Source organism: Helianthus annuus, chromosome 7, assembly GCF_002127325.2.
Source record: "Helianthus annuus cultivar XRQ/B chromosome 7, HanXRQr2.0-SUNRISE, whole genome shotgun sequence".
Lineage (NCBI taxonomy): Eukaryota > Viridiplantae > Streptophyta > Magnoliopsida > Asterales > Asteraceae > Helianthus > Helianthus annuus.
This window is the reverse complement of record NC_035439.2, coordinates 31,071,065-31,143,153: the sequence shown is the minus strand read 5'-3', so window position 1 is coordinate 31,143,153 and position 72,089 is coordinate 31,071,065. Positions and strand designations below refer to the sequence as shown.

The 72,089-nt window shown below is 38.7% G+C and overlaps 1 protein-coding gene across 1 annotated transcript; it reads left to right on the top strand.

Annotated features, from left to right (window-relative positions):
• Positions 1-35,419: 35,419 nt before the first annotated feature.
• Positions 35,420-35,803, top strand: LOC110867264 (uncharacterized mitochondrial protein AtMg00820-like). The gene has a single exon (XM_022116388.1). The coding sequence runs from the start codon at positions 35,420-35,422 to the stop codon at positions 35,801-35,803; it is 384 nt and encodes a 127-aa protein (XP_021972080.1).
• The last annotated feature ends 36,286 nt before the right edge of the window (positions 35,804-72,089 follow it).

Genomic DNA, 72,089 nt, shown 5'->3' with positions numbered 1-72,089 from the left:
CGCCAATGTACAGTGCCACAAATGGCAAACTTGTGGACTTATAGGCCACACAGCAAGAGTCTGCCCAGCTACAGCTGCGCCAAACCAAGCTGGCAACAATCCTGCTCAAGGTCATTTTCTACCAGGCTCTTGTTTCAACTGTGGCGAGATGGGTCATTTCCGAAGAAATTGCCCAAAGCTTGCTAATGCAAATCCAGCACAGGGATGAGCATCTGACTGACTAGAAGACAACATCGTTTAGAAATAATCACGTCTTATGTATTACTTTCTTTTGTTGTCAAGGACCAAGAAACAGTTGTTAACGTTGTTTATAATAAATCTTTTATTTACATTGCGATGTATTTCTGTGGTTGCATGTATAACGACATATCCCCTACAATACCGACAATCAAGGAACCGTATTCCTTGAAGAACAAACTACCCCTAAATTTCTCCCATTCTATGATCTCTTGCGTCTTCCACGAAATTCCTAAGTACCCGTTTCTTCTAAGAAAAAAAAAAACGAAGTACAAGGCGCAAGTTACAACACGTGACGAATACCCAAAATACCACTATAAATCCTTAATAGGGTACCTAAGGATTTCCCGTAAGTCCTTAATTGTTGTATACCTTAATTCGAATGTGGTAATTCCTTGTAATCAAAAATCGAATTTTGGGAGATCTTCCTATCTTCTCAGATTGATCCCAGTGGACATTGAAGCCCGTCGACTGGTTTCCATATCCGTATTCAATCGATAACAAGTTAGTAACAAATTATAATCAAGTTAAACAATTATGTGACGTTGTGCTTATGTGTTCCCTTATGTGTTGTTGTGTAATCCAAATTATGTTATCCAAATCATTGTAGAATCTTCCATATCATTCGTATAAAGGATTCATAGTAGGATACCCAAAGGTACTACATAAAAAAATCCTCAATGGACTTCTACGTTATAGTTAAGTCCCTTGGATTATAAAGTACTACTTCATAATTAGACCCCTTGAGTGGTCTAGTTAAACAGATTCATCCAAAAATCTGGTTAGGGATGTCAGGTGATGATATAGCTGAAAGGACTCCTTGGTGGCCTAACTAGGAAGATCCCCTGTCGATCTAATTAAAAGGACCCGATGGAAGTCTAGTCACCCACATCACAAGTTTGATATCCTTCCCCAAAACATTACAAAACAAACTGTGCGGACTGTGCAAGGGATTACGTAATTATGGATGCATACATAATTATGGAATTTAGTGCACAGAAATCACAGCAAGTTCTGTCATGTGTCTAGAGTTAACTCTATTCATTTCCAACTCTAATGAAGCAACCGTTGAAAATGACTCCGTTAGTTCATTTTCGTTTTTGAAGATTTATCCGTTGAGGAAATGAATATCCGTTGTGTAATCCTTCATTTCCAACTCTGATGAAGCAACCGTTGAAAATGACTCTGTTAGTTCATTTTCGTTTCTGACGATTTATCCGTTGGGGAAATGAATATCCGTTGTGTAATCCTTCATTTCCAACTCTGATGAAGCAACCGTTGAAAATGACTCCGTTAGTTCATTTTCGTTTCTGAAGATTTATCTGTTGAGGAAATCAATATCCGTTGTGTAATCCTTCATTTCCATTTCTGATGAAGCAACCATTGAAAATGACTCCGTTAGTTCATTTTCGTTTTTGAAGATTTATCCGTTGAGGAAATGAATATCCGTTGTGTAATCCTTCATTTCCATTTCTGATGAAGCAACCATTGAAAATGACTCCGTCTGTTCATTTTTTCGTTTCTGAAGATTTGTCCGTTGAGGAAATGAACATCCGTTTGCTTATTCCATCATTTCCATTTCTGAAGAATACTCGTTGAGGAAAATGACTCCGTCTGTTCATTTTCATTTCTGAAGAATGACCGTCAAGGAAATGACAGGATATTGCCTTGCATATCGCTGGTGGGTATTTGGCAAAGTCACTAATAGACTCCTACGAATAAATTTCGGGACGAAATTTCCTAAAGTAGGGGAGACTGTGACACCTGTGTCACCGCGACCATCAAACAAATACCAAGCCGATGAAATATTGTCTTTCATACTTGGGATCTTGTATAAATATGTGTATCTTTTGCACATATAAATTCTTGTTCAATTTCAAACTTTATATCGCTTTCTGGAGAATTATACGCAAACTGGTGCGTAAACGTACTCAGTTTAAATGCGACAAATACTCCGGAACATAAACATATACTTAACAGACCTTAAATAACCTTTACATAACTTAGAAATAAGTTTTGAAGGCTTTGGTAATGCAAAAACAAGTTAATTTGCTTACAGGGACTAAACTTGACAAACTGTGAAAGTATACCAATTCAAACTGTAACGAACATTCCGGAACATGTCCATAAGTTAAACATACCATAAATATCCTTTACATAGCTTAAAAATAGGCTTTGAGGGGTTTGGTATGCTAAAACAAACTTTTGGATCATTTAGGGGCTAAAAGTGTCAAAAAGTGCACAAGTTTGCACTTTCGCGCATAACTCACATTTTGAATACATCCGGACATCCAAAAATTTATGTAAGCACTAAAATAATTTATTTTAGTGTTTGGCATAAGAAAAAACCCTTCGTCGCGCAATTTGGATCATTTTTCGCGCTTATGCGCATTCCGTCGTAATTAAGCGAACATTGCGTTCGTACGACCAAACGAACTGACATCCGGAATATTTTTGAGCATGTTTCATGTCCACACTATTTAGGCATCATTTTAGGGCCTTAAAGTTGGCTTTACGGACCTTAGAAGTGTTGGAAATGGCTTAAATATGCAACAGGGACTAAAACTGTCATTTCTGAAAGTTGTGCTGATCAGACAAGGCCAGGCGGCCCGCCTGAGTTTTGTGTATATCCTGACGTGGGCCGCGTGAGCCCTGTAGATGCAGAAACACGTTTTTTGATGATTTTGGCCTTTCAATCACTCTAAAGGGCAATGCCCTTTCACAATCTCTGGAGTTAGGGTCATTATATGATACCACAACATCTTGACAAGTGTACGGATTAGATCGTGGCACGATATTCAAGAAACGATCCTAACGGTCTAGCTTTTCCTATAAATACCCCCCCATTTGTGTTAAAACCCACAAAACTGATCAAAGATCTCTAAGTTGATGCCATTGCTTCATACTTGAGCTCCTGGATCAAGTTTAGCTTTCGGGGACCTTTCGTAAGTGTTCTTCCGTTCTTTTAATCGCTTTCTAGTGCTAAAGTCAAACTTTGTTTGACTTTCTGCGTTGACCAGCTTATGGTCAACACGAAGTACGTTGGAACTTCATAACGTGGGCGTGATCACGATGGTTATTGTCCGTAGTGACTATACCTACTGATTACCACGTTATCTAGGCTCAGTGACGAGTCGTAGTTTCGGCCAAAATGCGCATTCTTACGTATTTTGTAACCAAACTACTCGTAGGTATCAAAACCGTTTGTTTTGATACCAAACCTGTTTTCTAAACTTAGTTAAGCCTGTTCTAACATGCTTAGCTCGTCACTTTTAGTTTAGTGCTTATATAGGGTCGTAAGGTAAGCGATCTAAACAATCGCTTATACTTTCGAACCCGACCCATTTGGTCGATCATTAGGATCCGACCAAACACATTAGGTGACCATAGCTGTAACCTTTCGAGGTTATACCTTATGGTCACGATGTTAGGCGTTCTAAACGCGTTCTACGCGAACGACGCGTTAAGGTAGCATAAACTACCTAAACGGGTCATAATGGGTCGTAAGCACTTAGGTTAGGTTTCATTTTAGTATAAAGGATTTGTTAAACCATATTACACGAGTCTCCATACTCGTTTGGTTTACGAATCCGCATACTATCCGATCCTCCGATTTAGGTCCGGTATATTAACATAGTTACCTATATTAGGTGCCGTTTGATATCCGTGATCTCTAGCATTATTTGGTTGTTATACAAGAACTTCAAAGCAATCTCAGGTGAGTACATAGACCCCTCTTTTACTGTTTTCCAAACTGTTTTAGGGTGAAACACATGTGCCTACTTGTTACTTTCGTGCTTTCCTGTTTCCACATCATATACTTGTTATGTTCATTAGTACATTTATAGTACATGATTTCAATACATTTTATGCTATGTATGCCCATTGTGTGCATACTTAGTACATCACTTTACAATACATTTCATGCTATGTACGCCCATTGTGTGCATACTTAGTACATCACTTTACAATACATTTTATGCTAAGTATGCCCATTGTGTGCATAGTTAGTACATCACTTTACAATACATTTTATGCTATGTACGCCCATTGTGTGCATACTTAGTACATCACTTTACTATACATTTTATGCTAAGTATGCCCATTGTGTGCATACTTAGTACATCACTTTACAATACATTTCATGCTATGTACGCCCATTGTGTGCATACTTAGTACATCACTTTACAATACATTTCATGCTACGTACGCCCATTGTGTGCATACTTAGTACATTATTCTACATTGCATTTTTGTTGCATATGCTCATCCAGCATATGAACACATTATACTACATTTTGAACCGTTGTAACCATTTGACTATGTGAACCGTCTTAACGCTTTGATTATATGAACCGTTCGTAACCATTGAACCGTGTGAACCAGTTGTATCTGTTGACATGATTTACATTTGACAATAGACATTTGACTATACATAAACATTTCTACAATAGTTAAACATTACATCTTGATGGTTTGGTTTGAGTAAGTGATTTAATTAACGAGGCGTGTGTAATATGATACAAGCATGGTGGATACGCCGCTGGTACTTCCTATATATAAGTGTTTGTATGGTATTACATATCGTAGCGTTATTTGAATCATTTCAAATTTGAGACATATAACATTTTATACTAATAACACACTTTTCACAAGACATTGATTTACAAACAACTTATCTTATACAAACTCATTTTACATGGTTATTCATTTAACCATACATTATTCTCTTATTTATACATATCATCTGATCTTACCGTTTTTCAAATGATTTACAAGACAAAGCAAATTACAAGGTTCATGACTAAACATTTTCTTAAACATAAGTCATGAATTCTGTTTTCGCAAAACCTATGTATCTCACAGGCATTTTTATGCCGACGTACCTATTTTCACATGTGTTTTCAGGAGATGATGCGTAGGACTTATCAAGACATACCTGTGCCTTAGTGACTTAAAACGATACAAGAACTAGTTAAATTATGTTATGTACTCTTTGGTTCTTGTTTAAAACAATGTAAACTTTCATGTTTGATTAATAAAACGAAACTTCAATTGCCATGGACTTGAAACAATTGATTCTGTTACAACACTCCCCGACGTTTCCGCCACGTTTTGTATGTTCTACGTGGTCGGGGTGTGACACTAGAGGGTAAAACCTACTGGTTCTTGGACATAGTCTGCCGGGTTGAACTGGCCTTGGAAGAAAGGAGTGGGATCACCATAGGAACGGTGCGAAACAGAACGCTGGAGAGGTATGAACGAAGGTTGAGGGTTACTGGGCTCGTTTTCTGAGTTCGGCCCAAAAGAGTGACGGTATGAAGGTGTCGAACTGTGTGAGGTAGACCGTCTGGCGGGCTCAAAGAGGTTCCTTCTACGCCTCTGAGGTTCTTCACTTCTTGTGCTGGAAGGAGCTCACATGTGTGAAGGTCCGGCCTCATGATCATTGTGGGTAGTGATCGGCCCTTTGCCTCTTCCTCATCTTCTGATTGCTTGTGGCATATTTCCTGCTTAAACAATTTTAAATCAACAACAAACAATAAAGGACAACTAGAACAACAATTCGAATTTGTCCTATGTTCTTGTCTATACTCGAGTATGTGCAATTGTGTCATTGAGATTAAACACATAAGGATAGTGTTTAATTCACTCAACGTTGGCTCTGATACCAACCTGTCACATCCCGATTTCCGTACGTTTCACCGGTGGGCCCGGTGGGGGATTACCGTGACGTAGTTGGCAACAATATAGTCAAACTACACAATATTTAAATGCACAGTGGAAGCATAAAGATAGATATATTTCAACCAACCAAATGTAATATCCAGGTATCACAAGTAGTCGAAATAATCCACAGGGGATCAAAAGAAAATAGGAAATATAATGTTCAACAGATAGTGGCATCCAGGCTTGCGAGACTCTAACGATGCTAAGGAGTGGCCAGCCTATTTCGTGTAGAACCTGCATTTAATCTTTTTGGGGAAATACATCAGTTTACACCGGTAAATACATTCAACCGACACTTTTAAAAAGTTTAATAAAAATTTATTTGAATGCACGAGGCACAAACTTTTATAACTTGGGATAATTAATCAAATTTAACCTTGTAAAATAATTACATGTTCGTTATGCGTTCAGTCTCCCGGCTCGTGCCGGGTTTAAGATTAATTAACACACCACATAGTATAAAACCGCGGCGGGAAAACCAACGATTATACTTTTATAATTATGGACACATTGTCGGGTGTATGCCTACACCTGCGTGTCAAAGTCATGGCCATTTCGTAAAATGATGCCAAGGATATCCGGGACATGGTCATTAAACTCCCAAAGGCGTAAAACAAACAAAACCAATTTTCAAGCGGGTCACATTGATAATACCCAACTACTAATGAGTTAGGGTCAATTGCCCGACCAAGCAGTATTTTATATACCGTACCCCAAGCCCGTATAAGGGAAAATAAGTTAAAAGTATTTACCTGAGAAAGTAATAACCACAATAAGCAAATGCAAGTATCTTTTACTGGTCTCCTATTCTGGAACGAAGGTTTATAACAACCTATTAGAATCCTAACGGGTCCTTAATTTAGCCTAAGCTTAGACCGGTTAGTTTCAAAGGATAAATACGGTTTGATCGCATGAAAGGCGAAAACAGTGAATGGAATGTGGTTTGGACCCAACAAGTTCAAGGACCTGTATATTATGGGTAAACTAACCACATTCTGGATTTTGAGGTGAAAACGACAAGGTTGGACCCGTTTGAGCTAATTTATGTAAACTAGTTACATAAACCGAATCGGACGCGTAAATGGCGTAACGGGTAACCGTATGAGTCTTACAAAGGTTTGCTAAGTTAATATTCTTTTAAGAGGTTGTGGTATCAGTAGGATACCTTCCATTATGCCCGCAACGAGTTTAATCCCAATATACGCCCCGTAGGGGTATTTTGGTTATTTTAAAGATTATAAAAGAGATTTCCGGGTTCTACAGGAAATCTGAGTTTTTCGAACAGGTTATAAAGTTCAAAATGCTCTATTATTTATTTAAAATCAGTATCAACTGGATTCGGGTCAAAACACCATGTAGAACTCATTTTATGTTCGAAAAGGGTATATTCGGTATTTACCGAATCAATGCAATAACCGCAGGTTATGCGCAGGTTAAAATAAATTAAGAATCTTTAAAAATCCCAAAATATTATTTTACATTAGGGTGTAAAAGGTTTGGTGTCGAAACTTAGGTTTAGATAGGCTTTATGCTAATTGCGCCGATTAATTACAAAAGTTTTCTTAATTGCGCTATTTAGCATAACTCCTATTCTAGACCTCGGATTGACATGAAATTTTAGGGACATGTTTAGAAATCAGTAACTAAGGTTACTGTCCTTTCACATATCCAAAATTCTTGTTTTAAAGTCAAAAGGGCATTATGGTCAACATTTAAGCATATAACGGAAATGTGCAAACGACTCGGACAAACAACGGACCAGCCACAGAGGGTTATACCATCATGTAACCTGGTCCTAAGAGAGTCCTAAGGCATATCTAAAACATACCAAATCGGGTTAGAACTGAAGTCAAATCAAAAGTCAAAGTTTTGCGACTTTCGGTTCCGAACCGGGTCAAAACAGTAAATGGTCGGATCAAACAAGCTTAGACCAGTTATAATACTTATTATCAAGTTATATTTGTGTTAAAACAGGTTACATGACATCTACATTGTTAATTATGCGTTAAATCGAAATTTAGCATCCTGTTGACTTTTTCTACGCAACTTTGACCCGACATTTGGACTAGTTAGAGTGGGAATCAGAGGGTGCCCTTTTAAGGGTTTAATGCCCACATAATTACCAACATATAACTACCTTTGTTTCGATTAATCACTGGACCATTTGTGATTAACCATTAAGTCAATCGTTAATTACGACGGATTGACTTTTAAGCTATAACTAAGCAAAAACTAAACCACGAAGGGTTAAGCACACTTACAGAAGTTTAGTACACGACCAGAGATGCTAAGAGAGGGTTCTTGAGCTCCAGAAGTGATCAAGAAGGCAGGATGAAGGTGTGAAGAACTTGTTGCAACTCATGGCCCTTTTATAGTAATCATAAGCCCTTAGATTATTGACAACAAGTGCTACAAGTGTTCCTAGATCATCAACATGTGTCCCTGAGTGCTAGGGGTCGTTTAGGGGGCGCCCATGCTCATAATAATGGCTACAAAGTCGGTTAAAACACTCAACAGTGCTTCTGTCCGAATTATCTGCATCTGGGAGGCTGACGTAGCCCGCGTAAAGTCCTTCAAACCTTTACGCAGCCCGCCTGAATCTTAATGTCAGAGCCCATATCTCCTGCTGTCAGCACGGCCCGCGTAAGGCCCTTTGCAACCATTACGCGGCCCGCCTGAGGCCTGCTGTAAGATTTTCAAATCTTTTTCAATTATTACCGTCGGCTCTTGGCGTTTCGAAGGGGTAACTTTGCGTTTTGGGCCTTTCTTATTTACGAATAAGGGCCTCGGGACTTTTACCCAACATTTTAATCCTTGGTTAGTTTATAATTACCCGAAATGTCGTAACTTTCAATGTTTGACGCTTTTAACCCTTCTTAAACGAATTTGGCCATAACCTTCTCATATTGTAACGGAACGTGATGAAATTTACATCGCGAATTCTAGTGAGTACAATTTACCATTACAAAGCCTTGGGTATGCCAAAGGGTCACTCAGAGGTATAACTTAAACATGTTGACACATTTGGCCCCTGTAGTTTGTAATTCCTCACTTTCTTCCACATTTCGTTCCGTATGAACCATGATTCATTCGTTTGAAGGTACGAGCATCATTTAGGGTTACTGTGAAGTATATTTATTCCTTGTTGACGTTTTGAACTCTTGGATTCACATACTTTCTATGTTTGTCAACTTTAGTCCCTCTTTAGTGTTTATTACCACGTGCAAACCTATGACACGTGTCAACACATTATAGGATGCAAATTTTCGAGGTGTTACACTACCCGACTTAACTCTATACTTATTTGTAAAATGTTTGTATCTCCATATTTGATGTGCGATATAAGTGTGCTCTTATATATATATATATAATGTGCAATGTAAGTGTGTTAACTGATATATGTTTAGTATGATTATAATGTTAGTTCACTTAATAAAAAGATGGAACCTTTGGCCGAAATCACCCCAACCCAAATGCCCCACCCGAAAACACCCCATGTCCGAAAACACTTTAGTGTTTTCGTCCATGGCAAACTGCCGAAAACAGAATGGGCTTTGGCCCAGTAACGTTTAGCTTTTAAATGTTTTGCTCCCAACCTTTACGAGGAGTTTTCAACCGGCATACCCTTGAGCTCCTTATTTCTTTTCTCTGTGTGACGACATTATCGAGTTTCCAAGTCCCCAAGTTCTCTCTAGCTTTCAGTCCATCGTTCTGTCTGCTTCGGTTAGTGCGTACTGTTACTGATATGAACGTGACTATTGATAGATCATTACATGGTTGCATATGTGAATATATCCGATGATAATATTTGTGTGCTTGGTATCATAGTGATGATTAGGGTTTGAGAATCTTTATGCTTCGAATCTTGTGAGTTGCAGTTATTCCTGATCTTATGAATTGTATTTGTTCATGCTAATTGTATGTTGTAGGATTTGTTGATTTTAATGTAAATCAATCAGACTAGACCTGGTTGTTATGCTACTGCTCATGATTCGACTTGATGATATATATATATATATATATATATATATATATATATATATATATATATATATATATATATATATATATATATATATAATCTGAATGTTAAGTGAATTATGATTCTGTATTGCATGATGATTTACTGATGATCTCAATCGTATAGTGGTTAAGTAATTTACATGGTCTCATGAATAGATCTGATTGAGCATGATTGTTAAAGCTGTTTGCGTACCTGTTGGTGATGAAGACACCATTCAGACGAAAACACTTGGTGTTTTCGCCATGACCCAAGCCAACGAAAACCCCCACCCTGACTTGAATACATCTCGACGAAATCCCAAGGGATTTCGTCACCCAAGGGATTTCGCCCGAAAGGATTTCACCCGAAAGGGTTTTCACCTAATGATCTGTTACTTGGTTAACTTTGTTAGTTGTTAAATCCATTAGTGTGTTAACCTTGTTAGTTTATTAATTCTATTCAGTATGTAACTTTGTTAAGCTTGTTAGCTTTGTTAATTCTGATAAGAATATAACATTACTATTATTAACTATGTTAAGTTAAGTTGATTTATTCTGTTAATCAGTTAACTCTGTTAACTCTATTTACTCAGTTAAGTTATGTAACTCCGTTAAGTATGTAACCCTTATTAACTGTGTAACTCTGTTAGTCTATTAAACCTGTTAAGTATTAACTCTATTAGTTCAGTAAACTCAATTAGCTTATTAGTTCTGTTAGATGCTAACCCTGTTAAGTGTATTATTGGATAACTATATTAGAATAAACTGCAAAAGACATTGATATGAAACATGAACTGTATGAATGTGATTAACTGTTGTGTGATGCATGATGTTAGCTGCCAAACACACTCTGTGGTATTGATTGTACGTGAAACTTTACGAACTTGAACTGATTGAACATACGTGCACACTATAGGACTTGACTGATTTCTTGTGAGCACATAGTTTAGCATACCGAGCAAACCAAGGTGAGTTCACACTCTCTCCAAGGCATGGGATTCCCAAGGGTTGGGAATGGGTAAATGAATCAATGGTAATTACAACCATCCTCTGGGAGTAGGAGGCCAAGCATACACACAGGACCAAACCTCTATCCTTGAAGTCCCTCATCTTATCGACTTAATCGCCGAGGCCTAGGGCGAGCGGGTCATTAGTTAATAGCGCTATTAGGTTTAACAAACCTCACACCGTGCCAGTCAGACTGGCGTGTACTAATGGACTATGGGCAAAGGGTCAATGCTGATAGACATTGACTTAGGGCACCACTTACATTTTCGTAGCAGTCGATACATACGGTCTAGTAACACATGGGAAGCCCCCACTAATCTTCGCACACATGTCTGGGAGACCGCGATACGAATTAATACGATACATGGTTTATACAAGGAACATATGATTTACGAAACGAATGCTATAACCAAACAACCAACTGTGAACTCGCTCAAATTTGTTGTTGACTCGTTGTTACATGCCTTGCAGGTCGTTAGGTACTCATGGAGCTTGCACAGGGAGGCGCGGTCGTTGTGGGACATGGCAGTGTGTGCCATGCTAAAAATATTACTTTAATTCGTACTTAATACTACATTGGGTTTTACAATTATGCTTCCGCTAAACACTTAACTATGTTTTTGATTTGAAACACCTTTCATATTGTGTGGTTGAATTTTACTTATTACTTGTTATATTCAATATGATTGGTGGCTTGATCCTGGTCAGTCACGCCTCCATGCGGTGATACTCCGCGAGTGGATTTTGGGGGTGTGACAACCGTTGCCTTATCTTCAGCAATCTCCTTTTTCGAAGCATCTACAGCATCCCACTCTTTATGCATGCTGCGCCACTCGCGCACTATTTGATGAGTTGTTTAAGTGGAGCTAGCAGTCTCTTGAAGGTAAGTGTTGGTGCATATGTCTGTCGACTTAGTCTTGTATCGAGTCTTGTAATAGTTTAGAAAGATCAGGGCACGTAGAATGAGAAAATGAGAAATGTGTATGTTAGAGGCATTTCGCACGAAATGAGAAACTGTCATTTCGCACGAAATGAATTGTTCATTTCGCCCGAATTGGTCATTTCGTGTGAAACTGATTTCGTTTGGATAGTTTCGTGCGTAACAGCCAGGCCTATAAATACGTGTCTTGTCATTTCGTATGTAACAATTCTGATTCCGGTAGCAAAGTTCTGCCGAAGTGTCTACTGCATTGTAATCGATCTGATATCAATATAAAGACAGTTTAAAGTGATTTCTTGTGCAATCCAGCTGAAATAACACCAATACATCCGTTTCCGCCTTTTTTATTGGTCGAGATCTTTTCTGAACGACTCGTTTGGGTCAGAAAACGATCCTACAAGTGGTATCAGAGCTCAGGAAGAAGAGTTCTTACCATTTCAGCTGCAAATTCTGATTTCTACACCTTCTTTTTCAAAATTAACACGTTTTCATGGATAAAATGGTTTGAATTTCTCACGTTGTATGCGAAACTGTGTTTTAACAAAGCCTTGAAAGAATTGGATCTAAAATCGGACTAAAACTTGATCAATTTGACAAAAACATGGCCGAGATGATGACATCCGCAGCATTTCGCACGAATTAAGTTGTTCATTTCGCATAAAATGAGTTTTATGGTTAATTTCTCTTGAAGTTTTGGTTTATTTCGCACGAAATAACCATTTCGTTTGAATCAGAGTTTCATTTCGCATGAAATAGCCTCTGTCACAGTCATTTCGTACGAATTGGAAGATTTTGTTCCCATTTCGTATGAAATCACTTCATTTCGCACCAAGTTGGTATTTCGTTTGACTATTTCGCACGAAATCATTCATTTCGTGTGGACTCATTTCGTTTGAAGTTGTCTTGCAGGTCATTTCGTTTGAACAATCTGTTCTTGTGACATTTTGATACCGAATCATGGAAGAAGAGTTTTACAACGCCTTTGCTACTCCGATTACTATTGCACAGAACACAATTTTAGAAAATGAAACGGGTACCATGCAAAAACCACCAAAGCTCACGAATATTGAGGAATATAAAGGATGGGAGGAGCGATTTGAAAATTGGGTTCAAGCAAATTACTTGGATGCTTGGGAATGTGTTGAAACAAAATATGTTAGACCGGTGAATGATGATGAAGAGGTTATTGCTATTAAAGACCTAAGTGTTGAGGAGAAAAAGAAATACAAAGATGAAAAGATGATGACTAGTTTATTGCATCAAGCTGTTAAAGAAGATATCTTGGTTTTACTGCAACATAATGGAAGTGCATATTCAATTTGGAAAGCATTAAAATCAAAGTTTGTCGGAAGTAAAGAAATGATCAAGAACAAAAAATCACTTTTGAAGAAAGAATTTGATCTATTTCGTGGTTTAAGAACTGAAAACACCAAGCAGATCATAGAAAGATATAGCAATCTGATTGTTAACATGAAGAGGTTAAGCATCACAAAAGATAATGAAGAATTGATTGAGAAGTTGGCTGATGCATTGCCACATGAAACTTGGGGCACGTATCTTTTGATGTTAAGAAATAAGAAAGATTTTGGCAATCTAACCTTGGGAAAGTTTATTGAAAAACTTGAAGCTCAAGAGATGGAACAAAGAAAGATTTCAAGAATGAAAGATTTTGATGGTGAACAAGATATTGGTTTATATTACAAAGGAGGTATGAGTGATAAGACTAACATGTCACCAAAGATTGAAACTGCATTCAAAGCCAAAAGTTCTTCTGGAGGATCTTCTCAAGGATCCAGTAGCAAAATTGGATTTTCTTCATATCCATCAGTTGATCCAAACTTTTCTGCAACCAAGAATGGAAGGATGTTACAATGCAACATTGTATTAAACCTTTAAAATGGTCAGAATTTCTCGGAAGAGGTTGCAAAAGGTCACATGTGTAGGACCGGTTTTGACTCCGAAACGATTGCGTAATCGAACGTGTAACGTGCGGAATCCGTACACGAACGCGACCTAACACACGTGATGTAATATAAACGTGATTCTATATAAAATCTGAAATTGTACAATACCTTGAATCACTTTCTCTCTCTAGATTCTCTCTCTAGATCTAGAAAGCTCTTAATGACAAATGTAGCAAAAGTTTCTAATCTAACATAAAGTCTCCTATTTATAGGCCTTGGCTTTTAATGAGATTTCTCATTAATTACAATTATGCCACCTTGACTTTTGTCTAGTTATCACTAATATAACAACTCATTTTCTTCTGTTTCTCGCTACGGCTCGGATTGACGAAGGCTATAGACATGAATGTACTAACAGACTCCCCCTTGGATATTGCCGCATTCAATCTCGTAGCGTCTTGTTTTTCTCTTTGAGTCTTCTTGAAGCTTTAACACTTTTTCATCAACGTAGACTCTCTTTTGTTTGAACAGAATCCCAGTGGATCTGTCTTCAGCTTCAGCTCCCCTTTTCGGTAAACTCTCCAATTCATCAGGCTCCCCCTTTCGTCAAGTTTCCGTGCTTTTGGGATCGACACCTGGATTTCCAGATACAAGCTCTTCCAGGAACGATACCTGGCTCCTTACACGCTTCCGTTGTCTGGTATAACATCTGCAATTCTCAAACATTTATAAGTAACAACGTTTTGAACATTCAATTTTCCAGAAATCGTAATCTGGCACTATTCAACTCTCTAAATCACTCCCCCTATCAACAATCTTTACAGATATGGCAGTGTTAAAGAATCCAACTCCCTCACAGTTAATCGTCCAAGTCCAAACTAATGACCTTGGAGATATCACAAACTGTTTTTGAAATTTTTGATTTTAATTCAAGTATCAAATTAATGAATTTGTTTTATTTTTAGAAACACAATCAGCTTACTCAGATTTTGAAACTCAGCAGCTCAGACATCGGTTTAACAAAAATAAAGCAGAAATCAAAATCTTTTTGTATTTTCTGAAAATATAAAGCAGTAAAGAAATATATACAAACATATTTACAAGCAGTATTTTTGTTTGAGTATGCGTCAGAAGATCATATCAGCTTTTGACAAGTCACAAGTACCGTTGAGCTTAGTTACACATTAAGTATTAAACAATTCACTTAGATTGTCGATGTACTGATCCACTTAAATTTTCATACAAATTTCAACTGATTCAGGATACTAATTAGATGTTTTAAGAACTTAAACTCATTCATGTGTCCCACCTCTTGAATATACTCCCGTATCCAGAATCTCAATATTCAGTCTTATAGGTGATTATACTACAATGATATCTGTACATAAATTAGGGAATGCGAGAACTGAGGGATCTCAGGTCGATACTTCCGTATGCGCAGAGAGATATCAGTTTCGACTTTTCAGTATGTCCCCTTTAGAGGATCTTTTAGCATTACAACAGCAGCGACTATCAATTTTATTGTTTCATCAGCTTGCTGAGGGCGATGCTGTGTTTCAAGCATTTGCAGAAAGTATTATTCGGGGACTAGGTCAGTACTTTCATACAGCAGAAGTCCCGGAATAATACCCCAGATATCACTGAGTATAAAGACCTAGTATCTCAGAATATGGGACCTTTCAAACGAGATTTCAGGGGTTACCTATATATTCAAGTAGCGTTCCCCACAAAATAAGCAAGTGTTTGAATTTAGGTTTATATCCCGAAAAAGTTTACTAAGTGTATAAAAACCTATCGACATATAATCAGTGAGGCTGTTTAACGCTATTTAATCATTACAATTCTTTAGCATACTGTAACTGTCTACTGATGTACTATCATTTCCTCTTTTTACACAAAACTCAAATTTTTGAATTTTATCATGTTTTTGTTTTTTTTTCAAATTTTCTAATGTTTTTGTATTTTCTAACAATATTTCTCCCCCTAAAATGCAAAATCATTAAAAGAAATTTGACAACACGATGCTGATAGCTTTGTCGCGCCATCCATGTTCTGCTTAAAGTGCTCTTATTTGCAGAAAATCTAGCATATAGTACCCCCATGATTTACAACCCATTGATTTTGACAGTTAGAAAACCGTTTTTCAATCTGGTGAAAGTAATCATGTTTGTTCAGCCGTGAGGGTTTCGGCGTATTCAATCAACACATATTTTTGAAATTTTCTATTTTTGACAAAAATTAAAAACAAACATATTTTTGGTTTTCAAATTTTAACAAACTAAAAACATATTTTTGGTTTTTAATTTTTCAAATTCTTAGAGTTTTTGAAATATTGTTTATTTATGTACAGAAAACACATAAACTCCCTGTTTCAACCAACACAGGGTCCAGCAGCCTTCTCCTCCTCTTGGTGTGCCAGGCTGCTCCAATCTTCAAATTTACAATCTTTAGAATTCTTGAGCACCTGCACATTGAACTAATTGAATTATTTGAACAATTTAGCCCAGGTCTGTTGGACCTTAGGCATTTCAACACAATAATTTTCATTCAATGCTGGAAATTCTTTGTCATTTTTCTCAAAAACTTTCTCAATTTTTACTTCAAGTTTCTCATCTTTTACCAAATCAACATGTTTCTTAACACTCCATGCTTGACCTTTTGGTGTTCCTCGTTTGTAAAAATGTGAATCTTTTTGAGCACTTAGATTTTGAACAACAACTTTTGGTTTCCAAAACTCTTGGGGTTTTGTCATATCAACTGATGTTTTCCAACTTTGTGTTGTTCTGAATCTGGGTGTGTGAGAATTCCAGGTCTGTCTTGAATAAAACCTGTTCGAGTTTGATTTCCAATTTTGATTCGAAGCAAACTTGTTTGTGTTGTACCTCCAAGTTTGTTTTGAATCAAATCTGGTTGACCCTTGTCTCACATTCTCAGATTTTTGTTTCTCAGCATCAATCTTCTTGTTGTCAACATCCACAGGTTTTAGATTTGGACACTTGCGTGCAAGATGTCCTTTTTGATCACATTTGAAACATGTTCTCATGGACACATCTTTGACCTGTGGTTGTTGCTTTCTCTTTTGTGCCTCAAACTCAGCATTGGACTGTCTCATTTTGAGTTCTTTTTCTTCAGCTAAACTGTTTCCTTGAACAAAACTCAATTTAGCCTGATAATTTGGCACTTCGTTTTTCTTTCGATTCTGTTTCTTCTTATAACCCAACCCAGCCTTCATGTTCTTCTTTTTGACACCCGGTTTGTTATAAAAAGTTTTGTGACCTTTACCAGCAAACTTTGAAATTTTAGATTTTTCAATCTCAACCATTTTGAAAACTTGATCAACTTTATCTGAAATCACATTCTGAATCGGGAATACAACATCTAAGAATAATTTGTCTGATCCAATCATGGTATAAACCAATCCCTTTGAATCATCATTCAAATTTTTCTCAGATTTTGTGTTTTTCAGATATCCATCATGAAAATTTCCTTCATTTTCATCTTGTGATTCAGTTTTACCTGTATCAACCGACTCTTCTTTGAAAACACTTTCAACAACCTTACCTACCACCTCTGAATCACTGATATCATTAGATTTGGTATAAGTCACATCGATGTTATCGGGTAACTGATCAACCATATTGATTACTTTTTCCACTTTTTCGCCATCATAGAATGTATAATTATTCTCCAACGGTGGTGGAACTTGATGGTATTCAGACCCTATTCCCTTTTTGTTCTTTTCAGACTCTTTCTCATCGGGTGTGATGTTGAAAATACGTTCCAGAATATATGAAGATGAATGATAGCTTTGCAATTTATTGACCAACTTTTCTTTGTCTGCCAATTCTTGTTTAAGTTTAGCAATATCATCAATATATTGATTTAACACTCTTTGTTTATCTTCAAACCTAGCTTCAAGAAATTTAGTGTTTCTTTGACAAGCACACAATCTATCATCTAGACTTTTGACTTTACTTTTTAAAGTTTCATATGCTTCTTTTACAGTTTCATATGACAATTTCATTACATCATATTCTTTTTGCAACTCTTGAATTTTGATGTCTTTTGGAACACATTCGTTGCAAACAGCTGAACACTTTTCTTTTAAAACCTTGTTTTCTGTTTCAAGATCATCACATTTTTGTTTCAATTTTTCATTTTCTTGTTTCAAAAACTTCTCATTTTCAATCATCTCATGACATTTTTCTTTGAAAATTTTTTCTATTTTAGTAAATTCAATGTCTCTGTTGTTGAGTTTTTCATCTTTCTCAATACAAGAACTGCACGTTTCCATGCATTTCTGGCATTGTTGTTCAGCTACATTATCAATTTTATCAGAAGTATCAGTTTGAATAATTACCTCAGTGACTGGCACTGTGGTTTCCTCTGCTTTCTGAATTTGATCTTCTTCAGCCACTTGCGTTTTCTCTTCAACAACTTCCTTGGCTTTCTCTTCAACCTTCTTCACTTCATTCACCATCTTCTCACTCTCAATCACAATTTCTTCAACTGTCTTCTTCTTTTTCTTCTCCTCCAGACTAGCAAATATTACCTTCCGAATACCCTCTTCAACCTGCTCTTTGTACCTTGGAATCTTTCTAAGGCCTTTGCACCAAACACTCACAGTAGGTATTGTCGCAACTAATGCATCAAGATCAACCATCTTTGGATCAACCGTCGGGTTTCCTTGAGGATCAACATAGCATTCTTTTTCTTTGCTCCACCTGCCTGCTCGTGTTGCTTCTTTGTAAGCATCATATACATCATCTAATCTCAGACGTGCATGTCTTTCTTCACGAGTAAGTGTTACTTCAGTAGTCATTGCTTTAGTCTTCAAACCTTGAATATCTCGAATTACCTTGAATCAAACAAACAACAAGATTAGTTCAATCACTAACAATCAACTGAAACAAACTAGTATCCGATCGAGTGAGTCAACAAAAGTCAACAAAATGAATATGTGACAATGGATCGAGTGGGAATCTGCTTTTGCGAGTATCCGATGCTTTGACCTGAATCACAACAACAAATGAAATGATTAGGGTCGAGTGGTAATCCGTTCGAATTTCCACTCGATTTGTTGCACTTTGAACTTGAACAAACACAATGCTTTGAATCGGATTGTGATAACTTTTGAACAATGTGGTAATCCAATTAACCCACCACTTGATTGATGACACAATACGACAAAAATGTAAATCACTACACGACAAATCTAATATGTTGTTCAATTGATTGGCCTGTTAATTTTTTTTAACCACAAACAATTCAAATCAAACCCTACTGATTGGACCTTTATAAAAATGATTGAATGTTTAGTATAATTGGACGTGACTTACTTCACAAACAAACAAGGGGCCGACAACTTGACTTGTAAGATGTTCTATTGGGCCTTACACTTAATTGGTCGGTGAAGAATCAACAATTTTCATACACAAATTTGATTTGTCCAATAAATCGGTTGTAGGAATGTTATAGGGCCAAACCTTCCACTATGTTTATCTCTAAATCACATGCACACCGATTGGACCTTTTGTTTCACTAAGCCCACCTTCTAGATTCAATGATTGGACCAAAGTTAAGTGGCACACTTTATTAAATGCATTTGTTAAATGAGCGGCAATTTATAGTGAAACATGACAACTCCAACTCCAACATCAACTTTTCATTGATTGGGCCTTATATTCATCCGATAACTATGATTGGGCCGTTTAGTTCAGCTCTGCCTTCACATGCATAAGATCAAAAATTCTTTTATGACATCAAAACAAATCATCAAATTAACAATATTTCTTTTAATGTTCAATGCCCATTGGACCAAATACTTTAAAGGTGGTCGACAACTTTGAACTTTGTAAACACAATGTCACAATTGAATGTTATGGCCGACAAACTTGCATGACCTGTTTAATTTGAAGTCACATGTGTCTTTTATCAATGTGGTCGTTCAAATATGTCTGACAGAATACTCAATGATGACGATGACTCAAAAGCGGACCTGTTGACCGTATTTACGAGCGAACCTCAACAGTGATCAATGAGCGGACCATAACAATTGCCCTATGAGCGAACCAACCTGGTTTGTTTGAGCGGACCATACACTTGTTCGTATAAGCGAACCATACAAGTATTTTGGAGCGAACCTATGCAAAATAAGCGAACCTATGCAAGTTCATACGAGCAGACCTGATTTGTGACGCAAAAACGAACCGAAATCCTTCGATTTCTCCTAAACGGCTAGGAGTTTTGATCTGAAACTTGGTAGGGTTGTAGATCAGGTATATACGCACAACATATCCAAAATTCAGCTTAAACGGACCGTGAAAACCTGTTCGATTTGACGAAAATCAGTAAAAACCGTGAGAAATATGAAAAAGATGAAAAAGAAGATGAAATAGGATCTGAATCTGATGTAATCTTGTGCGAAATCGTGTGATAGATCAGTGCAATCGAGCTCCTGCTCTGATACCACTTGTAGGACCAGTTTTGACTCCAAAACGATTGCGTAATCGAACGTGTAACGTGCGGAATCCGTACACGAACGCGACCTAACACACGTGATGTAAGATAAACGTGATTCTATATAAAATCTGAAATTGTACAATACCTTGAATCACATTCTCTCTCTAGATTCTCTCTCTAGATCTCGAAAGCTCTCAATGACAAATGTAGCAAAAGTTTCTAATCTAACATAAAGTCTCCTATTTATAGGCCTTGGCTTTTAATGAGATTTCTCATTAATTACAATTATGCCACCTTGACTTTTGTCTAGTTATCACTAATATAACAACTCATTTTCTTCTGTTTCTCGCTACGGCTCGGATTGACGAAGGCTATAGACATGAATGTACTAACAACATGTCTTTGTTGGGGACTGTGTTAGAGTCATATGAGAGTTTAGTTGCAGGAAGGATCGGAATTCCAATGTTGACAAAAGAGGATTACGATCAGATCGATGCTGAAGAGATGGAATTAATGGATATAAAGTGGTGTTTGGCTAGTGTTTTAAGAAGAGCTGAGAAATTTAAACATATCACAAGAAGAGATGACTTCCATGATGCTAATGTTTCTACTTTGGGTTTTGATAAATCTAAAGTTACTTGTTTTCGTTGCAGGGAAAAAGGACATTTCAAGCGATAATGCACAAACCGCGAAGCAAGTGGAGCTCAAAATCCGTTCAACAACAATGATTATTATCGGAAAGCGATTTATCATCAAGTTGCTCAACAACCGAATCAACAACAACCACAAACTGCTCATGCTAAGATGGCGATCGAATAGTCATCAAAGAGAGCTCTTTATGGTATAATAGATCAAGATGATGAAAAATTACCAGAAGGTTTTAGCTGGGAAAATTTTAGCTGGGATAATTATTATCCGGATAAAGAGATTTTAAAAGCCAAAGCTTTTGTTGCTCGTGTTGTTGAAGATAGTGGTAATGAAGATTATTATGCAAACAAAATGAAAGAGCACTTAAGAATGTTAGCAGAGAGTGACAGTGATGATGAAAAAGCTCGAGTGAAAAAGAAGAAAGTTAAAAAACAAGTTAGCAGTGATGATGAAGAAGTTCGTGCGATCAAGAGAAAGGTAAAAGAAATTCCAGCTTTCACAGTTGAAACAGAAGCTGATGCACAAAAGATTCCTGTGAAGTGTGAAAACTGTGAAATAGTGAAAAAGCAAAACAGTACCTTGATTCATAACATGAACAGATTGAAAGAAGCCTATGATGTTCTAAACAAAGCAATTAATCAGTACAATCAATTAAGCAGTGAACAAGCAACAGCTATGAAGACACTTCAAGGAGCTTTCATGACAAAGCAGAAAATTGTTAATAATTACATTGAGAAGTGTGCTGTGCTGGAACAGAAACTGGAAACTCAGAGGATTGAAACAGAAAGGGTAAACAGGTTGTTAAAAAGTTACTCATGTACTTCTTATGTTATTGACAGGATTTATCCAACCGTTGAAGGCATGAAGGCATTTGAAGAAGAAACATCTGAAGTGAAGAATTCCGAAACAAAAGAAGATACTGAAGTGAAAAATTCTGGTAAGAAACAAAGTGTCAGTTATAACAAGTGTCCACCCCCGCTAGAAAATGGATATTCTCCACGAAATCCAAATTCAGAAAGAGTCAAAAAGGCAACAAATTTACAGTGGGAGTCTGAGTCTTCAGAAAATTTGCCAGACAACAATGATGTCGCTTTTACAACATCTGACACTGATCATGAGTCCGAATTAATAAAGAAAGTGGTCGATCAGGTGTTGGATAACGATGAAACCGAGGAGTCAAAGTCGGAGTCAAATTCAAAGTCAAAGGCTGAAACGTCAGATCCAACAGTAAAAAAAGGGGAAACGAGTGTACAGTAAAGAATTTCTATTATCAAAATCTAATTTGAATGACGAAACATTCAAAGTAGCTTATACTTTGAATGATTCTGACAAATTATATTCTGATGAAGAATTTCCAATATGAGGTGTCAAAACTGAAATGATCAAAAAGGTTTTCAAACTAACAGAAATTAATATTTCTGAAATAAAAGATGTAAATCTTTCTGAAAAACATAAAAAACACACCTCAAGAGTTCAACAAAGAGAAAACAAGAAAAAAGGTTACAGTTCTGGTTCAGGTTATCGAAAGAAACTAAACCATAACGGTAATTTAAAAAAGAAAGGTCTTGGTTTTATTCCACCAGAAAATCATAAAAATGAGAAAACTTATAAACCAAAAACTGTATTTGTTTCAGAAACATCATCTGAAGAAGAAAAAGAACACTTGTTCAGGAAGCAGACAAACAAAGAATTCCTTACTAGGAAGCAAGAGGAAATGAAGTTGAAAGTTGCTCAGAAGAAGAAGGAGACGAGGATCTGTTTTGAATGCAACACAGTTGGTCACATTGTTAGAAACTATCCAAAGGCAATCCAAACAAAACAGGGAGTTTCTGAAAAACTGAAAGGAAAGATGGTTGAAAATGAACCACCAACCAAACAATTTATTGTTTTCAAAAATTCAAAATTTGAGGTTGGTGAATGTTCAAAAGGTGTTTTCAACAGAAAAGCAAAACTTAACAACAAAAAATGGGTTGTTAAGAAATCTGATGATAGTTCTAGAAATGATTCTGATTCGTCAAAATCAGAGGAGCTATCTTCTGGCATTGGATGATGAAAATTTTCCACCATTGCGGGCTGAAAATTTGAAACTAAAAATTGGAAAAGTTGAAATTTCAAATCAATACTTTGCTGAAAAGAAAGAATTTGATGTTGAAAAATCTTTTAACCCCACAGTTCAAAGTATTTTTAGAAAAATGATTGACGGAAAAGTCAAAGGGGTAAAGGAATTCTATGAGAAAAAGAAAAAAGGTAAGCAACCGAGTGTTGATAACTCGGAATCTCCCAAGGACCATCAGGCTTGGGAGAATCTCTCTAACTGAAAAGCCTGACTTGCCGGAGCTCCCAAGTTGGTAATCGTGGAGCAGGAATCGGCATCATTCTTGAATATGCTTGTTTGAGTGAACTACAAGTGATAGAAAAGTGGGTTTTTATCTACAAGTGCTTAATCAAGTTGAACTTGATTTAACTTTCATTCAAAATGATTGGAAAACAATGTGATGAGTTTATCCGCATTACTACAAGTGGTAAAATCAACAAATCTTATTTTCCAGAAAAACCATTTTGATTAAAACAAACTTAAGTGTTTTGAAATCATAATAGGGAAATAGTTTGTTGTTAGGGGGAATTCTAATTGTTTATGCCATGTGGATGGTGATTTGAAGCAATTTATATGTCACGTTCTTGTACAGTTTGTTTTCAAAATTTCCTAGAAAATCAAAAACTGAAACATATTTTTGATTTTAGGGGGAGTAAAAATTTAGAAAATTTCAAAATTTGAAAAATCCAAAAACATGATAAAATTCAGAAAAAAAAACCAAAAACATTAAAAAATTCAAAATGAGTTTTGTTATGAAAAAGAGGAAATGATAGTACATCAGTGGACTATCATAGCACGCTAAAGAAAAGAAAAGTCAAATGTGATAAACGATCTCACTACGGATATGCCAGTAGGTTTTTATACATTTAGTAGATTGTTTTCGAGATATAAACCTAAATACAAATACTTACTTATCTCGTGGGGAACATCTCTCGGATATATGGGTAACCCCCGAAATCTTGTTTGAAAGATTTTCTATTTCTGACATACTAGGTCTTTGTGCGTGATGATATCTGGGGTATTATATCAGGACTTCTGATTTTGCGGAAGCAATAGCCTAGTCCTCGTATAATACTTTGCATAGCTTTAATCTTAAAGCCAGCCCTCAACATAAAAATGATGAAACATTGAAAAATGCTAATCATGTGCTGTTGAAGAAAAGATCCCCAAACGGGACACACCTAAAGTCGAGCCATCGTCTCTCTGATTGAACGGAAGTTCTAGCCTGAGCTTTCATGGTCTCGCATTTACCCATTTACAGATATCATTAGTGTACACTCCACCTGTAAGACTGAATATAGAAGTCTGGGTACGGAAGTATATTCTGAGGTGGTACACGCGAATAAGTTTAAGTGCTTAAAACACTAATCTCGTATCTCGGAATAGTTGAACTTTGTGTGAAAATTTAAGTGGATCAGTATATTGACAATCTAAGTGAATCGTTTAGAACTTAAAATGTTTAAAGCTTAACGGTGTTAGTGATTTGTCTCATAAACTGATATGATCCTCTTACACAAACTCACAAAAATATTCTTTGTAAATATTTCATTTTTTCCTATCATTGAAAATAAAAAAATCCAAAAGGATTTACAGTGCGTTTTAACATAATATTTTGAAAAAAAATTCAAAAAGATTCTCGACAACTGATGTTGAAGAGCTGATTTTCAAAGTTCCAAGTGCTAAACATGATGAACAGGTTTGGGAGAGTTTGTTTTAGAAAGAAAGAGTTGAGATTTTTTCAAGTGGTCATCAGAGATTAAATCATTCTTGATCAATACTTGCATGTGTTTTCTAAATTGATAAAAATTTTAAAATTGTGAAATTCATTATGAAATAGAGGATGTGCAGGAATGAAGCTTGGAAAGAGCCAGGTCCTAATTCCTGAGAAAGCCTGAGCAGAATGTGAGCCAAGTCACGATCCTAGAAAGAGAATTCCAGACTGCGATCCCGGCTTATCGAAAAGGGGAGTCTGAAGACTGTCAAGAAGGAGTGATTAGAGCCAGAATCTGATATTGGAACTGTGTCCATGCAAGATACTGATGCTGAAACAGGATAAGAGCCAGGGTTAAGATTCTGGGGAAAATGAATCAAGATATCTGATCAAGAGAATCAGAAAGCTCAAGAACCAGTCCAACATCCAAAGGGAGATTAGAAGAAAAGAAGAGAAAGAGATTGATTAAGGATGCTTACAATGGAGAATCTTTGGAGAATTCGAGAAGACTGATAAAGACTGAAGACTTCGAAGACTCGACGCCGAAGACTTCGTCAACATCCAAGTGGGAGTCTGTTGGTGCATATGTCTGTCGACTTCGTCTTGTATCGAGTCTTGTTATAGTTTAGAAAGATCAGGGCACGTAGAACGAGAAAATGAGAAATGTGTATGTTAGAGGCATTTCGCACGAAATGAGAAACTGTCATTTCGCACGAAATGAATTGGTCATTTCGCATGAAATGGTCATTTCGTGTGAAACTGATTTCGTTTAGACAGTTTCATGCGAAATAGCCAGGCCTATAAATACGTGTTTTGTCATTTCGTTTGTAACGATTCTGATTCCGGTAGCGAAGCTCTGCCGAAGTGTCTACTGCATTGTAATCGATCTGATATCAATATAAAGACAGTTTAAAGTGATTTCTTGTGCAATCCAGCTGAAATAACACCAATACATCTGTTTCCGCCTTTTGTATTGGCCGAGATCTCTTTTGAACGACTCGTTTGGGTCAGAAAACGATCCTACAGTAAGCTCAATAGGTACGCTCATGCGTTTGCTCTTTTTGGAACTTAATTTCTGCTGGAGAAAAGGTACCTTGAAACCATCCCGACAAACTTGCCAGTCAGAAAAAGAATCTCCCTGCTTCAATTTCCATACAGGCGCATGAGTATCAGAAGCCCTCTTTTCAGAATAAGTCCTATAATAATGATAATCCCCAGGAGTCTCATCCGAGCGGATAGGAGTGTCTTCTTCCGCATCATGCAACACAAAGCCCTGTTCAACATGAACCGGATTTTCTTCAACTTTATCTTTGGGAGGCCTGGTAGTGGCAGCAGAAGAGGAAAGAATGGTTACTACAGGAACCTCTTCTTCAAAAATAGATTTTTTCTTTTCTGGCCATGCGCCACAACCTCAGGAGACTTTGGCTTGGTAACACCAGCATCAGCCGTCTCCACCTCCGCAGTTTTCTCTGCTTCCACCTCCATAGTCTTCTTCACCTCCGCTTCCACAGTCTTAATACCCTCTTATTTTTCTTTGATAGACACACGAGGGGGTGACGGCGGAAGGTCATCATTGAAAGTGGATGACGACTCTTGATGAACAGATAATACAGGTTTTTTCTGCAAAGGAAAGTTCATTAAGCTATTTCATTATATGATAATGGGAACCTGAAACAGGCACTTACCAAGGAAAGTTTCGCAGCCAGGGCGTCAAGATTGCCTCTCTTACTAATCTTTTTCCTCAAAATCTTCTTAGCAGGCTGCACCGCAACTTCACTTTCAGGCTTCTCCCTTTTCACAGCCTTAGTCCTCAATCCGAACTAGACTCCACATCAATTGGATCATCCGGGTTTGATACGGGGATGTCCGCTGTATCTCGGGGCTCCACCTTGGGTTGTTTCACAGCTACATGCGCAAGACCCTCTAACTATCAGACACCACTACGTAATCACACCAAGGTTTGGAAACAAGGCACGTACCTTTCTTCTTCTCTTCTGTCAAAACGTCTGCCTTCAACGCACCAGTCTTCTTCGGTGCAGTAGGGGCAACTGGTCCGCGTCTCTTCTTTTTTGATTCCGGGCCTGCGCCTAAATTGATCAACTCACCTACCCAAAAGAAGAAAAGTTATATTGCAATATTACCCAAAGCGCAACATCAGCAAAGAGTAATATTGCAATATTACATGAAAGATGTAAGAGAAACGAACCAACATTAGCAGATGGTTGCGCATTGAGATCTGCATCCTTTGGAAGCGCAAAGTTCTTCACTATCCGATGATACCACGCCTCCTCATCAGCACCTTTCTAGACCATAGACATTTTCCCATTTTCTCTCTTATACGCCACAACGTACAAGGCAACAAATGCAAAGAGAAAATCGATAACAAACTGTTTCACATAATACAAGAAGAAGATTTCATGACTTACTCTTGTCATCATCTACAAACACCGGCTTATCATGGAGATCTGCTTTCCAGTGCAGCCTCATTTTAGCAGCAACTAGAGCCTTTTCAGGCAGTTCAGTAGAAGGAATATCCTTAATATCTTGATCCCATATTTCTGTCACCGAAGTCTTAAGGGTCTCATCTTCACCGGAATTACTCCTCTTTTGATATATAAGAACTTGGTTTTCCATTCATGAAACGATTTCAGAGGTACAAGCAGAATCTTCTTGGCTGTTGGACGTTGCGTAAATGAGTAAAAACCTTGAGAACAATGTAGCTAATAAAATACTCGAAAACGATCAACCAAGGGCTTAATATGCATCGATTGGCAAAGAAACTCAAAATGTCGGATTCGAACGATCCCCATGGGATTCAACTGAGATATATGAAACTTATAATAACCCAGAACCTCAAGAACGAATTTTGTTATTGGCAACCGAATGTTTCCCTCAGCAAAATAATCCCAAAATAGGGTAATGTAGCCGGCCGGAGCTTGTGATGCTGTTTGCCCATCTTGAGGGTAAATCGCACCCCAACTCACTGGGAATTTGAAACTTTTAACTAGATCATTGAAGATCTCTTCAGACCATTTTAATGGAGGCAACGGTGAAGACATCTCCTCCATGTTTTCTGGGGTTTCACCACCAAACATGAGGCTTATGAAGAACAATTGCAGACTTTTAAAGGAAAATGAGATAAGGAAGATGAAAAGTTTGTGTAGACAGGTGATTAAAGAAGAAGTCTCACAAGGGTTTATATATCATCGCCATTAATGCCTTCGAAAACTGTAAAACCCCTTTTCAGGAAGACACATTTATCAAAGCAGTAAGGGCGACTGGGAGACAAAACAGGCTTCACGCGTGCGTGGAACTCACGATTGAAGACGCCCAATTAATGTTTGACATCCGACACGGAGGACAGCATGTCACCTAACCATCACATGTCAGCCTCAGCATAGTACCTTTTACCAACTAGGCTGACACAAAGCAAGCTTTTTCAAAATTTAAAATCATGAAAATCTCAGCTTGAAGTAACAAGAATATCTTCCACAAGAAGTTTCTTCATACCTTGCGCCGAGCAACTTATTTACATCTCAAAAGCAAAAGCGCACAATCTATTCTTTATAGTCCAGTGCTCCACCTACTTGCCATTTGCGCATAGGAGCAACACTAGATTGGGGGACTTGAAGTGGTATGGTCCCAAAAACCCTGCGCAAACGCAGAGGACCATACCATAACTATACTCAAAACCCATCTTAAACAGACCTTGCGCGGCCGTACAAAGTGTCTCGGTAAAGATTTGGGAAAGATTAGTCCTCAATGACCATGCGCCGAAGAACAGAAAGACAAATCTTCAATTAACACCCTTGCGCGGGCCCGCGCAAGGGTACAGTTAAGCTTGAAGATTTAACAGTCTTAGAGACAAGTCTCAAGCATATCCGCACATAGGAAATAAGGACTTAAACAAAAGGAATCTTTTCTTTTATAACAGAATGGACACGTGGCAAAAGTGAAATGGTTTACAACTGTAGGTCTTCTAGAAGGTCTTAAATGACCATCATGCATAACCTCATTCGGTTATAACCGAATGTGACGTGGCTAAATCTGAAACCTTCATCCAAGTCATGATGATGGCAACGATTTACTTAAAATCTAGATCAAGCAACCTTCCACGTGGCATCTCCCCAGCCGTTGATCAAATCCACGATCCGTGTCCATGGATGTGGAGATAACTGATTAATGGAAAAGGAGATAACTGTTAACAGAAAAGGGGATTCCGTTATTACCTCCGTAGCATTTTTTGGCGCCAAATTACCGGTTATAAATAGGAGAATTCAGGTATAATCTCACAAGCTACTTTCACATACTTTCACTCTTACTACTTCATCTTCTTCGAGATCAATATACTTATCCTCACGCCGGAGGGTGGTCACAGAGAGAACCCCAATTCTCCCCGTGACGAGGCTAATGGCGTTTCTGTTTTGCAGAGATCTCCAACAAAGTAACTCCCATCAGGAATCGACGAGAGGATTAACTCTTTTATGCAGAAACCCTACCTCCAGATATGATTGATTCCGGTTATCTAGATCTAGTGTTTCTTCACACTCATACCAAGGCTCAAGTCTTGTTACAAGAACAAGCTTGGATGGTTCCAACACTTGTGGGTTAAAAACCCTTACAAAACAGAAAGTTTGGATGCAATTAACACCTTCGAATTTGAGTGAAACAGCCTTGGTTAGGGTCACTAATCGTGGACTTGATTAGTGCCATAAGAACACAAGTTTGTTTGAGGAAAACACAAGTTTGAAGAAAGTTTATAAAGATTTCTTCTAAAAAAGAAAGTTTGGACCTCAAAATGGTGATGTTCCACCTTGGTTTTCCAAGGAAACCTGTGGAAACACTCCTAGAGGTGTTCCTAGCCTTGTAGAGGAAGAAGTAGTGAAGAAAATGGAAGAAAAGTGAGTATGAACTCACTTATGTAACTTGTATGAATCTGCCTTGAATCTGATTATAATCTGAGAATTTGTTGCTATTTGAGAGTGTTTTAGGGAGGATTGAAGTGTTTGTAAAGTGATAAATGAGGGGAGAAGAGGTGGGTTTTATAGTTGAGGTTTAGGATTGAGGTAGGTGAGTAATTAAGGAGAAAACACAACCAAACAAACACACAATTGCCCAATCCTTGAGCTGAAAAGAACTTACTGCGAATTTCGGGGTATTGCGTGCCGCGACCGAGGGGAGGAGTTGTCGTCGCGGGGAGCGACGGCTTAATGCCGTGTGTTTTGCTTATATTGTGATGAATTTGGTCCTTGAACTTTCACATGAGTTATGTTTTAGGGTATAAAGTGTACTATTATGGTGATTTGAGTATAACAAGCATAGTATAAGGTATTAGATACATACAAAAAGGATAGTTTAGGTATTGTAAACACAAAATCAAGTTTGGTATGTTTAAAGTGTATAGGAGGACTCGTATTTACGATGGCGGTATACGAATTTATGTAAGTGTATGCGAGAATAACGACCATGTATCATGTGTACTTACAAATGAAAAACGAATACGATTAGTTTAAAATAAAAATTGACACATTTTACTACGAATCAAGTTATGAATTACGAAAGTGGAAGTGTCATACGATTATGTTATGGGTATAAGTTTCTAAAAGTAGGAGTGTATACAATCTGTATAATTAGGGTAAGTTTCAAAACGCGAGGCGTTACACTACCCACTGACAAGTACATCGAGGGGGAAGGCACAAACGTTGGAGCCATCTGCGCAAGTGGTATTCGTACCACCCAAATGGTGACTCCAACAAGTCACGATGCTGGTCCTTCAGCACCAGCAATATCTGGAATGCCTACGATGTCAGGATTACCAGAGTGGGAAACTCTCGCCTCGTAGTATGCGAATAGTCAAACAACTTTGAATCTCATTTATGCGCAACTGTGCGCACAGCAAGGGCAAGTATAAGCCTAGACGGCACGGTCTCCAGTGGTGACACCAACACCAAGACAGCTGAACCATGAGACGCCACATCAGGAGCGCGCTTCAAGATAACAGAATGAAAGGTCATCGTCACCAAGAAGACAAAGTTCGCGTGACACGCGTGACACTTATGATGACACAGAGAGTTACTATGACATCCACTCACATCCACACAACGAAAACCTTCGTTGAGTAGCCGGCTCGAGCCGCGCAACATAAAAAATGAATGGGATCGAAACACTAATGAAGAAGACTCGACGTATCAACAAGAAGTAAACTCATTAGTTTTCAACCGTTTGTAGAAAAATCATGAGTCATACAAACTAAAACCACATATAACGTACAATGACGCGGCAGAACATGATTTCAACCTTGTGTATAGGCCAACAACAGCAGCTGAACATTCCAAGTTCATCTGGAACAATGCTTTCGCACAATTGTAAAAAGCCAAACTTCCACAAACTGTGGGTAAGTTTAACAGCTTAGCTCACTCAGCGTAGCTAACTTTTGCATGTATATTAGATTGTTTGCAAGTTAAAGTGAGTGATCGCTTGGAGCTCTTGTCTGCGCATGAAGCTTCTCATGGAGTGGGGTGGCATTCGTATAAATTTGATGTGTAGCTATTTACTAATAGATGCTAGATTAGATTTGATGCAAATTGATAATGTTTTTGTACGTTTTTCCACTATGTAGTGTTGTGTGATGACCAATCTTTTAAGCTATTTCGTGTGATGATATCCAGTTATGAGGTGCTTGGTTTAGGGCCTTAATTAGCTTCTATCACCATAGCTTTGTGATGCATGTCTCCGTCACTATAACCTTTGATCGATCATTCCCGTTTGATGTCAAAAAAAAACTAATTGTAAATCAGACATAGTTTCTAAATTTTAAAATTGTTGTTTCCCCCTTTTTCTAATATTGTATGTACTTATTGATCTATAAACACTTATTGTATAAGGGTGCATTTCGTACTTCTTGTATCTACTAAATCTAAGTTGTTATTTTATTTATATTATTTGTTCCACCCATTAGTGGACATAAATGATTAATAATAAGCCACCAAAGGTCCTAAACCCTTTCTTTTTCCCACCCTTTTCCTCTCCACTCTATCTCTTCGTCCTCACAACCTCTTCCTTTATTTTCCAACATGGCCTCCTCCTCTTCTGATCGCACCTTATTTTATACAATATCTCACATGATCACCATGAAGCTTACTTTCAATAACTTATTGGCATGGGTACATCAAATAACCACCATAAGCAAGTGTTAGAACTTGATCGCTCATGTCGACAGCTTCTCGTCGGCTCTTGTTTCCACCATCAGAAGCAATGACAAAACCGTTCAGAACCTCGAATACGCTGCTTGGGCAGCCGACGATCATCGTACAATCATACTTCTCAACGCCTACTTATGCGAGGAGGTCATCACCATCATTATTGGTTTATCCACGACTCTTTATATGTAGGTTGCATTAGAAAATGCTTACGGTAATGTGTCCATTATGTGTTCATAATCTCTAGGACCAACTCCGATATAACTCCGAAGGGATCAAAAACTGTTGCTTAATATGGCCAAACATTTAAAAGCCTTTGTGATTAATTCTCTGCGATTGTGTATTCGGTTGATCCCAATGCATGATCAACTCCATTGGTTCTTGTGTGGTCTCAAACATTCTCCACAACCATAAGATCCACCAGACCTGCCGCATCCTTTCCCGATCTATTTGCCGTGTCAAGAATCACAAGTTGTTGGTCATACACTTCATGGAACCGCTTTGAAATCTCCAATCTCTACACATCAAGTACAAGGATTTATTAGTATGTAGTTAAAAGTTAGTTATATGGTGGTTACAAAGTACAGAGACTAAAAGTGGCAAAACAGAACTTGGTAACTACCACCCCAAGGGTTGCGAAACCCCTTGGGAGATACCCATTCGCGATCGGCAGCCACAAAGGAAGACATGGGACACGACTTTTGGAATCAAGGGACGCACCTCTTAACGTTTAGTCACATCCACACAATCCAAGAGACACACCCGTTCATGAAGAGACGCGTCTGTTCACTCGCACCTTTTAGAAACTATAAATAGGGATAGATTTCCAATTTGTAATTAGTTCATTACATTTAAATTCATTAAACTCATTGTATTCAGATTCATGTTATATTCAAGTTAGATTATCATTTACGATCTAGAGATCAAAGATCATTCTGGGCAACAATTGGTATCAGAGCATCAGGCTTTAGGCATCGCAGGGAATTCACGATCAGGTTTTATCTTTCAATTCGCAAGTTTAATTCAGTTTTATTTTCGGTTCAAGGTTATCAAACCAGGGGTTAGGAATCTAGGGCAATTGCTTATCTATTCCAAGCAATACCGGAAGATGTCGTATTGCAAGTTGCAAATTGCAAGATTGCAAAAGAAATTTGGGAAAATTTGAAAACAAGACACGTTGGCGTTGATCGGGTACAAAAGGCTCGTTGGCATACACTAATATCAGAATTCGAGTTAATGAAAATGAAAGAAGATGACACTGTGGACTCTTTCTCCGGAAAGATAAACAGTGTTGTTACATTGGCAAGTGAATTAGGGACAACACTGAGTCAACCGACTTTGATACGCAAACTCCTAAATGCCATGCCAGATAAGTTCACTCAGATTGTCGCCTCCACGGAACAATACTCCGATCTAGAAACAATGACGCTAGAAGAAGCAGTCGGAAGGTTTAAGACTTATGAAGAAAGGCTAAGGTTAAAGAAAGGAAGACCAGGAGATAGCCAAGATAGATTGATGTTTACACATCATGACAACAACTCAGGCGGAGGAAGACAGTTAGGAAACTGCGGGCGTGGCAGGTTCAACCAACCACGTGGAAACTTGCGAGACAATAAAGAAAAGCAAAGTACTAAGAATGAAGGATCTTCATACAAACCTATAGGTGGAAATTCAAAGAATTGGAGGAAGTTTGGAAGGAACCAAATAGACACAAGTAAGATCTAATGTTTCAAGGGTCAAAAGTACGGACACTTTAAGAAAGTCTGTCTCGAGAAAGAAGTTGTACAAGAACATTCAAATCTCGTCGAGGAAGATGAAGCACCCGTATTGCTAATGGCAATACAAGAAGAAAACGTTGTTCAAGAAAGGGTTCTACTAAACGAAGAACGCATAGAACCAGCAAGTTACGCAACAGAAGATGAAAGTATATGGTACTTAGACAACGGGCAAGCAACCACATGATAGAAGTGCAAAGTCACTTCAGAGAATTAGATGAAGAGGTGACGGGGCAAGTACGTTTCGGTGACATGTCGCACATAGAGATTAAAGGCATAGGTTTAATACTACTAGAATGTCTGAACCAAGAACAGAAGATTGTTTCTCAAGTATACTACATTCCAAGTTTGAAAAGCAACATATTGAGCCTCGGTCAACTCACATAAATTGGTTGAAAAGTAGTTATGGACGGAGACTTACTAACAGTCCGCGACAGAAATAGAAAGTTACTAATGCGAGTCAGGAGAATGAACAGGCTGTATAAAGTAAAATTGAAGATTGGAAGGCCAATCTGCCTGCTCTCAAACACAGAAGATTTAGCATGGTTATGGCACGCAAGGTTATGCCATTTACACTTTGATGCTATTAAGGAAATGACTCGAAAGAACTTGGTACATGGAGTTCCTCAAATAAGTCATGCCAATCAAGTATGTGACACATGCTTATTAGGAAAACATAGTAGGACACCATTTCCAAATCAGGTGAATTCAGATCTTTAAGACCACTGGATCTAATCTATGGAGATTTGTGTGGTCCCATATCCCCACCAACACATGCTGGGAGGAAGTACATATTTCTACTTGTAGACGATTGCACTCGCTACATGTGGGCATATCTACTAACTTCCAAGGATTAAGCATTCGAAGCTTTCAAGTAGTTCAAAGAAAAGGTGGAGATAGAAACTCGAACCAAGTTAAAGATGCTAAGGACAGATAGAGGAGGAGAATTCACATTGGCTGAATTCAACAAGTATTGCAAAGACAACAACATAGCAAAACAGCTTACAACGCCGTATTCCCCACAACAAAATGGAGTAGTGGAAAGAAGGAACAGGACGATGTTGTCAACTACTCGGAGTATGCTCAAGGCAATGAACATGCCACAAAATTTTTGGGGTGAAGCAATAAGACATACGTTATACATATTAAACCGGATTCCAACGAAGGCTTTGGTGAACAAGACCTCGTATGAAGCATTAAAATGAAGAAAGCCGAATCTGGAGCACCTAAAGGTTTTTGGCTGCACAACATACGCTAAGGTATTACCACTTCAACAAAAGAAGTTAGACGATAGAAGTGAACCCATGGTTTATCTTAGAATAGAAGAAGGATCAAAGAAATACAGATTATATTATCCGGCGAAGAACAAGATATGTGTCAGTAGAGATGTAAAGTTCATGGAAGGTCAACCATCGAACTGGAATAGTTATATGGAAATGATAGATTCAGGGAATCCCGAATGGACAAACTTTGTCATTCAAGAAGATGACAATCCACCAGAATTAGAAGAAAATGCACCAAGTAGTCCTGATAGTAGCGGGCCACATCATGAAGATTCAGGAGTAGATCAGACAGAAGAACCAGACTCCTACGTAACCCCGCTAGTACATTCGTACAATCAGAACTCATTAGGAAGTTCAAGCAGATTATCAAGTAGAGGTCCATCTACATCTAAAAGTATAACGGGGGTATTAGTGACACTCCAGTGAAAATGAGAAGTCTCGAAGAACTATATGAAAAGACAGAGGAAATTCAAGTAGATCCACAAGAATTACTACTTGCTGAAGAAGAACCAAAGAATTACAAGGAGGCATCTAATGACAGAAAGTGGATTGAAGCAATGAAGGTTGAGTTAGATTCGATAAACAAGAACACCACTTGGAAATTGACAGAGTTGCCAAGAGATCACAAGGCAATAGGTTTAAAGTGGGTATTCAAGACTAAGAAAGATGCAAACGGAAACGTGTTCAGACACAAAGCAAGGCTGGTAGAAAAAGGATATGTTCAGCAACACAGAATAGACTTTGACGAAGTCTTTGCACCAGTAGCACGCATGGAGACAGTTCGACTAATGTTGGCTTTGGCAGCATATTAAGGTTGGGAGGTACATTACTTAGACGTGAAGTCTGCCTTCTTACACGGAGATCTCAAGGAGGAGGTTTATGTCTCACAACCAGAAGGATTTGTAAAGCCAGGAGATGAAGGGAAGGTCTACAAACTATCTAAAGCTCTATATGGATTGAGACAAGCACCGTGTGCTTGGAACACGAAGTTAGATCTGTTGGTGCAGTCATCTGTCGTCTTCGTCTAATGTCGAGTCTCGGGTTCGTTGCAGATTTGATCGAGTATGATGTCATCATAATCAAAGATGACATCATAATGGTGACATCACATAGTGCATCATTCTCACATAAGACAAATGAAGAATGGTCCAATTATAGTCTTGCTTTTGATGGTCCAATGATTTGAAGTCAACCATTTGAATTTGAATGGTCAAATAGGATGCAATTAGAATTAGTTTACTGTTGACCGTTTGAATGTTTTATGTTTGTGAGGTGACCGTTTGAACAAGACCGTTTGAAGGTCACCGTTTGAAGTTGTCTTGTTTAGTTTCAAACGGTTAGGTTCCACTATAAATAGGATTCAAACTATCATAATTTGTAACGAAGAGGTCTATTGATACCGAAGTGCTGCCGGTATTTCCTCTAGCTGTAAACATTGTCAATTGAATATAAAAGAGGATTAAAGTGATTTTCTAGTTGTTTTCAAGTGCGTTTCTTAGTTTCCGCCTCTGAAACGTACGAGAGCTCTTCCGAACGACTCATTCAGGTCGAAACCGATCCTACAAGTGGTATCAGAGCTCAGGACGAGGAGTTCTTGCCATATTCAGCTTGAAAATCTGTTTTTCTACACCTTCTTTCATAAAGTTGGTACTTTTCACGGTTAAAATCGGCTATAATTTTCACAATGTATGCGTAATAGTAGTTTAACAAAGCCTTGAGAATTTCAGATCTAAACTCGACGTAAAAGTGATAAAAATAGCCTAAAAAGTTGTGTCCGTTTGAACGAAGGTTGGGGTTCCGTTTGAAATTTTAGTTCTATCGTTTGAAATAGTTATCTTCCGTTTGAAAATCATGACTACTGTTTGAAAACCTGCATTCCGTTTGAAGCATCGTTTGAAACATGACATGACCGTTTGAAAATTGCACATGACCGTTTGAAAATTTTGAGTTAATCGTTTAAAGCTGACGTGACCGTTTGTAACATGAACACCGTTTGAAAGATGCATCGGGTCATGTGAATTTCTTCGTGACGTGTGATACATAAAACGAAGTTGTCAGTAGTTAGGAAAAGGAAACCACATGTTTGTGTCAGTTTGCATGAGGTGATAAGAATCATTTGTGATCACATGTGACTTTATGAGTTTCGATAATATTGAAGTCTGATCAATTCATACATACTTTAAAGTGTTGTTTTAATGGATTTTGAGGTCCAATAGAGTTCAATTGAAATCAACAGTTGTTGTCAGACTATTTGTCGGCCACATTTAAAGAATAAGGTTCAATTATAGGAATGGGATCAAATACAAACACTTAAGTTTGTAAGAACCATAAGAACCAATACATAATTGACAAGTGTCCATCAATAAAAAATTAGTTTAGGGGTAATTTAGACTTTTTGACCATATTTATTTATAACTAATTAAAAATAATTACAAAAAATATAATCAGCACAACACTATATAATTAGCACAACATTATTAATCGTTCTTCATTATTAGCACATCGTCCTCGAATCGTTCTCCATTATCAACATAAACGACATTAGCACAACATCTTCAATCGTTCTCCATTATCAGCACACCAGATGTGCTGATTATATCTACTTTTGGTGTTTGTTTGTATTATTTTGTAATTAACACATAATCAGCACCTTATTAGCACACATATAAAACACCTTTTGTTAACTTTTTTTAAAAAACACTTTTATAAATACAAAAAAGTATAGCAATATGGTACTCATATTAAAGATAAAAAAATACTTGATTTTATGGTATATATTTTTTAAAAAAATAATGAAGTATATAAAAGTTATTTTAGTTTAAAAAACCTTGGTGGAATTTGTATTTAATAGAAAATGGTCAAATGACTAGCAATTTTACAAAATTACCCCTAATTTGTTAGTAGTAGTTTTTAATTATAAGAGTTTTATTTATAATCAATATCAACCCTTGATTTAAATTAACAATGGTTCAGATCTGTTCTTACGGTTCTTATAATTAGCACTGTTTGTACAGGATCTCAACCCTTATATCGAATATTGATACAAGTGTTAAGTAATGTGATTGGGTAATAATCTCGGCCCATTAAGATTTGTTTTATCATTTGTGAAGTGTTAACTGTTGCCGACCCATGTGACTTCAATTAAAGTGATTTGTTAATTCAAAGTTTGTTTAAGCTCATATGTAATCGGCCCATGTGTCTACAATCATTTTGTTGCATTTAAAAATTGTTGTCAGACCCAGCAAGTGAATATAAGGTTCAATCAAAGTCAATAGTTATTAATTGTTGATTCGGTGATATAATAATGAAGATCATGTGATTAGTTAAGCTGTCGGCTGCATGTGTGAGCTTTTAGAGTAAAGTCAGTGGTTGCGGTCCAATCAAAGTTTCAAGTGTGTTTCATTAAAAAAAATTTGTCGGCACTTAGGTAAAGGATTTGGTTGTGTTGGTTCAAGCCCAGTTACGGCCCAAGTTCAAAGCATATCAGTTCACAAGAAGTGTTTCAGTCTATTTGTATTCAAACTTGTTCCAGTTCGTTTGAAAAGATTCGATTCGTTTGATAGAAATCATTTCGCTTGGAAATTTGTTCCAGTTCGTACGATTTGGAGTTCAAAATTGTTAAAAGTCCTTCAGTTTGTTCACAGTGAATCTGATCGTTTGAGTTTAATCCGGGTCATAGTAGTTCACGTGTTTCACAGTGTGTCAATCTTCAGTCCGTACGGAATAGTCATCAGTTCGAGTGATTCAGTTCGCATAGAGTATCAGTTTGATTCAGTTGCTTTGATAAGTGTTTTAAACTGATTGTGTTTTGTTTGTTTGTTTTAGGTGTTTCACGAGGTGAATCATTTCATTCGAAAGGGGATCTAGTTTGAATTTGATATTTCATTTTAAGTGACTGTCTCGATAAACGTGTTTCCGAATCATGGACTTAAAATTCTTTAATATGACTAGTGAAACAGTTAATAGAATAAATGTATTAAAGAAAGAATTTGATTTGTTTTCAGGTTATCCAGGAGAAAGTACAAAGAGTATCATTGAGAGGTATATTCATCTTGTTCGCTTAATGTCTGAGAAGGGTATTCAGAAAAAACCAAATGAATGGGTTAAGAAATTAGCCAATTCCATACCTCAACAAGAATGGGGTACATATCTGTTGGAGTTAAAAAGAAATGGAGAATACTCTAGATTGTCAATTTGTCAATTCATTAAGAAGCTTGAAGAACAAATGGAGAACAATAATGTGAATAAGAAGAATAAAGAAGAAAAATCCGTTTCATCCGATGAAAGTTCAGAAGAATCAATTGTTGTTGATCAAACATCAACTGATTCTGGTTCTTCAGATGAAAGTTCCGAAAGAGCATTCGTTTTTGATCAAACATCATCTAACTCTGGTTCTTCAGATGATAGTTCTGACAAATCAGTAGAGTTTGACCAATCACCAACTGATAATAGTAGTGTTAATGAGAAGATTATTGAAGCAGAAAAGGTGACTGAAGCTAAGAAAGTTGTTGAAGTTGAAAAAATCATAGAGATCGAGAAGATCGTTGAAGTCACAAAACCCTGTCTTACATGTTTAGAGTCTTGTAAACAATGTATAGAGAAAGACGAGAGGTTTAGTGAGTTAGAAAAGTTGAAAGAACAATTGTTATTTGATGTAAAGAACTTGAAAAAGTAGTATGATGTATTGAATAGGCATGTGAATGGTCTGGAGAAGACTAACTCAGAAAGAGAAAAAGCTTTGAAGATGCTAAATGTAACAATGATGACAAAGCAGAAAGAGATCAACATGTACATAGAAGAATGTGCAAAGTTGAAGAAAGAGTTGGATAGTGAAGCAGTTGAAAATGAAAGAATCAGAAGATTGCTGCAAAGTTACAAAGGTTGTGACTACGTAATGGATAGAATTTATCCAACAGTTGAAGGTTTCGAGGCGTTTAAAGATGAAGAAACAAAATCAAAGAAGAAGAAGGATACTGGTAAGAAACAGGGTGTCTGTTATAATAAGTGTCCGCCTCCGATTTGGGAAGGGTACTCGCCTAGAAAACCTAATGAGGAAGAACTAAAACAGGCAGTCAATATTAAGCTAGAGTCCGAGATAACCGATGTTTTACCGGACAATATTGACGTCACGTTCACAGCGTCCGACACAGATCATGAGTCCGAACTGATAAAACGAGTGGTCGATCAGGTGTTGGATAAGGATGAGGAGTCAGAGTCAAAGTCTGAGTCCGAAAGTTCGTGTCAGTTAGTCGGGAGTTCGAGTTCGTCCGAAAAGAGTTCAAAATCATCGGGAAAACGGGTTTATAGTAAAGGATTTTTGCTATCAAAATTTAATTTGAATGATGAAACATTTGAAGTTGTGTATACTTTGAATGGTTCTGACAAATTATATTTTGATAAAGAGTTTCCAATAAGAGGTGTTAAACCAGAAATAACTAAAAAGGTTTTCAAACTAACATAAATTAATATTTATGAAATAAAAGATTTAAATCTTAATGGTGAACCTAAACTTTACACCTCAAGAGTTCAACAACGACTAAACAAGAAAAAAGGTTACAATTCTGGTTCTGGTTTTCAAAAGAAACCAACCCAAAATCATAGCTACAAAAAGAAAGGACTTGGTTTTACTCCACCAGAAAACTATAAAAATGAAAAATTTTCTAAAACAAATACAAAATTTGTTTCAGGTACAAGCTCGGAAGAGGAAGCAAAAAGCACATTCTGGAAACAATCTAACCAAGAATTTCTTGCTGAGAAGAGAAAGAATGGAGCTTATGTGAAGAAAGAAACCAGAACCTGTTTCTGATGCAATGAAGCTGGTCACATTGCATGGAACTGTCCGAAAGCGACAAACACAAAACAGGGAGTTTCTGGAAAACTGAAACAAGTTGTTGTTGATGAAACCGAACCACCAACTGAAAAATTTAAAGTTTTAAAAATTCAACATTTGAAGTTGGTGAGTGTTCGAAGAGATTTTACAGGCGAAGTGTAAAACTTGACAACCAAAAATGGGTTGTTAAGAAATCTGAGGTAAAATCTGGCGATGATTCTGATTCCACAAAATCAGAGGAGCCACAGTTTGATGAGAGTGATGAAAACTCAGTTCCTTCAATGGATGACGAGAACTTTCCACCATTGAGGACTGAGAATTTTAAAAGAAAAGTTGGAAAGATTGAAATCTCAAATCAGTTTTATTCTGATAAGGATAATTTTGATGTTGAGAAGGCTTTTAATGGGAATGTAAAGAAAATTTTTGGTAAAATGGTTGATGGGAAGGTGAAAGGGGTAAAAAACTTTTACGCTACAAAGAAAGCAACTTACACCCCAACTAAATCCGAATTGAAATCACCCAAGGCTGGTCAGGCTTGGGTGGACATTTTCTTCGATTGAAAAACCTGACTTGCCGAAGATCCCAAGTTTGTAATCGTGGATCAGGAATCGGCATCATTCATGTATTATGAGTTTGTATGAAAAATTCTTGAAATTGTTAAAATTTTACAGGTTAAATGACTACGCCGGAGCTTCCAGGTTGGTAAGTGAGAAGCAGGAATCGGCATTCTGATTGGTAAAATGGTTTGTGTAGAGGTGACATACCTACAATTGGTTATTCTTACAAGTGGTTTACAGGTTGCTTGATTGCAAACAGTGAATCAAGGACATTTAGTTGTACTTGATTTACTATATTTGATAAAATTGACAAGATGATGAACCATATCCCCGTCCTTAAACAAGTGGTAAACTTGCAAGTGGTAAAAACAAACTCATTTTCTGGAAAAATCATTTTGATTAAAACAAACTTAAGTGTTTTGAAATCATAATGAGAAAATGGTTTGTGATAGGGGGAGTTCAGATTGTTTATGCCTAGTGAATGGCGAATTGATGCGATTTGATATTGGTTGTCATATTTCTGTGCAGTTTGTTTTAAATTTTCTTTAATGTGTTTGCATTTTAGGGGGAGTAAGAATTTTAGAAAATCCAAAAACATTAGAAAATTTGAAAAAGCCAAAAACATGATAAAATCAAAAATGAGTTTTGTTGTATAAAAGAGGAAATGATAGTACATCAGTGGACTATCACAACATGCTAAAGAATTGGAAAGTTTAAAAGTGATAAACAATCTTACTGCGGATGTGTCAGTAGATTTTTACACATTTAGTAGATTGTGACGAGATATAAACCTAAATTTCAAACTTGCTTATTCTGTGGGTTAACAAAACTGCTTGGATATATAGGTAACCCCTGAAATCTTGTTTGAAAGATCCCTTATTCTGAGATACTAGGTCTTTATGCTCAGTGATATCTGGGGTATTATCCCGGGACTTCTGCTGTATGGAAGTACTGACCTAGTCCCCGGATAATACTTTCTGCAAATGCTTGATAAAGCGCCGCCCTCAGCAAATTGATGAAACAATAAAATTGATAGTCATTGCTGTTGTAAAAAAGATCCTCTAAAGGGGACCCACCAAAAGTCGAGCCGTCATCTCTCTGCTGAACGGAAGTTCTGACCTGAGCTCTCACGGTTTCGCACCTAACCCTATACAGATATCAGCTGTGGTATACTCACCTGTAAGACTGAATATTGGGATCAGGATACGGGAGTATATTCAAGTAGTGGGACACACGGATAAGTTTAAGTTCTTAAAACATTAATATCGTATCTCGGATCAATTGAACTTTGTGTGAAAATTTAAGTGGACAAACATACTGACAATCTAGGTGAATTGTTTAAAACTTAAAATGAAATGAAGCTTAACGATGTTGGTGGTTTGTCTCATAAGCTGATATGATCCTCTTACACGAACTCACAAAAATATTGTTTGTAAATATTTCTTTACTGCATTTCATATTTCTTTCAGAAAATCCAAAAAGATTTTGTGTGTGTTTTAGCATAAACCTTTGAAATATTCAAAAAGATTTTCGACAACTGGTATTGAAGAGCTAATTTTCAAAATTCCAAGTGCTAAACATGATGAGCAATATTTGAGGGGGAGTATATGTTTGGAATTAAAAGTTTTCATAATCTACCCTTTCAAGTGGTTCATCAATATCTGTGTTTGTTTTGAAGGAGAGTCTGATTTAGTGCGAGTGTTTATGTTTGAGATATATATGTGAGAGAAATTTACTTTGAGGTAGAGTTTTTGCAGGATAAGATGAAAAGCTGTAAGATGGAAAGACAGACAATGATCCTAATGCTGATGATGCTGATGATCTGAAGAAATGCCAGCATTTCGCAAGGGGGAGTCTGAAGACCTGCAAGAAAAGACTGAGAGTGAAGTCCAGAGACAGATAAAGACTGAAGATTGTTAAGACTCGACACTTAAGACTCGTCAACATCTGAGGGGTGTCTGTTGGTGCAGTCATCTGTCGTCTTCGTCTAATGTCGAGTCTCGGGTTCGTTGCGGATTTGATCGAGTATGATGTCATCATAATCAAAGATGACATCATAATGGTGACATCACATAGTGCATCATTCTCACATAAGACAAATGAAGAATGGTCCAATTAGAGTCTTGCTTTTGATGGTCCAATGATTTGAAGTCAACCATTTGAATGGTCAAATAGGATGCAATTAGAACTAGTTTACTGTTAACCGTTTGAATGTTTTATGTTTGTGAGGTGACCGTTTGAACAAGACCGTTTGAAGGTCACCGTTTGAAATTGTCTTGTTTAGTTTCAAACGGTTAGGTTCCACTATAAATAGGATTCAAACTGTCATATTTGTAACGAAGAGGTCTATTGATACCGAAGTGCTGCCGGTATTTCCTCTAGCTGTAAACATTGTCAATTGAATATAAAAGAGGATTAAAGTGATTTTCTAGTTGTTTTCAAGTGCGTTTCTTAGTTTCCGCCTCTGAAACGTACGAGAGCTCTTCCGAACGACTAATTCAGGTCGAAACCGATCCTACAAGATCAAACCCTCAAGTCACTTAACTTCAACAAGTGCTCTTTAGAGCAAGCAATCTATACAAGGACGAGTAAGACTTCTACACTAATAGTCGGAGTCTATGTTGATGATTTGATAGTCACTGGAACATCAAGGAAGGAGATAGATGTTTTCAAGTCTCAAATGGAAAACAAGTTTGAAATGGGCGATCTAGGATTGCTAGCATACTATCTGGGAATATAAGTTATCCAAGCAGGGGGTGAGATAGTGAAGAAACACCAGATCTAAATGACCGCAATCAATCTAGATTTGAGGGCATGGTTTCTGCATAAAATGGTTAATCTCCTCATCGATGACTGCCGGATAATACTTCACCTAAATCACTACAACACAGCAACGCCGTTAGCCTCGCCACGGGGAGAATGGGGGTTCTCTCCGTGACCACCCTCTGGCGTGAGAATAAGTACAGTGATCTGAAGAAGATGAAGTAATAGTAAAGACTAAAGTCAGTGAAAGTGAATGAATAACTTGTACCTGAAGCCTCTTATTTATAGCCGAAGGTCTTGGCGCTTAAAATATAACGGAGAGGTTAACGGAATCTTCTTTTCCGTTTGCAGTTATCTCCCCATCCATGCACACAGATCGTGGGTTGATCGACGGCTGGGGAGGTGCCACGTGGAAAGTGGTTTTTTCTAGATTGCATGCCATCATCGTGCAATTAGGAGATTGCTCAAGATATTGCCACGTCACGTTCGGTTGCAACCAAATGAGGCCTTGCACGATGGGCATTTATTGCTTCTAGAAGATCTACAGCTATGCACCTTTGATCAGTTGCCACGTGTCTAGTTAGTTATAATAGAAAAGATTCCTTTTGCTTAAGTCCTTACTTCTTCATGCGCGCGGATATGTTTTGGACTTGTATTTAATTGTTATACCTTCAAGCTTCATTGTACCCTTGCGTGGGCCCGCGCAAGGGTCTTAAACGGATACTGACCTTTCCTTATCTCCGGCGTATGGTTACTGCGGATTGATCTTCCAAATCTGTTTAGATCGATCGTGCGAGACGCGCTAGACCTGCTTTAAGATGATCTTGGAGCATAATGATAGTATGGTCCTCTGCGCCTGGGCAAGGTTTTTGGGACCATACCCCTTTAATTCCCCCAGTCCAGTGGTGCTCCTATGTGCAAATGGCAAGTAGGTGGAGCACTGGACTATAAAAAGTGAAGTGTGCGCTTTTGCTGTTAAGAAGTGATTAAAGTTGTGTCGTGCAGGGTACTAATAGAACTTCTTGAAGAAGATATCTCCTTTCCTTCGGGATAAGGTTTTCATGATTTGAATTTTGAAAGAGCTGACTTGTGATAGACAAGTTGGTGAAAGGTACTGTGCAATGATGTCGTCTGAAGGTTGTGTGACAAGCTGTCAATAGTGTCAGACGTCAAGCATTAATGGGACGACACCAGTCATGATTGTCACGCGTGCGTGAGGCCTCTTGCCATTTCACCACTCGCCCCTTTATTGCCATGGTTATCATGTTTCCCTGAAAAAGGGTTGTACGAATCCCCAGGGCATTCATTGCGATGGGTATATATACCCCATTGCTGCCTCATCTTCCAAACACTTGCCTTCAAAAAACCCTTTCAACTTCGTCTTTGATTCTGCAATTTCATCACCATGTCTACTAGTGAAAAACCAGAGATTCCCGTAGAAGAAGTGTCTTCGTCCTTGCCACCATTAAAATGGTCTGAAGAAACCTTTAATGGGCTAGTTGCAGGCTTCAAGTTTCCACCGAGCTGGGACGTTGTATACCCTCAAGAAGGTTAGACGGCGGCACAAGCACCGGCTGGTTACGTCACTCTATTCTGGAAGTATTTTGTCGATGGTAACTTCCAGTTACCAGTTACAAAGTTTTTGCTCGAGGTGCTTAGTTATTACCGGTTCCACTTATCATAGTTACACCCGATGGGCATGGTTCGTATACATCATTTCGTATTCCTTTGCCAATCGATGGGCATCCAACCAATGGTTGATCGATTCCGAGTGTTCTATCAACTGCATTGTTCATTAGGCTTCTATTCGTTCTAGCAACGTTTGCCGGGAAGAAAATTCCGCTTACACCACCTAAATCACATCATGAATGGAAACCAAAATTCTTCTTCATCAAATCGGGGTGATACCTTTGAAGATGGAGTTTCGAGGTACGGATGAGATTCCATTAGAGACCATGGATGCTCCGGTTGATGAAGTATGGTATCAAGACATCATCTCCATCCAACTGCCAGAAAGAGCACTAGTTGCTGCAAAGATGAGTTTGCTATGGAGAGCAGATCGTCTTGACAAGCCAGTGTACATGGAAGGTAAAAACAGTAAGTCAACCATTTCTTGCCTACACTGTATGCGTGAACTGCAATTGTTTTTAACAATGGCTCTATTGCAGGGGTTGTACTGTATGCAGTGGCTTACAAATTGTGGGGAATTTTGCACTTCCCAAGGACGAAGATTTGCAGGCGCAACCTGCTCCTGGTGCTGGTAAGCACTTGCCCTTACATATCTGAGTAATATTGCAATATTACTCTTTGCTAATGTTGTGCTTGGGTAATATTGCAATATAACTTTTATCTTCCTTTTGGTTAGGTGAGTTGATAAATTTAGGCGTAGGCCCTAATTCGAAGAAGAAAAGACGCGCAGCTCCTGCCACCACTGTGCCCAAGAAAGCGGATATGCCAAAGGCGGATGTTCCTAAGGCGGAAAAGAAGAAAGGTATGTGCCTTGTATCTGACTCTTGGTGTAATTACATAGCGGTGTCTGATTCATTAGAGGGTCTTGCGCTTATAGGTTTGAGGAAACCTAAGGCGGAGCCTCAAGTTTCGGCGGACATTCCTGCATCGAATCCGGACGATCCGATTGACCTGGATTCTAGTCCTGAGCCGTTAAAAAGATTGAAAGCGGATAAAAGGAAAAGACCTGAAGGTGGAGCTGCGGCACAACCTGTGACGAAGATGGCGCGGAAGAAGATTGGCAAGAAAGGCAACCTGGATGCTTTTGCTGCAAAGTTTTCGCCAGGTGAGTTTTTTTTCTTAGGCTTACGCCCACGTTATATAACAGAGTAATCATTGTTGTTTTGTGCAGAGAAAACTAGTGCATTAGTTCAGACGGATACATTATTCTCGTTCTCTGATGATCGTGTTCCATCCCCACCCCCTGAGCTTAACAAAGAAAACCTAGAGGGCGAGAAGATTGTGGAAAAAGAAGCAGAGACGACTGGTGTGGATACGCCCAAACCAGCTTCTCCAACAGTTGTCATGGTCACAACAGTCCTTGAAAGGGGGAAAACTATTGTTGATGAACCACCGATAGTGATTGCCCCATCTGCCTCTGCGCATACCTCTGAACCTTCAGAGGGGAATGTGAAGAGAGATGAAGACAAAATTGAACATCAAGAATCTGAAGTGCATGATACTGAGGAAGAATCTCCAATTCGCCCGAATGAGACTCCAGGTGATTATTACTATCGGTTATATACGGAGAAAAAACCTACTGATCTTCACACTCCTGTTTGGAAATTGAAGCAAGGTGATACTTTTTCTAATTATCAAGTGTGTCGGGAATGGTTTCAGGGTGCCTTTCCTCATACTGAGATTAAATTCCAAGAGGAGCAAACACATGAGCGCATATACCGTGCATATTTGCAAGAAACTGCCAGTGCTTCCTCAACCAGTCATAGGATTATGCGCGAATGGCGCAGTATGCAAAAAGAATGGGAAGCCTTTGAAGCTTCAAAGAAAGAGATTGCCATTGAAAAAGCGCAGATGGTTGTGTTAAAAACTAAACTTGAAGCCAATAAAGCCAAGTTTGAAGACGAACAAAAACCCAAGGAATGGTCCGCCGTGGGTTGGAAGAAAAAGGCTGAAGCCGAAGCTGCTCTTCTTGAGGAGGAGCGCAAGCGCTAGAAAGAGGCGTGTGAGAGAGACAATAATGAAAAAAGAACCCTTCAAAACGAGGCAGTTAATCTCAAGGCGGAGAAACTGAAGAAAGAGAAAACTGATGCTGAGGCTGTCGCGACTGAAGTCCGGTCTCACCGAGAGTGAAGTGAACAGAAAGTGGTAGAAACTTGTGCAACTCTTGCTCTTAGAAATAAAGAGATTGCGGAACTTACCTTCTTATTGCTTGTGCAGGAACAGACAAAGGCGGAGCTTGATGCTGCAAGAAAAGACTTGCAACTTGTGTAAGTGGAAAAAGATGAAACAGCTCACCGCCTCTCAGAGACTGAGAAGAAGCTTGAAGATGTTGAAACGGCTCGAGTGACTGCTGAGAGCCTGGTGGAGCCTCTGACTAACAACATGTTTTGGATGCAGCATCATGGGGTTATAAATGTAAGTGCCTGAAACCCTTCTTATTCTTTTGAATAAGTTTGCATGTAAACTTATTTTCTGATTTTCCCTGCGCAGATCACGAACTCGATTCTGAACTCTATTGAGTTGGATGAATCAGTTTCAAAGCTGATGGTGAGAGTGCGCCATGATGGCTATGCACAGGGTTATGAAGAGTGCTCCCTCCATGTCACAAATGCATTGAAAGTAGATTGGGATACCGGTCGGTCTGCCACTAGCGGGGTTAATACTAATGCGGCCTTTGCTACTGCCAAAGAAGAATATAGTAAAATAACCTTAGATTGCCTGCGATGGACCTGGTGACCGATGCGCTTCCGCAAGAAAATTATGTGGATCGGCTGAAGGAGGTTTTTCCTGATGAAGCGGACATCTTCGGAGATGAAGATGTGGTTTAAGTATTTGCAACATGTGGTAGTTGCTTTTGTACTGAACTATTGGGACGTTGATTCCCTTTTGTTGTAATAGTTAGTGCACTCGTGCATATATAACTTACGTTTTGTTTGTAAATATACGTATGTTTTGATTACAATATCTGCATGAGTACAATTGCTTTGTTTAGGTGAAACAAATAAAGATGGTATAAGGCTCATGTGTGAACATAGGACTAAACCTAGTGTAGTAACTTGTAACTACATACTATTCATGAGACTTGTTTAAAGTTACCATAATGTTTTTGTGCTTACCAAAAGTAATTGCACACATTTGTAACAAAAGCATAAAAAAGGATCAATGTAAGTAACACACTTTTGTATTATAATTGATAGGGCGCAGAGGCCAAAGAGTACAAAGATGTTAAGATTACACTAGGAAATAAATAAGATATTTAATTTAATTAGCGATCCTTGTGCTATACTTTGATAGGCACATGAAGCCTAACAAGTATAAAGGACGTTAAGATTACATGAAGCATCTGCGCAGTTGCTGCGCGTTCCATGTCTAAGGGACGTCGGTTCCATCTAACCTTCGTAGTGTATAAGCTCCTTTCCCAAGAACTTCATTGATCACATACGGCCCTTCCCACTTGGGCGCAAGCTTTCCTGAGCGTTCAGCATTTGAAGCTTCATTGTCTCTTAACACGAAATCCCCTGGTAGGAAAGTACACACGCGGACCCGCGCGTTGTAATACTTTTCTAACTTCGACTTGTATTTGGCCTCGCTTATAGCAACATTTTCACGCCGTTCTTCTAAGAGGTCCAAATCAAGTCTTCGTTCTTGCTCGTTATTATGCTTTTCCATTGCCAGCATGCGCGGTGAAGGAAGGCCAATTTCAGCGGGAATTACGACTTTCGTTCCGTAAACAAGACTAAACGGAGTTTCACTAGTGCTAGTTTTTGGGATAGTGCGATGAGCCCAGAGGATACTAGGCAACTCATCCACCTAGCCACTTCGCATCGTTCCCAACCTTGTTTTGATTCCATCAACAATTTGCTTATTTAACTTTCGACTTGGCCATTGACTTGTGGGTGCACCACAGAGGCAAAGGTGTGCTCTGTGCGCATCTCTTTCATCCACTTTTGTAAGTCTTCAGATGCAAAGTTAGTACCATTATCTGTGATGATGCGCAGTGGCAAGTAAAACCGACAGATAATATGTTCCCAAATAAACTTTTGGTTAACCATTGCGGTGGTTGAAGCCAAAGGTTTAGCTTCTACCCACTTGGTAAAGTAATCCATAGCCATTATAATAAATTTCACAACGCCAAGCGCATCAGGAAAAGGACCCACGAAATCGATTGCCCACTGCTGAAAAGGCCAAGCCGTTGTTACCGGGACCAACGGATTTTTAGGGCGCAAGGTTTTTGGAGCATGGCGCTGGCATGATGCGCATTTGCGTAAAGTTTCCACAACATCTAAGTGCATACCAAGTCAATAATACCCTGCGCTCATGATTTTTGCAACAACCAATCGTGGACTAGCATGTATGCCACATAATACTTCATGAATTTCTCGAGCTAAGTATTGCGCATCTTGCTTATCAACACAGCGTAAGAGATGACCCAGATATGACTTCCTGTATAGTATTCCATCTAACATCTCGTAATTCAATGCTTTGTTTTGAATTTTCCTTGCCTCCGCCTTCCCTTCTGGAAGAGAACCGTGCTGCAGGAACATAATAATTGGGGACATCCAGGATGGATTCCCAATTTCTACTAGATTCACATGGCGTAAAGGCACAGATGGGTTTGTGAGGATCTAAATGTGCACTTCTTTAGCTAAATGCTTGAAACTTGTGGCTGCTAACTTGTTGAGCGCATCCGCATGTTTGTTTTCCCTGCGATTGATATGAATTACTTTGAAGGTTTGAACCTTAGCAATTAAAGATTTCGCCTGTTCGAGGTACAGAGCCATTGTTTCACCCTTCGCATCATAGAGACCGTTGATCTGTCTAGCGACTAATAAGGAATCAAAGTGCGCCTCTAGATTTTTGCTCCCATTTTTATTGCTCGATGAAGTCCCGCAAGGAAAGCTTCGTATTCCGCTTCAATATTGGTGCTTTTGAATCCAATCTGATGGCATAAGTAAATTCATGATTATCGGGACTGACTAAACGAAGACCAGCCCTTGCGCCACGTCGTTAGATGCACCATCTGTGTGTAAAACCCAAACACTATCATTAAACACTGGGACAGGGTTTTGAATAGCTTCACACTCTTGAATCTTATTAACCGGAACTTCAGTAACAAAATCGGCCAAGACCTGACCTTTGATAGCTGGGCGCGGCTTATACATAATCTTGTGTCCTCCCAATTCAATAGCCCATTTCTCCAATCGGCCAGCAACATCAGGTTTGGACAGAATTTGGCTCAGGTGATAATTTGTAAGAACAGTTATGATGTGACAAGAAAAATTCCTGCGCAGCCTGCGCGAAGCATGAACTAGTGCTAGAACGAGCTTCTCCATTATTGAGTAACGAGTTTCAGGATCAGTAAACATCTTACTCATATAGTAGATCGGTGTTTGGATTCCATCTCGCTCTACTAACAATACTGCGCCGGCAACAACATCGGATGCAGAGAGATACAGAATCAACGGTTCTTCCCGCGGAGCTGTCAAAGTTGGTAACTAAATTAAGCACTCTTTGATATCTTGAAAAGCTTTTTCAGCTTCTGGAGTCCATTGGAATTGACTCTTTTTTACACAGTTGCGCAGCGTGCTTATGAAAGGGAATGACTTAGCAGCATAATTTGCCAAAAATCAATTAAATGCAGCAAGTCGACCAGCTAATCGTTGCATTTCTTTGATAGTTGCTGGTGATGGCATGCGCTGGATAGCTTCCACTTTCTCCGGGTTAACTTTAAAATCGTCTTTAGTTACAATGAAACCCAAAAATTTTCCCTCCTCCGTACCGAAAGAACATTTTCCTGGGTTTAGCTTTAAATTGACCTTGCGCAAAGAAGCGAAGGTGCGCTCGATATTCTTGAGCATCAAATGTTCATCAGGGCTCATAATGACTAGATCATCAATGTAAACTTCGACTGTGACACTGATATCATCTCCAAAAACTTTATCCATTAGACATTGATATGTGGCTCCCGCATTGCGGAGACCAAAAGGCATCTTTGTATAACAGAAAATACCTTTCTCCGTTGGAAAAGTTGTTTTATCCTCGTCTTCCTTTTTCATCTGAACTTGATGATAGCCCTTGTAACAATCCAAAAAACATTTCCAGCGAAAGGAAGCCAAAGAATCTACTTTCTTGTCAATCTCTGGAAGAGAATAACAATCCTTTGGACATGCTTTGTTAAGGTCCTTGAAGTCAACACACATGCTCCATCCGCCATTGTGTTTTTGCACCATCACTGGTTAGCCACCCATGTTTGATATCAGACCTCACGTAATATACCTGCTTGAAGCAGTTCAGCTACTTGTTCATTCATCGCTCGAGTCTTTTCTGGACCTAGACTGCGATTCGCTTCTACCAGTGTTTAACCAGTGTTCTACCACATCCCTTGGTACACAGTCATATCCGCTAGAGACCATGCAAAAATATCCATATTCTGGAATAAGAGCTGTTTAAGTCGTGCGCGAATTGCTGAGACATGGCAGGTCCTAGCAAAATAGTTTGCTTAGGGTATTTACTGTTAAGTACCCACTTCTCCAGTTCATTGGAAGAAGATAGCTTTGCAACTTTTACTGGAGGTTCGTCATCAACAAACATGATTTCCTTTCTTGTATACAGGATTGCTACACCTGTTTCTATTGGGAAACCACAAGCAGCGTGTGGTATGGAAGTAATCATGCTAAATTCTCTTTGTGCACGCCTACCCAGCAAAACATCATAACGAGATGTAGCTGGCATTACCATTAAAATGACTGGAACGGTGCGCGTGTGCCTTCCATCCGAGAGCATAACATGGAAAGAAATCTGACCCAGCGGAAAGACGGCTTCATTGTAGAAACCAGTTAACGGGAAATCAACTAGCTGTAAGCGCGCCTTATCCTATGGATCCAACTGTTTGAAACATTGCTCATAAATGATATCCATACAACTTCCCGGGTCAATAAACATATAATCAGTGCGGTAATGACCAAAAATACCAGTTATCACGACTGGTCGTTCTTCTTGTGGGCCTGCAGGTACAACAGGAAAAATCACTTACTGCTCACGCCAGCGCTCATTGTGACTTTGATTGTGGCTACGCCTGCGCGATGGACCACTTTGAATCATGAATGTTTGTTTCGTCTTCTTATTGCTTGGACCTCATCACCACGGTTGATTTGGCGAACTTCCTTGCGCACATTTTGCACTAAGTGAGTGAGTTTTCTGCAATTAAGTACCTTCTCAATCTCAGAGCGCAGGCTGATACAATTATCAGTTGTATGACCCGTATATTTGTGATAAGCACAATAGAGATTTGGATCTTGACCCTTCTTATTCTTCATTTGTTGAGGTTGTTTAAACTGATGATTTTCCGTACTGAAAACCTCCGCGGGAGTTTTTGTTAGAGGCGTCCACCGCCTCTCACGATTTTCTTGCTTGATTGCCTTTTGAGCAGCAATCTTGTTGATGGTTGCGCGAGCGTTTGTTGAGGAGTACATGTTCTGACTAGATTCCTTCCAATTCTTCTTGAATTTTCGACCATTGTTTTTGCTCATATCCTGCGGACGGTTCTGAGGTAACGGAGGTTGGTTGGAACTTAAGTTGCGCTCAGTTTGAGCGTAAACCTTGGCTACCGCCATAAGTTTTTCCCAGCTTTTTGGTAACCCTACACTTCCTGATAAGACTTTGATCATCTCGTCACAGCGTACAGCATACTTGAACTGTGCACGAATCAAATCTTCACCAACATCACCAATCTCAAGGACCTCTTTGTTATATCGCGTAATAAAATCTTCCTGACTCTCGTCATCTCTCCACCAGATGTTCATGACATATGCGGAGTCTCTGATAGATCGATGTTGCTGACTAAAATGAACTAAGAATTTATCCTTGAGATTATTCCAGGAAGTTAGTTTACCTGTTGGTAAGTTGTCAAACCAGAGGCACGCATCACCTGTGAGGGTTTGAACGAACAGGTGACACAACATAGGTAACGTCCATCCTCCAATAAGCCCTCCGCTGGTGAACAAGCGCAAATGATCGTCTGGATCAGCCATGCCGTTAAACATCCCCATGTTGGATGGTAACTTCACACGTTCAAGGGGAGCCAACGCGATTTCCTTGACAAACTTAGAATTCTCTGCTACTTCAGCCGGTCGATAGATCAAATCATAATTATGCTCAGCCTCTGGGTTGTACACCGCACGTATCTTCGCCTTATAATCAGCATGATCCTTCTGTGAACCGCTTAAAAACACTTGTGCTATCACCTTCATCATATGTTTTATCATATTCATCGGTCTGGGTGTCCCGCTTTTGTGACGTACGCGGGCCCAGCCATGAATGTACAGATGCACATCTTTGAGAGTGTTACTCCTCCTGATAATCTGGACGCCTAGTGCCAGAATGTGTAGACTCATATCTGGTTCTTGACTGAGAATAAATCTCAGCGTCTCCTGCCGCTGTGTATGATTGTGAATCATAACTCAGCACTCGAGGTGAAGGCGAAGCTCGCACCTGAGTTGCAGGTATTTGCACCTATGGTGCTGCTCAAACCTGCAACGACACAAAGATTCCTATGAATCCAGGCACACAGTTAACAAAGACTGAAGAAGGAGATCTAATAGATGCAACACATTACAGAAGCCTGATAGGTACTTATTGCATAAAAGGCCAGATCTATGTTACCCAGTCAGTCTGCTTAGTAGATTCATGCATGAACCAAAGGAGCAACACTTGAAAGCAGTGAAGCAAGTACTGCGTTATATCAAAGAAATCAAAGAGCATGGAATGATCTACAAGAAGCAAGGAGGATGTAAGATCACAGGCTATAGTGATAGCAATTATGGTGTTAATACAGACAAAGGAAAAGGTACAACTGATCTAGTATTCTACTTTGGAGAATCACCTATAACCTGATGCACCCATAAGCAACAAATAGTGGCACTGTCATCATGTGAATCAGAATTCTTAGCAGCCACTGCAACAGCATGCTAAGCACTATGGCTTAAAAGATTAATAAGTGAAGTTACAGGCTGGAAGGAAGAGAAGATAACACTAAGGGTGGATAATGTTTCTGCGATAACACTCATGAGAAATCCAGTCTTTCATGGAAGCAGCAAGCACATTGATACACGCTATCATTTCATAAGGGAATGCGTGGAGAACGAACACATCAATTTGGAACACATAAGTGGAGAACTACAACGGGCAGACATACTAACGAAGGCACTAGTGTTGGGATTGAACCCTATCAGAGGAACAGATAATTAAAGCCAAAACTGGATCAGAGCAGTGGATCCAGAATAAGCAGATGTTTACATACAAGTCTCTCCCCTTGAAAGTGATTACAACAACTGATGACCTCCTATCTGCTGATCTTGCAAAGTGCTGACCTACAACTGTTGCTCAAGTAAAGATCTGATGGAAGACTAAAGTCTTGCTGATTCAATCTACTGCCTTGAGTCAAGCACTGCTGATCCGGACAAGTGTTGCTGGGTTCACAGCAGTAGAAGGTTGCAGCAGCTGTTCTAAAGTCTGTTTTGTAATAGAATGTATTAGCAGTAGTTAACACAAGCAGTGTCTGTATAGATCAGAGGTTAGAGTTTGTTAGGAGGTTAGATGTCACTTTCATGGTGACGTCAGCTAAGATGCTCAGTAGTTTGCAAGTGCCTATAAATAGTTCAGTACTTTGTACTGTTCTATCAGCTCTTTTGCATCATTCGTCTTCTTTGCACGAACAAACAACTGAGCTCTGGCTGAGGGGGAGTTTGCATTCATTCATCAATCATTGTAATCGTCGTTGAAATAAATTCAATCTTTCGGTTCATTGTGTAAAGATGTTTGATCAAAGTATTATTCTCGTTTGATTGTATGCAAAGTTTGTTTTCATCCTAATTCCGCTGCACACTCATCCACTTTCATCTTAATTTCAAACACAAAATACAATCAAAATCAAACTCAGATCCAACAATTGGTATCAGAGCTAGAACAGTCAAATTTGATTTAACAATCATTTTGACGTAAATAGTTCAGCTCAAAACAGTTGATACTGATCGTTTGTTCGTCGTTGAAAAACAGAGTAAGGATTAATCACCATTAAAGTTGATTTCTCAGTATCTGTAAAACAACAAGAATGACATCACAATCATAGGACGATAAAAACAACATCGTCTCGCTTTTTAAACCACCTATGCTAAAAAGAAATGAGTACAACATCTGGCAGAGGAGGATGGGTCACATCCTCGCTCAACAAAGCACAGGTTGTTGGAGGTCTGTCGTCTTTGGTCCCCATGTTCCTACAGTGCCAAGCGCTGAAGATGCCAAAGCATCTGTTCCAAAACCTATTGAAAATTATACCGAAACTGATTTTCAAAGGATTGAACTAGATGCTAAAGCATTTAGCATCATAGCATCAGCGCTGCCCAATGAAATATATGCTGGACTGTTACATTGTAACAGTGCCAAAGAATTGTGGGACACGCTTAAGGAACAGTTTGGTGGTACCGAAGAAGTCATAGAAAACAATAGGGAAATCCTGAACCAACAGTATGAAACATTTTGTCATGTTAAAGGTGAATCACTGACGCAACAATTTGAGCGTTTCAGTTCCTCAGGTCACTGCCAGAAAAATGGGACACCATAGCTTTTGTCACCCGAAATTCACCTGAGTTCAAGGATCTGACCTTGACCCAACTCCATGGTCGACTCCTGACCTACGAAAGGGAGTTGAACCAGAAAAGGAAGTTACAAGAGTCAGGAAAAACCGTTGATGATTATACATTCGGTAACACTACTCTTTTGGGTCAAGAAGAATCTGGGAGTAGTGGTAAGGATCAGAGTTATGATCACTTCATTGACATAACTGCTGGTGTAAATTTTAACAACCCTGATCCTCACTCTGCAAGTTATGCATTCACTGCAAACAAAAACCAGATGTCAGACAATCTAAGCTTTGAACTCAATGATCTACAGCATTTTGACCACACTGATTTAGAGGAAATGGACATCCTGCATCAACTGGCCTTGCTAAGTGTTAGAACTAGCAAATTTTATAAAAGAACAGGGCGAAAATTCCCAGGATTGCATGGGAATCTAAGGGTTGGGTTGGATAAATCGAAAATCAAGTGCTACAAGTGTAATAGGTTAGGACACTTTGCTAGGGAATGTAGGAGTCAAACTGCTGGCCCCATAATCACTCATCCTAGTTCAAACCCTAGACCTCAAAATCAAAACACTGTGCACTATGCCCAATATGCCCCGGCAACACAAGTGAACACTGCTCACTATGTTGTTGCCCCTGTGCCAGTACATTATGTCCAAACAGCTGCTCCACAGATCCAATATGTTCAAACCCCTGTCCCTCAGGCACAAGTGCAACCTGCACCTCAAACCACTGCTCCAGCAGCAGTACAACCAGATCAACAAAGTTTTTTCACTCAAGGGTTTGTTGACTGGAGCAGTATGCCTGAAGATCTTAGTGATGAAAATTTTGCACTCTATGCTTCCAATGTTTCTTCTCATGATGAATTTTGTTTGATGGCATTAGAGTCAATACAGGAGGGTGTTGAATCTGAAGAGGAACAGCTGGTTTCTGAAACAGTGGATGAGGTGATTGAAGCAGTGGTTACTGCTGTGGCTGATGAAGTACTATTGGGAGAAAGTTCAGGCACCCTGATTGAACCACTGACAGATCCATGGTCAGAAGAAGAAAAGGCAGGTGAGAAAGAAGAGAGAGCTGAAGATGAGGAAAATCCTCAATGTGATTGTGCAATGATGGCTGCTGCCAAGGTATCACCTCAAGTTCTTGAAAAACTGTGTTCTGACAATTGCATTATTGCTTTTGCTAACATCAAAGAGGTGAATGAAAACCTTCGTGATAAAATCTTATCTGATGAAGTCAAATTTGAAAGATCTCTAAAAGAACTTAAAAACAAATTGGCTGAAAAAGAGAAAGAGATTAGCAGCATGAAAGAAGAGCAAAGCATAACCAAAACCCAACTCCAAACCTTGGTAGAAAAATACCAAGGTTGCAAAAAGGAGTTAGAGTCCACCCAGATCACATGTGAGAGATGGGTGGAATCATGCAAAGGGTATGAGGTTATGCTTGAGAAACAGATAAAAACCAATGTGAAATTTGGGGTTGGCTATAGAAAACATGATGATGAAAACATTGTTTTTGGAAAATCTGTCTCAACCACTGATGGGACTGCTGAGTTCATTCCCACAAACAAGAATGGCCAAGAAGTGAAGATCACTGACAAACTTGGTAACAAAATCACACTTGACAGACCAATGGGTCCCTCTGTTTTTTAGGAGATTGAAAATCATCAATTTAAACCAAAATGGTCTGATGAGTGTGATATTCTTGAGAATTTCAAGCCAATGGACTTTACATCAACTGATGGTGTTAAAGCTCCAAAAGCTAAAGTCATTCCTCTCAAGGACATCCCAGCAGTGGTTAAAACCTCTGCTGCAAAGGAGTCTGAAAAGAGAAAGAAGAAAGAAAAAATTGATAACTTGTTTTGTGAATTTTATGAGAAAAGGAATCATCTAACAAAAGACTGCTTCCACTTAAAAGCTTATGATTTAAACAAAACAAGTGTCATTACTTCAGCTGAAAGTTGCAGTGTTTGTGGTAAAACAAACCATAAAACTCAAGCATGTGAGTATCTCAAAAACTTTGATGTGATGAAGAATGAGTACATTGCTAAAACATCCTTGAGTTCATCAGCATCATCACCATCTGTCAAATTCACCAAGAAACAATCACTGTTTGTGCCAGTTCAAACAGCTGTCACAAAACAGCTGAACCAAACATCTATCAAAAGAGATGTTCAGGTTACTGATGCACCTCCTGCCAATCAGTTCAGAAAAGGCAAGGAAAAACAGTCTTACCAAAGGATTCCACACGTTTATGAGGTTTACAAAAAGCCCTCTAAACCCAGAGTGAACAAGCATCCTTTTGGTTATTAGCAGGTGATTGGTCAAGACCCCCAACAGTGGTTAGCTATAAATAGTACTAAAATTGTCCAAACCCCTGACTTAACCACTGTCCATCACACTGCATCCATACCAGACACTGTTGAGACTCCATCCAAAGCCTTGTTGGATTTGGAGTCCTTAATGAACTAATCCTTTTACTTCATGTGCAGGGAGCTTCTGCATGCTTTGATAGTCTTTGGTAAGTAGATAGTGGAGGCTCCAGGCACATGACAGGATGTAAAGCCCTCCTCAAAGACTTTAAAATCCATGGAGGGGTGATATATCCTTTGGGAATAATAGTAAAGGGAAAGTTCTGGGGTCTGGTACAGTGCAATCTGGAAATGTAAAATTTGAAAATGTCAATCTAATAGACAATCTGAAATTCAACCTTCTGAGTGTATCTCAAATGAGTGACAAAGGGTTTGGGTCATTCTTCACAAAAGATTGTTGTAGGATTGTTGGACCAGAAAGCAATAATCAAAACTGGTCAAACTAAACTTGTTGCTCAAAGAAGTGGCAATGTTTATGTTGTTGACATGTCAAAAGAGTGTCCCAAAGCTGATGCCTGTCTGTTCTCAGCTACCTCTAACAAAGAGACAGGACTTTGGCACAGAAGGCTGGGGCACACAAATCTTAAGACAATCACAGATATTTTAAAAAATGGTTTGGTGAGAGGCCTACCACAAAAATTGTTTTCTTGTTCTGAACATTGCATTTCCTGTTTAAAAGGAAAACAACATAAAAGTTCTTATAAGTCCATTGAAGAGTCCAAAACAACCCAGTGTTTGCAAATGCTGCACATGGATTTGTTTGGCCCAGTTCAAATCATGAGTCTCAAAAAGAAAAGATATTGTTTGGTTATTGTGGATGACTTTTCTAGGTTTACATGGACCTTCTTTTTACACTCCAAAGATGAGACTGCAGGCATTTTGCAAGACTTTGTGACACAGGTTGAAAAGCAATTTGACCTTCCAGTGAAAAGCTTCAGGAGTGACAATGGCACAGAATTTAAAAATAAGGAGTTGGATGCCTTCTGTGTGAAGAAAGGGATTGTAAGGCAGTACAGCATCCCTAGAACACCAGAGCAAAATGGGGTTGTGGAAAGAAAGAACAGAACTTTGATTGAGGCTGCCAGAACTATGCTTGCAGATTCAGGTTTGCCATTAACTTTCTGGGCAGAGGCAGTAAACACTACTTGCTATGTCCAGAACAGAGTTTTAATAAACCCCAGGCACAAAAAGACTGCCTATGAAATTCTGTATAAAATCAAACCACTGATCTCATACTTCAAGGTGTTTGGCTGCCCATGCTTTATTTTGAACTTAAAAGATTCCATTTCAAAATTTGCAGCCAAAATTGATTGTGGTTATCATCTGGGATACTCAGCCACTGCCAAGGCCTACAAAGTGTTCAATACACGGACCAAGGCAGTGGAAGAGACTTTGAATGTAAAATTTAATGAACTTTCCTCAATGAAAATCCCAGCAAATCCTGCTGATCTGTTTGATCTTGAAAAGTTTACTTTTGAAAATACTGCTGTCAAGACTAACAGTGCAGGTCCAATAGAGGATACAACACCAGACTATGGGTATGAAATCATCATCCCTCAAAGGTCTGCCACAAAGGGAAAAGCATCAGTTGTTCAAAACATCTGTCAAAGCTCAACCACTGCTACATCAACAGTTGTTGACCAAAGTAGCCCATTCACTACTGCTTCCAATCCTCAAACACTGCTGACAAAAGTCCTCAAACACTAGATAAAAGTCAGCAGTTGTCCACTTCACTACCTCCTATTCCACCACCTTTTGAAGCCACTGTTGGGTCATCAAAGTCACCAGCAGTGGTTAGCTCAGATGATACACATTTGCAGCCTTCACCAACAAATGCCATCATACCATACCAAGGAGATTTAATCTTCTTGAGATCTCATCCACCTGATCAAATCATTGGCAACATCAATGAAGGGGTGCTCACAAGAAGCCAAACCCAAAACATTTGTCTTTTTGCTGGTTTTCTATCACTCCATCAGCCAGTCAAGTACCAAGAGGCACTAAAAGACAACATCTGGGTAGAAGCCATGCAAGAGGAGCTCCAACAGTTTAAAAGACAACAAGTATGGGAGCTTGTACCACTGCCAGAAGAGGTTAGTCCCATTGGTACAAAGTGGGTCTTCAAGAACAAAACAGATGAAAGGGGCATTGTTGTCAAGAACAAAGCCAGGCTTGTGGTTCAAGGTTACAGACAGGAAGAGGGGATTGACTATGATGAAACATTCGCCCCTGTTGCAAGATTGGAAGCTATTAGACTGTTCCCGGCCTTTGCTGTCAACCACAACATGAATGTGTTTCAGATGGATATCAAAAGTGCTTTCCTCTATGGTACATTGCATGAAGAGGTGTATGTATGTCAACCTCCAGGTTTTGAGGACCCATTTTATCTTGATCATGTCTACAGGCTAAACAAAGCCTTGTACGGCTTGAAACAAGCACCGAGGGCCTGGTATGAAACTCTTTCCAACTTTCTACTCTCAAAAGGTTTCAAAAGAGGTACCATTGATAAAACATTGTTTCTTAAATGGAGAGGGAAAGATTTAATGATTGTCCAAATTTATGTGGATGACATTATTTTTGGAAGCACATGTACCAAAATGTGTGAAGAGTTTAGAGAACTCATGACAGCTGAGTTTGAAATGAGTGCAATGGGTGAGCTGCAATGCTTTCTTGGTCTCCAAGTACAGCAATTGCAAAATGGAACTTTCATTCATCAAAGCAAATATGCTAAAGAACTTTTAACCAAATTTGATATGAATGATTGTAAACCATGCAGCACACCCATGGCAACAAATAAGCTGGTCATGTCTGATGAAAAGGATGAGCTGATTGACCAAACACTTTATAGAAGCATGATTGGGTCTTTATTGTACCTAACTGCATCAAGACCAGACTTCATTTTTGCAACATGTGTCTGTGCAAGAAGTCAATCAGCTCCCAGAAAATCAAATCTCATTGCTGTAAAAAGGATTCTCAGATACATAAAAGGTGCTCCCACACTTGGTATCTGGTATCCAGCTAATGGGAATATCAAGCTTTCAGGTTTTTCAGACAGTGACTTTGCTGGATGTCACACCACAAGGAAGTCCACTTCAGGAGGGTGCAAGTTTCTAGGTGATTGCTTAGTTTCTTGGCAAAGCAAAAAGCAAGCAGCAGTTTCAACATCCACTGCTAAGGCTGAATACATTGCTGCTGCAAGCTGTACAACCCAACTCCTTTGGCTTCAAAATCAGTTACTGGATTTTGGTATCACTGCCTTAAAGACACCACTCATGTTGGACAGCCAGGCAGCAGAAAATATCATCAAAAATCCAGTTTCCCACTCTACCACAAAGCACATCGACATCAGACATCACTTTGTGAGGGATTGCTATGAAAAAGGTTTGATTTCTCTGCATCATGTCCCAACTAAAGACCAGCTGGCAGATGTGCTCACAAAAGCACTTGATACAACCACTTTTGAAAGTCTGGTATCTAGGATTGGGATGCTAAACATGGAATAACAAGCAACATCTTGTTTTTCTATGAATAAAAGCAACAAAATGTTTTCAGAAAATCAAAAATCCATCCTTAAAAATAGCTAAAAATGAAAATTTCATTAAAATCCTTTAAAGTCTGCCATAACCACTGATTGTTCAAAAGTCTGCTCTACTACAAAAAGCTTGCCCATTGCTGAAAGGCAACCTCTGTTTTCTCATTTCTTGATAACCTCTGTTGTTCAAAAGTAGTGTCTTATCCACTGATAGTGAAAATCATCCACTGCTCCCTTACCACTGCCTTCATCAGTTGCTTTCATCAAAGTACTGTCCTTTATTTTTCACCAGGGGTTGTCATGTGGGCAGTACATAGCAGTCAGACCTTTTGTAACGGCTGCCATGTCAGCAATCACTTTTCTTCCCCATAAAAACCCCCACTCACCATCAAAACAGGGTTTTACTGTCAAATTGAATTCTTAAAAATTCTCTTCTCAAAGCAGTTTTTCTTCTCATTTCTCGCAAATTTCTTCGATCATTCGTTTCAAAAATGACAAAATCGAAGCCATCTGCAAAACCCTCATCCAAATCATCATCGAAAACAGCCTCTCAAAAGGCAACTTCCACTGAAATTCCATACAAATCATCTCACAATCTCCTGGGTCTTCTAACAAAACCAGGAACCACCGATGTTTTCGATTCCATCATCAACATCATGGCAAAATCAAAGTACAAAACTTTGTTCACCGCCGATGCACCAATCTATTTGGCGACCCAAAGGGAGTTTTGGAAGAATGCAACCATTGAAAAACAAGGAGACATTGCAACCAACATACACTCTTCTATAAAGGGGTAAAAAGGTCCAAATCACGCCACAATCCATTTCCGAAGTCTTCCAACTCGATGATCAGGCAGGTAAAACTTCCTTCACTAAAAACGAGTTGCACATTGACTTCATTGAACGAGGGTATGAAGCCACAATGATGAAGAAACTTACCTTAGAAAAAGGTTATTTTCCTCCTGCAACCAGATTCCTATTTCATACCCTCCTACTATGTGTTTCAAACAAAACCACTTCCTTTAATGAGATCCCTATAAAGATTCAAAATCAGGGATATGCAATTCTTCAAGAAGAAAATTTTAACTATTCTCGGGAAATCTTTAAAGATTTGGTTAATAATGTTGAAACCAAATCATTCTTACTGTTTCCAAGGTTTTTAAGTTACTATTTTGCAAAGAAATTCAGTAAGGATGAATTAGCTTTAATAAACCAAGGTGAAATAACTGTAATAAACTGCCTAACATCTGAAACTTTTTCACGAATGTTAGCACCTTGCAAAACACAAGCAGGGGTGCCTGAGCAGAATTTAGCAGCTACCACTGCTCCTCAGGTATCTGCTGCTGAGCCTACTACTCTAGGTGATCAAAGCAGCAGACCAACTGTTTTGAAACCCACACCTACCGATCCCAAAATGCAAAACAAAAAGAAAAATCCAAAACCCCCCAAACCAATCAAAACGACAACTCTGGAGGATGAGATACCAGAGTTAATGCCTGTGACAACACAAATGTCACAAGAAACCACTGCTGCTTCTTCCTCACAGCAGTTGGTACAAATATCTCAACCCATAACCATAACTCCTCCTGCTTCTTCACAAAAAGAACAGGTTGTACACAAAGGGCCACCACATTATGATGCTCTGGATACACTCGTTTCCATCATCCACAGCTCAATGCCCGGGGCAAATCCTTTTTCTACACCCACCATCACTTCCACAATTCCACCAAAAACACAACTACTGTTGGATGCAATCGATTTGAACCAGGCATTACCCAGTCCTTCTCAATCACCTGTTAATGAGAATATACCTCAACAACTGACTGAGCCTGATGTATCATTCTTTGCTAACCCACCAACACAACCTGAGGAGGTTAAACCCCTTGAGTTACAAGTAACTCTTGGTGGTAATACAAGTGAAACAGCCACTACAATTGTTGAACCCACTGGTTTACAGTTGGACAGTGGTTACATCAATAAGTCTTCCTTGGAGGCAATTCCTTTTATAGCACCTCTGCCAACCACCAGTGGATTTATTTATCCTACTGGCAACATCAAAAGGTTGTCAAGTGTTGAAGGAAGAAGACCCCAGTACCAAGAAAAAGGGGCATCCGTGGTTAATGTTTGGAGTAAACTCCCTACTTCAACCACTGATAAAACCACTATTAGTGGGAAATCAGATGATCCCATTAAATTGGGTGATGGTTTAAAGTACCAGAAATTGACGGCTCATGTTGAAAAATTTGATAACTCTGTTGCAGAACTCAAAGATATGCTACAACAGTTGTTACAAGCACAAAAGGTACAATCCACTGCTGTTCCATCTCCAGCACCTGCTCCACAAGAGGCATCTGCTACCAAAGAGCTCTGGAATCTATTTCAACCTTTTCTCCATCAACAAGCAAAAATAGCAGATCAGCAACATGAAAAACATGTTCAACAGCTGCGAAATGCAATGGAGTCAAGGTTCAAAAACACCCAGGCAGATCTAAAGGCTCTCAAATCTCAGATCCTGCACACCACTTGCACTGCTCCTCCACCAGTTTTCTTCATTGATAAACTCCCCGAAGATAATGCCAAAAAGGGGGAGAAAATTCAGGAATGGAGAAGAAAGGGAATAGAGGATGGTCTCTACATTGCACCAGAAAATTCAAATATGACCAAAAAGATCCCTCTGCCAGATGGAAGCAAGAAAATTGATGTGACTACAAATGCACTTGCAGAAGCAGTTGCATGTGTAAAAGGGATAGAGAGGCCAAAAAGAAAGCCAGGGTTGATTATCCGGATCAGGGTACTTCAGGGTCAAGAGATGATGAAAATCTTATTGATGAAAAGAAGAAGCCTACAAGAAGAATCAGGCTACCCAAATCCATTCCAACCAGACGTTCAAAGTCTGCTCCAAAACCACCACCTAAAACAGCTGTTGTAACTTCTGATGTAGCCACTACTGTTGGTACTTCAGTGGTTTCAACATCTGCTCCCATTTCAACACGCCCCACTTCAACACACACTACATCCACTGCCTTACCACCATCCCACCACCAAAAACAAAATCACCTCCTGCCAAAAGGCAGAAGACAGCAGCTGTTATAACATCTGCTGTAAAGACAACAGTGGTTGGAACACCAGTTGTTTCAACAACTGTTAGTCTATCACAAACCACTGCCACTACAACCACCATTCAATCCGAAACATCATCAGTCCCTCCTCAAATAAAGAGGAGAAGGCTAATACTTAAAGATGATATCACTTCACCATCCCAAACTTCTTCAAAATCTTTAGCTCTTGTCACAATACCAAAACCAGTTCCTCTTTCTTCAGTTCCAATGCACAAGCCCTTACCTCCTGAAGGTGTTCAATTTCCTCTTGAACTAAAAGCTGTTAGAGAAGAAATAAAATCTTTATATTATGAGGATGACCCTGCCAAAAGGAGTTTGCCATCAATCAAAGGATATCCCTGGCCCAAAAATGTTGATGAATATTTGAAGATAAAGGCCAAGCAAGCAGAGGATATCTCGAAAAGAAACACACAAGGGAAATCTGACAAAGAAATTTCTAGATACTACCAATATCTGCTCACACAAGTCAGTTCCCTAGAACGTTTTGCAAAGAATGTCAGTCAACAAATTTCAAAAAGAGCAGCTGAAACTTTGAAGAAAGACTACATTGAAAGCAATATGATTCACAAAAGATACAAAGGAGAGAGACACATGTACAAAGAGTGGACTGTTCCTGAGCTTGAAATTGAAGCAGCGAGAATTCAAGACATGATAAAAAAGGAAAGTCACTCACACTCCTCCTGATTGGGCAAAGTTTAGAAAAAATTTACCTGACAAACAGGTAGAACTGAAAAGAATGAGAGAAGAATTGGTTGCTGCTGAATATGGTAACAAAAGACAAGTTGCAAGATGGAAAGAAGATGTGGTCAGGACAACCTACAAAAGGTTGGAGGAATTAAGAAAGAAAGATCCAAAAGTTCCTCAAAAACCTGACTATCCTGAAGCAGCGGTTTCAAAAAGACCATCAAAGCTGCAAATCAGGAGAGCCACTGCTCCAACTGGTACTGCCATCTACAAAAGAAGGAGACAAAACCAGTTAGGTGCTGAAGTAGTTCAAGAAATTCTTCTTGGAAATGCCGTTGTGAAAGAAGGCTTGTTGAGAAAGTTTAAAGAAGAATTTGAACTGGAAAACTCTGCTAACACTGCTCAGCCAGTGATGAATAGGCCAGCCTCACCAAATACTTCTGCTAATAAACATCTCCCAAGAAACCCACCAGGCTCAAAAATACAAAAGTGGGAAACTGACAAACAGACCTGCGTATTGACTTTGCTCAGGTCTGGTGGAGAAGTGAAGAAAATATCAAGGGAACAAGCTCTTGGCCTGAGTCTTGAAGATTTGCAGGATCTCCTTGATCTTCCACTTAGCACGGATGATGAAGACACAGATGCCCTTGACTTTGAATTACAATTTAAAGGTCAGATAAGGGAGCTGTTAATGAGGCAATAAAATGTCCACAATAATGAAGAGTTTTGGCATTATCTGTTCCAGGGGGAGATTGTTGGGATTGAACCCTATCAGAGGAACAGATAATTAAAGCCAAAACTGGATCAGAGCAGTGGATCCAGAATAAGCAGATGTTTACATACAAGTCTCTCCCCTTGAAAGTGATTACAACAACTGATGACCTCCTATCTGTTGATCTTGCAAAGTGCTGACCTACAACTGCTGCTCAAGTAAAGATCTAATGGAAGACTAAAGTCCTGCTGATTCAATCTACTGCCTTGAGTCAAGCACTGCTGATCCGGACAAGTGCTGTTCTAAAGTCTGTTTTCTAATAGAATGTATTAGCAGTAGTTAACACAAGCAGTGTCTGTATAGATCAGAGGTTAGAGTTTGTTAGGAGGTTAGATTTCACTTTCATGGTGACGTCAGCTAAGATGCTCAGTAGTTTGCAAGTGCCTATAAATAGTTCAGTACTTTGTACTGTTCTATCAGCTCTTTTGCATCATTCGTCTTCTTTGCACGAACAAACAACTGAGCTCTGGCTGAGGGGGAGTTTGCATTCATTCATCAATCATTGTAATCGTTGTTGAAATAAATTTAATCTTTCGGTTCATTGTGTAAAGATGTTTGATCAAAGTATTACTCTCGTTTGATTGTATGCAAAGTTTGTTTTCATCTTAATTCCGCTGCACACTCATCCACTTTCATCTTAATTTCAAACACAAAATACAATCAAAATCAAACTCAGATCCAACAACTAGCAAGGGTCAAGTTTGCTACAATGCGACAACTACTCGGAGTTCAAGATCTACAACAACTCAAGGATGTTCAAGATTACGGGGGTGAATAAAATCTCTAATCTCTACACATCAAGTACAAAGATTTATTAGTATGTAGTTAAAAGTTAGTTATATGGCGGTTACAAAGTACAGGTACTAAAAGTGGCAAAACATGTGACACCCGGCTTTTCAGGCCGTACCGTACAATTGTAACACGTGTTGTGAATAGATAAAAGGCTGTATTTGACTGAATATGATGTTTATATGTGAAACTTAACGAATTGGTAAATTTAAACCTTGGTAAAAATTATGTTGGCAACGGTAAGATAAACGCTTATCACGCAATGGTTAAAATGCGAAACGAACGTTGGTGACCACCCGATCAGTGTTAAAATCCTTAAAATAGTCTGTTATGATTAGAATAATTATTCTAATCATATCCGTGTGGAAAAATAATTTAAAACGCTAGGAAACTCTGTTTTTCGAGTTTAAGCGTGTACTGCGCCATGCAGCGCGTATACCGACAAAATAATGTCAACACAGCCTGTCAAGGCAACTAATAATCATTTTAGTGATAATCTGATAAGTTTATTATTATAGAATAATAAAAATAAATAAAAACGCTTAAATCTCTATTTTTGCGATTTTAAGGGCGTACCGCGCAGCACAGCACGCATACTGGCAAATACCGGCAACGTCGTCTGTCCCGGAAAATAAAATATTGTTCAATAATATTTTGGTAAGTTTATTTTTATAGAGTGCTAAAAATTGTGACACCCCAGGAAAACCAGTAAACGATACAACTTAACTAGCTTCCTCAGTTTCCGCATGCTAAATTTCGGGACGAAATTTCTTTCAAGTTGGGGATAATGTGACAACTCGAGTTTCCGAGATTCTACTTCGCATTTATTGCACGTTCACTGTTTGTTTAGTTGTTTACTTACACAATTTGTTGCTTTGTAACTGTAAACGTTGTGATTTGATAAAGTGTATTGTGATTGTTGCATGGTAATGTGTTATTTTATGAATGATTGACAAATACATGAACTTGGTGATGAAACTGTAAATTATATGTGGAGTGGGTATTTTGTGTAAAGAATGGTACTTAGGGGTGAGTAGAGTAGATTGTGAAACCTTAACAACTCTTAACCCTAATCTTCTTCACTAATCATATCACAAAAACAATATACCTACTTTCACATCCTCCAATCCTCTCTACAATCATCTCCTTCATCATTGGCACAAGCTCTCAATCATCAATCTCGATCTTTCAATCCATCTAGAATCAATCCAAGGTAATTAGTTAATGATTATTTGTTGTTATAAATTCTTGATTATGTGATTCATGTAAACCCTAGTTCTTCACCTACTAGTTCTGTGTTTATTGATTGAATTCTAATTATTGTGAAATGATGTTGATTAGTTGTGTAATCGTTTGCATGTTGTCAAGATGCATGATATGTTAGAATTGTTGATTGATAATTGGATTACAACACTGGCCAATATATGAAATTAGGGTTTTTGATCGTAGTATGTAACTGTTCCATTGCTTCTGTAAATGGTTTTGAAATTCACGTATGTCGATAACTCGGAGATTGTGTCAGGGCTTTTGTGAGGTAACAAAGTCAGAGTTTTTGCCATGCTTGATTTATCTGAGTTTTGAGTAATACCATGTTGTCCGAACTTTATTGTTGAAACAAGGAGTCCGAATTTTAAAAGGACATTAAGTCCGAATTCTTGATCATGTAACATGTAAGGTCCGAATTTTAGTGGATTTGTATGTGGTCCGAGTTTTAAAGATGAGCCTTGTCCGAATTTCTGCTTGTATAAGTGTTGTCCGACTTTTGCTTATATATATGTGTGTCCGACTTTTATAAGGTATAAGGGGGTCCGACCTTTTAATGAAATAAGGGGGGGGGGTGTCCGAGTTTGTTAAGTTGAATACTAGTCCGACTTTTAAGAGAATAAAAGGTCCGAACTTGTGAAGCCTTGAGTCCGAATTTTGGCAAGGCTTGTAAGGGGGTCCGACTTTTGAATGGACAAGGGAGTCCGACTTTTATATGGACAAGGGAGTCCGACTTTTACAATAACATAAGGGTCCGACTTTTGATTTGTGTTGTCTTGTCCGAATTTGTGAAGGGAAAACATGTGGTCCGACCTTTTGCTAGATACATGTGTAGTCTGAGCTTTGTTAATGGTTATACAGTCCGAGTTTGTTGAGTTGTTAACAGAATCAAGAAATTGTTGAATGAAAAACACCTATTCTGCCACCACTGTATGTATGTTACTGCATGTGTATGTTACTGCATGATGCTGTTTGTTACTGGATACTGCATGTATGAACAATCTATGCCATGACATTCTGTACACAGTTATCACACGAAACACAGTTGTTTGGACATCAAGGGGGTATAAACCCTAATTGAACGTATACGCTTACATCGAATTTATGTGCAATGTACCTTAGGTCGTGTGTAACGGACTTAACCATTAATTAACACTAGAAACAATAACATACCGAGCAAACCAAGGTGAGTTCACACTCTTACCAAGGCATGGGATTCCCGGGGTTTGGGGGCGTGTGTTATCGATTTCGGCAACAGCTAGGAAAAACATCTCCCTTTAGTGGAGTTTTCATACAACAACAGTTACAACACCAGCATACAAGCCGCTCCATTCGAGGCATTGTACGGACGTAAATGCCGGTCACCTTTCTGTTGGGCGGAGGTGGGGGATAGTCAGATCACAGGTCCAGAAATGGTAGTTGATGCTACTGAACGGATTGCACAGATACGACAACGCATGGCGGCAGCTCGCGACCGTCAGAAAAGTTACGCTGATAAGCGCAGGAAACCGCTCGAGTTCCAAGTTGGGGATCGAGTGCTACTCAAAGTCTCACCCTGGAAGGGTGTAGTTCGTTCCGGTAAACGGGGCAAGCTCAATCCGCGGTACGTTGGACCGTTCGAGATCATTGAAAGAATAGGCAAAGTGGCCTACAAACTAAATCTACCAGCTGAACTCGGTGCAGTTCACAATGTTTTCCACATGTCGAATCTGAAGAAGTGTCTGTCAGATGAGACCCTCATAGTTCCCCTGAAGGAACTCACTATCGACGAACAGCTGCATTTCGTCGAGGAACCAGTTGAAATCACGGACCGGGATGTTAAGGTCCTCAAGAACACTAGAATACCTCTTGTACGAGTTCGTTGGAACTCCCGTCGTGGCCCAGAGTATACCTGGGAACGAGAAGATCAAATGGAACTCAAATATCCCCAGTTATTTGGAAACCGTGCAACCACTACTGAGGCTGAAGCTACTACAGAATTTCGGGACGAAATTCCAAATCAACGGGGGGATGATGTGACACCCCAGGAAAACCAGTAAACGATACAACTTAACTAGCTTCCTCAGTAACCGCATGCTAAATTTCGGGACGAAATTTCTTTCAAGTTGGGGATAATGTGACAACTCGAGTTTCCGAGATTCTACTTTCGCATTTATTGCACGTTCACTGTTTGTTTAGTTGTTTACTTACACAATTTGTTGCTTTGTAACTCTAAACGTTGTCATTCGATAAAGTGTATTGTGATTGTTGCATGGTTATGTGTTATTTTATGAATGATTGAAAATACATGAACTTGGTGATGAAACTGTAAATTATATGTGGAGTGGGTATTTTGTGTAAAGAATGATACTTAGGGGTGAGTAGAGTAGATTGTGAAACCTTAACAACTCTTAACCCTAATCTTCTTCACTAATCATATCACAAAAACAATATACGTACTTTCACATCCTCCAATCCTCTCTACAGTCATCTCCTTCATCATTGGCACAAGCTCTCAATCATCAATCTCGATCTTTCAATCCATCTAGAATCAATCCAAGGTAATTAGTTAATGATTATTTGTTGTTATAAATTCTTGATTATGTGATTCATGTAAACCCTAGTTCTTCACCTACTAGTTCTGTGTTTATTGATTGAATTTTGATTATTGTGAAATGATGTTGATTAGTTGTGTAATCGTTTGCCTGTTGTCAAGATGCATGATATGTTAGAATTGTTGATTGATAATTGGATTACAGCACTGGCCAATATATGAAATTAGGGTTTTTGATCGTAGTATGTAACTGTTCCATTGCTTCTGTAAATGGTTTTGAAATTCACGTATGTCGATAACTCGGAGATTGTGTCAGGGCTTTTGTGAGGTAACACACTCAGAGTTTTTACCATGCTTGATTTATCTGAGTTTTGATTAATACCATGTTGTCCGAACTTTATTGTTGAAACAAGGAGTCCGAATTTTAAAAGGACATTAAGTCCGAATTCTTGATCATGTAACATGTAAGGTCCGAATTTTAGTGGATTTGTATGTGGTCCGAGTTTTAAAGGTGAGCCTTGTCCGAATTTCTGCTTGTATAAGTGTTGTCCGACTTTTGCT

Excerpts from the sequence above, each read along its gene's own strand:
- LOC110867264 (XM_022116388.1), top strand. The coding sequence starts at position 35,420 with ATGAGAAGTCTCGAAGAACTATATGAAAAGACAGAGGAAATTCAAGTA.